Below are 68,399 nucleotides of genomic sequence, written 5' to 3' on the forward strand. Positions count from 1 at the left end.
CACACAAGGAGGAGGACTAGGCTCACCCCCTGCAGTCCAGGCTCAAACACACACACACACACACACACACACACACACACAGAGGAGGACTAGGGCTGGAATCATCCATGCCCAGTTTTGTAGTTTGTTTCCAGGCTCTGGAAGTAAGGTGAGGTCACAGGGGCGCCCATCACAGTCACAGTACACCCTGGGGGGGGGGTTATCCCCCACCCCACTCCCTAATGAGTATGCATTCACCTAAAGTGGGTGGGGGGCCAGGCTGGCGCTAGTAGTTCATCCCTGTAATCCTAGCTACTTGGGCGGCTGAGATCCGTGGATCATGGTTCAAAGCCAGCCGGTTCAGGAGACTCTCATCTCTAATTAATCACCAAAAAGTTGGGAGTGGAGCTGTGGCTCAAGTGGTGGAGTGCCAGCCTTGAATGGAAAGGCTGACCGTCGCTCTGAGTTTAAGCCCCAGTAATGGGAGGGAAAGAAAGAGGAGGGAAGGAAAGGGAAGGAGGGAGGGAGGGAGAGAGGGAGGGAGGGAGAGAGGCAGGCAGGCAGGCATGGAAGGAGGGAGGGAGGGAGGGAGGGAGGGAGGGAAGAAGGGAGGAAGGCAGGCAGGTAGGGAAGGAGGGAAGGAGGGAGGAAAGGAGGCAGGCAGGAAGGGAGGGAGGGAGGGAGGGAGGGAAGATGGAAGGAAGGCAGGGAGGGAGGGAGGGAGGGTCACAGAGGAATGACAGTGAAGGAAAGGTCTCACCTAGGAGGTCACCTTTTTCTACTCAGTCCTTCTGCCCTCTCCTGGCCACTTCCGGGGCCTCTGGCTCTTTGCACCGCGGAGGGAGAGGCGGGGCCGCAGCCTTTCCGCGGTGCACTCGCTGGGGGTCGGGTCCGCCACTTCCGACCCCGGGTCCCCGATTGATTTCTCGGGACGAAGCTGCCGGCGCCCCGAGCGGCCGGGCGCGCCAGGGGTGGCGGAGGCGCTCGGGCGAGTCCGGGCTCCTCGGGGGGCGGGGCCGGGGGCGGGGCCTGCTCGGGGGCGGGCCTTCTAGGGGGCGGGGCCCGCTCGGGGGCGGGGCCGGCGGCGCAGGCCAGCCCGGAAGCGGCGGGAGGGGCCGCGGCGGGACTGGAGTCGTTCCCACGTGAGGACTCGCGGCCCGGTTCCTCGCGTGCGGCGGCCGCGGACGGCCGGGCGTCCGGCCGGACGGAGAGCCGAGGGCCGGAGCGCGCGGCGGCGCCCGGATGCGGGGCTGCGAGCCGGGCTGCCCGCCGTCGGAGCCCCCCGGGTAGGCGGCATGCGGGCGGCCGACGCGGGCTCCTGGGAGCGCGTCCGGCAGCTGGCGGCGCAGGGCGAGCCGGCGCCGAGCTGCGGGCCGGGGGCCGGGCCCGCGCGCCTCCCGGGGCCCGCGGCCTGCGAGCCGTGCGCGGACGCGCCGGGGCCCGGCGGTCGGCTCGGCGCCGGGGCGCCCTCCTCGGGAGCGGATGACGACGGCCGCCGGCCGGGTAGGTGCGCGCGGGGCCGGGGAGGGCGGAGGGAGCCGGGCGGCCGGGGGCCGCGGGGTCGGGCGCTCGGCGGCGGAGGGGCGGGGGGGGGGGGACGCCCGGGGCCGGCGTCGCGGGTGGCAAAGTTGTGGCCGCGCGCGGAGCCCCGGGCGGGTGCGGCCGGGGGGCGCGCGGGACGGACTCGCAGCTCTCTTCGGCATCGGAGCCTGTCTCGGGGCTCCCCGGCTCCGGGGTCGCCACCGCCCCCCCCCCACCGGCTGGGCTGCAGCGAGAGGTCACGGCCACGCCTGCCGCTGCGGTCCCGCGGCGCCGGCGTGGGAACGGGGGCTCCGCGGGGCGCGAGCTCCGGCGGCCCCCGGCGCCCCACCAAGTCCGGAGGGAGGCAGCCCGGCGGCCGCCGCCGCCCGCGGGGACGTCGGCCCCTCGCCTCGGCTCGGAGCCCGAGATGGCCGCGTTTCTCACACACTTGAACTCTGGGTGATGCAGAGAGAAATCGCCTCGGTTGGAGGCGCAAACCCTGCGATCTGATTGCATCTGGTTCGCCGCCCGCCCCCGTGTTCACGGTGGGGGAGCCCCCATGCCATCCCATCCCATTCCATTGCGGTGGGTCCCGGCCCCTCCCTCCTCCCACACCCCAAGTTAGGGACCGGACCCCTGGGCTTCGCTGGGTTCTGAATGATGGACGCTTAAAGGCTTTTCAGAGAAGACTCAGTCATCACCAATTTGAAGTTCTCAATACTTTTTTTTTCTAGGAAAAACGAGGCGGGGGGCGGGCACAAGATTGTTCCTTATTTATCATTTATTTGCTGTGTTGAGATTTGCATACATCGTTTCCTGGAAGCCGCAGCACCCAGGGGTGAGGCCTGAGAGAGAATGCAGGGGAGGTCTTGCACTGTGGTCATTCATGTTAGTCTTGGTGCTAACGCCGCCCATCATTTTCCAAAACCTGACACCAAATACCTGGCTGGGAACTCACAGGCTTCCTTGCCTGATAAGGAAGAAAGCACTCCAGATGCCCCCATGCTACCGCGGGAGCACACCAGTCTGGGGGCTTGAACTCAGGGCTTGGTGCTGTCATTCACTGCAGTTTTTTTGCCCAAACCTGGCACTTTACCACTTGAGCCACACCTGCATTTCCAGCTTCTTGGTGGTTAATTGGAGATAGGAGTCTCAAGTTTCCCTTCTGGACTAGCTTTAGACTGTGATCCTCGGGTCGCAGCCTCCTGAGTAGCTAGGATTACAGGCCACTGTAATTACCACTGAGCCACTGGTGCCTGGTCAGAGCAAGTAGGTTGTAAATAGAACAGGGACCCAGAAGGAACCCTATGGGAGTCTTTGGACAAGTTAGTTTATGTCTTTGAGACTCAGTTTACCCATGTGTACAGTGGACATAATCACAGTGGCAAGCAAGGTTGTGATCATTCAAAGGATAGTGTCTATGACACTCCTACCATGTATTACAAGACAGCTTCATTTCTAGGCTTACTCCTCTTGTTTCAAGTTGGACCCAGAGTCCCGGGACTCTGGGTGATTCTGTCTGTTCATCTTCTCCATGCTCCTGAGCTGTGTCCTGACATTTGGCCTGTCTGTAAAACATAGTGGAAGCCAGCTACTGGTGGCCCACACCTGCAATCCTAGCCATTCAAGAAGTTGCCATCTCAAGATCACAGTTCAAAGCCAGCCCAGACAGGAAAGTCAGTAAGACTCTTAGGTCCAATGAAACACCAAAAAGCCAGAAGTGGAATTGTGACTTAAGTAGTACAGCTCCAGCCTAGATGAAAAAATTTAGGGGCCTCGTCCAAGCACTGAGCTCAAGCCCCCCTCCCCCCCCCAGCCTAGGTGGGGTATTGAGGGGGATGGACATTGTTATTATGTAAATTTGGAAGGTGGCTGGGTGGGGAAGGAGCTGTTTATTTTGTATCTACTTAGGCTCCATTCTTGTATTCCAGATGACAATTTCCTAATGACACCTCCTAGCCTGGAATCTACCTGTAGGTAGTTGTTTTCTGACACTCATTGTGTTGCTGTAGGGGAGAGATGTTTTGGAGATGACCTTTCCTTAATTGCACCTGGCATTCATGGCTGGAAACAGGTTGAACCCAAAGCCTAACGAGGATGTTGTGTGAGCTAGCCCGGTGCTGGTGGCTTCTGCAGTCGTCAGAGCTGTACTGGAGGCTGAGATCCTGTGGGTCAAGTGGTGGAAAGGCAGCCTTGAATGAAAGAGCCGAGAGACCGCACCTGGGCCCCGAGTTCAAGCCCTCCTACAGAAACAGAGAACACATTTAAAAGTTCCGTTTTCTCTGAGTTGTTGGGTTGTTTTGCGGTGCTAGGGATGGAACCCAGGGCCTCGGGTGAGCTAGGCAAGTGCTCTCCCTCCTGAGTCACAACCCTAGATTACCATCTCCAGTTTTTAAAAAACACACGCAGATTTTGGTGAGGCTGCCGGCCGGCTGGACACTGAGGACAGCTGGTGTGGAGGTGTTTCTCAGACCCCTGGCTGTTACAAGGAGTTCTCCTCTTGGGAGCACCGAAGCGGTTCTTTGACTTAGAACCACAAGCTGGCATTGTTACTGAGATAAAGAGGTGTGTGTTGGGGGTGGGGGGAGTGGTTTGCCCTGGAATCTCAGGGCTCAGTTTGGGAAGCCTAGAGGTGTCGGGAGGGGGCTGGGAATTGACAGAACGACGTCCCTGCAGGGTGACTGACATCAGCACAGTGATGGGCACAGGGCTGCCCACAGCCTCCCGGGTGAGAGGACTAGAGACCCAAGCAGAAGACACCGGGTGCTTTGGAGGTCTGCACCTGCTGCGGCCCCAGTTCCGTGCAACCTTGAGCGACTCCCCCACCCTGTTTCTCTGTTAGTGGGGTGGTCATAGTTGCCTGAGGGTTGGGGTCCTTCCATACTCCCCCTCACTAGGTGAGCCAGGAGCTTACCGAGTGTTCTTCTACTAGGAACACTGATGAACTTCCTGGGTCTTTTAATCAGTCACATTCCTTGGGCACCTGCTCTGCAGCAGGCACTGACATGGAGGGAATTGGAGCTTGCGTTCTGAGGGAGATTTCCCGTAGGCAGATGTGCACCGGGGAAAGGGGTAAGTACTTTGTAGAAAAATGAGGCTAGGCGGGGTCAGATTGCTGGGCGAGGTTACTGTTGGGTGCTTAGCTGGAATGGAGAAGAGAATGACAGATGTAGGTGGGGGCTTGTGGGTGCTGATTCCCTGAGAGCCAAAGGGTATTGCTCATCAGCTAAAGAGACAATTCTCTTTCTTTTTTCTTTTGTGCCATTTCTGGGGCTTGGACTTGGGGCCTGGGTGCTGTCCCACACCTCAAATCTGGTGCTCTACCACTCAAGTCACAGGGCCACTTAAGTTTTTTTTTTTTTTGGCCAGTCCTGGGCCTTGGACTCCGGGCCTGAGCACTGTCCCTGGCTTCTTCCTGCTCAAGGCTAGCACTCCGCCACTTGAGCCACAGCGCCGCTTCTGGCCGTTTTCTGTATATGTGGTGCTGGGGAATCGAACCTAGGGCCTCGTGTATCTGAGGCAGGCACTCTTGCCACTAGGCTATATCCCCAGCCCCCACTTAAGTTTTTTGATGGTTAATTGGAGATAAGAGTCTCATAGATGTTCCTGCCCAAGCTGGCTTTGAACCTCAATCCTCAGATTCTCCTGAATAGCTGGGATAACTGGTGCCCAGCAAGCCACATCATTTTTGAAAAGGTGATAAAATAGCACTTGAGTATCTTTGTATGCTGGGCACTTCTGAAACATCTGAAGTAGGTTGTTTTTGGTAGTGCTTATTAACTTTTGTATGTCATAAACACTTGTGTTCTTCCTGCTCTGCTTGTTCTTTTTTTGTTTGTTTGCCAGTCCTGGGCTTCTTTTGCTCAAGGTTAGCACTCTACCACTTGAGCCACAGCGCCACTTCTAGCTTTTTCTGTGTATGTGGTATTGAGCTGAGGAATTGAACCCAGGGCTTCGTGCATGCTAGGCAAGCACTCTACCGCTAAGCCACATTCCCAGCTATCTTGCTGTCTCTAGACCCTCCTACCTGAGGCTTCAGCACCAGGCACCCAGCAGTCTCTTAAGCGCTGAGCAGAGTGCTAGTGTACATTCCTCGGCCTAGCCCTGGTGGGGTGTGGTTGGTAATCCCATTCAAGGCGAAGGAAATTGGTGCTTGGGGGGAAGTTGAGGGACTCAGTCAAGGCCTCTCAGCCCTGAGTGCACAACAGACTGTGGAGCCCCTAGCAGTACGGGGAAGGAGAGGCCTTGTGTTGTTCTTATTAAAATAGGAGCTACTAGAACTTCCAGGTCTTCCTCCCCCCCACCTTAAACTTTTATCTTTTAAAAACAAGAAGTTTGTTATCCTCACATTCCTCGTTGTTGGAAGCCTGTGCCGCATTTGCTTATCTTGGGCTGGTGGCGACCCTGGCTGTCCCTGGACATCCTGGTGCAGAGTGAAAGCATCCCCATTCAGATTGCTTCAGATCTTGTCCCTAGGAAACCAGGCCACTCTGTACCCCGTGTTATGGTTCAGTGCTTTGGGCTGAACTTAATCCTTCTGCCAGGGCAGGTGGCACCCCAAGAGGGTACAGGGCACTGGTTTGGGGAATGGAACAAGCAAGCCCTGGTTAGAACTCCTCACTTGTGGTCCTTACTAGCTTTATGTCTCCTTAAGTAGGTCGCTTCACTTCCCAAGCTTCCGCCTGCACTTCCGTCAAATGGGGTCCTATCTCCCGCCCCCTGAGTGCTGCCGGGGATGTAGCATCCTTGGAACCTATGAAGCCTGATAGTACTTTTTTTTTATGGTATTGGGGCTTGAACTCAGGGCTTGGGCACTATCCTTTAGCTTCCCCCCCCCCCCCCTCAAAACTGATGCTCTACCACTTGAGCCTCCTCTTCCAGCTTTTTATTCAGAGATAAGAATCTACTTTCTTATCCTGCCTGGCCTCCAGCTGTGATTGTCAGATCTCTGCCTCCTGACTGGTAGAGTTACCGGAGTGAGCCACTGGCACCCAGCTGTGGTAGTACCTGTGCCGTAGGAAAGAGCGTATTGAACGTGGAAGTGTGTGCAGCGATGGATGTGTGTACATCTGTAGTGTGTACTGGTGGAATGTGCTGAGCGGTGCTCACTGGGATGGCTCCACGTTTGTCTGCTCTGTGGAGTCCTCGGGGAGTCTCTAATGGGCATCGGAGTCTTCAGGACCCTGTAATATTCCAGTCGTGCGGTCTCCCTGGAGGAGGGAGAAGGCTTGGTCTCTCCTCCTCTTCTGAGGAGTGAATGCTTGCCTTGCCCAGTGGAAATGGCACTCACCATCTGAGGTTGCCCCGCTCACCCACAACGAACATGCGAAAGGGGCAGGATCTGGCTGTAGACAGGTGTTGGTGCAAACACTTGGGTAAAGCTGGTCAAAGCAGGCGCCCCAGGAACCTAGTGTGCTGCGAGTCCCTGAGGGCTGAATACTCCAGAGAGGCAGTGGAAGGAGAGGTGTGTGTGTGTGTGTGTGTGTGTGTGTGTGTGTGTGTGTTTATTGGAATGGACTTAATTGCTGCAAAGGCAGTCTGTGCCGCCTGTGCCAGATGAGTGCCAGTCAAGGAGGGGGGGCGGGGGGGTTGCCTCCCATCCCCCCGGGCCATCTCTTCTGCACCCCCTGTGCCCACCTCCACCAAGGGGGGAGCTTCAGGCTTTCTCTCGCCTGCTGCTTGGACCTCTTCAAGAGACGCCAGCTGGAGGACCGCGCTCCCGTCCATTCCCTGCGGCCCTGGTCCATCGGCCTCTGCCCACCGGCGGCTTCCGAGGAGGCCGTGGGTTCTGGGGGAACTCCCGAGCAGAAGGGAGTGGCAGGTAGGTGGGCTCCGCCTGATGGCCTGGCCCAGCCTTGGTGAGGGAGGGTCTCCAGCGGTGTGTGTGTGTGTGCTCTGTCTCCAGGCTGGGTTTTTCTGATGGTATCAGGAAACGCCCTTCCGCCTGGCACCTGGTGGCTGTTCTGCGGGTTCCTGGATTAGGACCTGGATTTTATCAAGGTGGTGCCAACTCCCACGCTGGTTTGGTGCTGTCACGTGATCGTAGGCATTGAGGGTGTTGGGGGAACCTTTAAATTGTGCAGAAGCTTTGCAAAGCTCTCCCTGGGGGGTTCACAGAAGTAAAAACAAACGCGCTGCCATCTCCTGGGAGCTTCTCCAGAGCCCTTCCAGTCTCCCCAGCACTCCCGACTCTGAACAGTGCCCTGGGAGCCCAGGCCAGAGGCCCAGCTGGGACCCAGGAGCGCCCTACCCCAATGCCACAGCTGTCCACACCCTTCTACCCCCCACCCCCATCTTGCCGATAAGACTATGGTTGCCCCGGGTTCCTCCCGCAGGACTGCCCTGCCCTGTGGTTTCCGCATCAGCTAAGACATTGCTCACGGGCCACCCTGGCACCACGGAGGCAGAGAGTCATGGGATTTCCCCCTGGGCACCTTTGGCGGCTGGAATCCTGGCACTAGCTAGTCCCTCCCTGCCGACCCCATCCTGGACATTCAGGAAGTCTGCCAGGGTGAATCCACCTGTTGCTCTGCAGGGGGAGGAAACTGAGGCCCAGGGCAGAGAAGAGACTCGGTTCCCAGATGCTTCAGTGGCAGGTAGCTCCAGAGCTCACCCTGCCCTTTGCCTTTCTGGGATGGGGCTGCTATCAGAGCCACATGCTCTAGTTTCCTTGCATCTTGGTGTAATCATTAGCCCCCCCTACGGCGTCTGAAGTGCACAAGAAAGTAGATGTGCGTCCTGCTTGAATCTCATTTTTGTCTTCTCTGCTCCCTGCCCTGGCATGTGTTCTCGGGGTCTTGTTGAAAGAGATGGTCACAAGACTGCCCCGTGGGAAGAAGGCAGGGTGCTGGCATTCCGCCTCCAGCCCCCAGCATTCCCTTGTGGCAGCCAGTGTGTTGTCCCTTGATCCTGGGGCAGCCAGAGCTGGGTGCTGCCGAGAAAGAGGCCACCTCCTGTCTGCTGATTCACCCGTTCTCAGGTCCTGGTCTCCAGAGCCACTGGTGGAGCCTGTTCTTCCAGCCTCCCCGGCCCGGCCCCCTCCATCCTCTTTCCCTGCCTCCAGTCTTCCAGTCTCCTTTTGTTGTGGCTCTGAAGGTTTACCGGAGGCCCACGCATTTGCGTTTCCTCTTGGCACCATCTCTCAAGCCATGGGGTTGGGGGGGGGGTGGGGATTTCTGTGGGGCTTGGGTGTCCTCTCCCAAGGAGCCCCAGATGAATGGGCTCAAACACAGGTTCCAGGGTGCGTTGGATTCTGCCCCTTCGTCTCCCTTTTGCATTTTTACCATTCATTCATTCATTCGGTGCTGGGGATTCAACTCAGAACTTCGTGCACACTAACCACATGTGTAATCCTTGAGCGATACCCCAGCCCTTCCCTTTATTTTTTGCATTGAAAAAATTGTGTTAAAAAAAAACACATAATACCAGATTTAACCATTTTAGCCATTCATTGTTGTTTTTGCTTTTGTGCTGGTACTGGGGCTTGGAACTCAAGGTCTGGGCACTAGCCTTACGTGCTTTCTATTACTCAAGTCACAGCTCCACTTCCGGCTTTTCACTAGTGAATTTGGAGATCAGAGGCTCATGGACCATTCAGATTGTGAGCCTTATAAAATCTCAGCCTCCTGAGCCACCACCACGGGCTCAGCTTCTGCATCTAGGTGGTCAGTTCAAGGTCATTAAGTACACTGGCCTGTTGTTACAGGTGTCACCGCTGTCCACCTGTCATCTCTGGCTTGAGCAGATGCTTCCCCACCCCACCCCCAGCAGCCCCTCTTCCAGGTCTTTGGGGTCTGACAGCACTTTTACCATCCTGCCTCCCAGCACCAAGTACTCAACTCCCTACCCAAGTACTGTACCCTTACATCTTGCACTTCCTTTACATTTGCACCTGAGCTGGGCACCTGTGGCTCAGGCCTATGACCTTGGCCACTGGGAGGCTGAGGTCTGAGGATGGAGCCAGTGGGCTAAGTGGGCTAGGACTTGTGGGAAGTCACCTGTTCTGTTATCTCTTCTCCTGTGGTTAGGGACGCCATGTCCTTAGGGCACTCACTGGAGGGGCACTCCACATTTTGGCTGTTTAGCTGGCCGGGGTGGGGGGTGTCTGAGGCTCTTATCACTTGTTTGGTTTGGGACAGTTCCTTACCCCCAGGGACCCACCTTGAGCCTCAGGGGCCCCCGGGGCTTCCTAGTTATAGTGAGATAGCCTGCCCTTTATTCTGCCTGTGGGAGAGGTGGTAGTTGCTGCCTTCCTGTGGACTGACACTTCTCCCTCCTAGGGACACAGGGCTGGGGCTGGGTGCCTTGTGAGGGCGGCAGCTAAGCTGATTTCCCACCTGAGGGCTCTGTTTCTCCGCCCCTGAGCCCTGAGCCCCCTCCAGCTCTCCTCTCCCATAATCCTGGGAGGCTGAGCCCTCCAGGTTTGTGGTTCTGCAGGTACTCCCTGCTAATGCTGGGCCCCAGCCTCAGCTGGTTTTGGGGGGTGAGGGACAGGCCTTCTATCCACCCATGCAGCCTAAAGGCTTGCATTTGCCCCCCACGCCAGCCCCTGTTCTTCCTGTGCCCCCTTCCGCCTTAGCAGCCCACCAGGAGGGTCCCGGATCTTCCTTCTGCAGGGCTGGGGCCCCTCTGAGTTCTGGGGCCGATGCACATGGAGACTACCTCTCGGCTGACCGCCCTCTCCCACCTGGGCTCTGTGGTTCTTCAGATATGGGGTAGAAGCATCTGTTCTCATAGGGTTTCTTCTCCTGTACCCCAAGAAAAACGTGGAAGGGACGCTCTTTTTTTGGGGGGGGTACAGCACTGGGCTTGAACTCAGGGCCTCACATTGCCACTTAACTTTTTCCATTCAAGGCTGGTGCTTTACCGCTTGAGCCACAGCTCCATTTCTGGTTTCCTGTGGTCTAATTGCAGGCAGCCAGCAGGGGTCAGAGGAGAGGACCCCAGCCAGACCCAGCAAAGCACAGGGTTTGAAGTTGGTGATGGGGGAGAGGAGAGAGAGGTCTTGAAGTTCAGCTTGCCAGTAGGACAGGAGGATGCTGACAGATTATAACACAGAAATAAAAGAAAAGCTCTAGCCCTGCCACAGTTTGCATATAGTTCCTGGGGTTCATCTTGGTGGTGGTGGGAGTTGAACCCAGGCCCTCAAGCACGCTAGGCAGGCACTCTACCCACTAAGCTATAGCCCCAGCCCGGCATCCTGTGTGATGTTTCTCCCCTTTATTCAAGCCTGACACTTTGATTGTACAGCTACGAAGCCTGGAATTTCTTCTCTCTCTCGGTGCTGTTTTCTCCTGGGAGGCGTGCAGTAGGATCACACAAAAACACAAATGGGCCAAGTGCTAGTGCTCATCACACCTGTAGTCCTAACTGCTGGGGAAGCTGAGATCAAGTTCAGGGTTCAAAGCCAGCCTGGGCAGAAAATTCCATGAGGCTCATCTCCAATTAACCATCAAAAAACTGGAAGTGGAGCTGTCACTCAAGTGGTAGAACACCAGCCCAGAGTAGAAAGGCAAAGGAACAGCACCCAGGCACTGAGTTTGTGCCCCAATACTGGCACAGAAATAAACAGGAGGCCCCTCTCTGGCTAGGGAGTGCGGCCCAGAGCGCTCTGGTCTCCTCTGTGCCGGGGCGGCTCTCCCTCACGCACCTTTATTTCGTGGGATTCCAGTCTGTGTTGTAGCTAGCCTGGCTGCTGGGGCCGTGGTCCCTCGCTCCTGCCGGAGGCTGTTCGCTTCCAGAGCCCCTGCCTAGGTGCTAGGTGTCCTTGAAGGCGGGCAGCCTGGCAACAGGTCAGCCCTGGTCACGGCTGGTGACAGTTCCGCACCGCCCTTGTCCCGCGCCCGGCTCCGGCTGAGCAGCTGGCGGGACTGTGAGGGCGGAGTGTGCAGAGCTTTGGGGTTCTTTCCATTTACATTTTTCGAATACTTTTCTCCTTTCCCTGGAGGCCGCCGGCAGCCTGGAAGCTGTGACCTTTGAATTGTTGGAGGAGTTGGCCTGCATCCGTCTGCGAGATGTCGGTGACTGAGCAGGAAGGAAAGTCAGGTCCACAAGTGAGGAAGTCGAGGAGGCTGGAGGGAGGGGGGGCTAGGTTGCAAAAAAGAAGGGGATCCCTAGGTCGGAGGACCCAGATGGGCGTCCATTTATGCCGTCACCAGCCTCCACCTCCGGAAGCGTCCCTCCAGACACCTCAGCAAAGAGAGCCTCACCAGAGGGTGGGACAGAACATTCCAGATGCCTCGTAGGCTCCAAGGGCAGTGCCAGCAAGCGGAGCTGCGCTTACAGACCTCAGGCGGGGTGGCTGTCAAGGGAGGACCCCGAGCGGAAATAGCAGAACTTGCCGCTTGCCAGAATGTTCTTTCACGTCACTCCGTCAGTCCTTGTATCCACCCTGTCAGACAAACACCGCACCCTAAAGATGAGACACAAGCTGGGCGCCTGGAGTCCCAGCTACTCCAGAGGCTGAGATCTGAGGATCACGGTTCAAAGCCAACCCAGGCAGGAAAGTCCGTGAGACTCTCAGCTCCAGTGAACCGCCAGAAAAACCGGAAGCAGAGCTGTGGCTCAGGTGGTACAGTACCAGTCTTGAGCAGAAAATCGAAGAGACAGCGCCCAGGCGCCGAGTTCAAGCCTCAGAACCAGCACCAAAAGAAGGGAAAAATGAGCTCCATAGAGGTGTTGGGGATAGGGAGGAGCCCAGACCCGGGGCTCGCAGCTCCTTCTCAGCCCTGGCCGCCGTGCCTCACCCGGAAGTGCCGTACGCTCCCCCCCCCCCTTTTTCAGTGTCTGACAGCAGCCCAGAGCAGCCAGGCTCTGCCCTTGAGTGCGTACGGTGTGGCGGGGCTGGAAGGCCGGGGATGGGACTGTGACCAGGCCGAGCTCAGCCGCAGGGCCTGGGTGCCCCCCTCCTGCACTGACTGACTGGCAGGCGCAGACCCGTAGGGGGCCTGGTGGCTGGGCTGCCGTCGGGGCTTCCTTTCCGGGTGGGGTTATTAGTGACTCTGGGCGTCTCAAGTTCGTTTCTCCTCTCTACCAGATGAGTTCGGAGGCAGGCACGGCGGGAGCAGAGGTGAGAATTAGGCACTGGAGAAGGTTCCGATGCCTCTGGGCTCCTGGCGGGTTGGTGGTGTGTGCCCCTTCTGGGAGGAAAGCTGCTTGTGAAGCCCATCCATCACCTGTGCCCCTGGGGGCTGGGGGGGGGGGAAGTACAGACCTTTAGGGGCAAGAGAACAAGATGGGGGCCTGGAAATCGGTCACGCAGTGCCTGAGGGGTCCCCTCTTATGCTTTGGTTGTATCACAGCTGTCCAGGAACCTGATTCGATCTCTTGTCTGTTTCACCCCAAGGGGAGGGATGCCTGTCCCTGCTCTGGTCCATTCCAGAGGGCAGTGTCTGCCAGGTCCGCTGTCTCTGTCTTCTAGGACCTTCAAGAAGAAGGAGTTTGGGCTGGGGATATAGTCTAGTGGCAAGAGTGCCTGCCTCGGATACACGAGGCCCTAGGTTCGATTCCCCAGCACCACATATACAGAAAACGGCCAGAAGCGGCGCTGTGGCTCAAGTGGCAGAGTGCTAGCCTTGAGCGGGAAGAAGCCAGGGACAGTGCTCAGGCCCTGAGTCCAAGGCCCAGGACTGGCAAAAAAAAAAAAAAAGAAGAAGAAGGAGTTTTGTCTCCACCAGGCCTCTGCCTCCCCATCTCCCTAGCCTTTCCTCCACCTCTCCTTTGCGAGGCCCTGGGAGCCAGTGAATGTCACACCTGCGTGCTGGGAGGTGTTACCTGGGCTCTGGGGTGAGGTCTCCCAGGCTAAGCCTTTGAACTGGCTTTTTTTTTTTTTTGGTGCTGGTCCTAGGACTTGAACTTAGGGCCTGGGCACAGTTCCTGAGCTCTTCAGCTCAAGGTTATGGCTCTACCACTTGAGCCACAGCTCCGCTTCCGGCTTTTTTGTAGTTAATTGGAGAGGAGAGCCTCAGGGACTTTGCTGACCGAGGCTGGCTTTGAACTGAGATCCTCGGATCTCAGCCGCCTGAGTAGGGTTGCAGGCGTGTGTGACCCCTGGTGCCTCTGGCTTCTTAGCATCCTTGAGGGGCAGCGGGAGCCAGTCCAGAGAGAGCTCCGGGATCGGGGTTCTGAGCAGCCCAGGCTTTGTGCTGCAGGCTACACAAGGGGTGCACTCGTGGGGTACCCAGAGCTGCAGCATGCTGTTGGGGTGCCAGCATGGGGAGCCCAGAGCCAGTCCTTCCTGGCCCTGCCCTGCTTTCTGGGCGCAGGGTAATTTATCCATCGACCCCCTGGGCAACAGACCTGGAGTGTGGGAATGGCCCGGGCCAGGAGGCCCCTCCCACTGGAGGCCAGGTGGGCGGGCAGGGAGGGGGGGATGGCAGGGGAGGGAGGCCGCCTCAGTCCCCTGCCCCTGGGAGAAAGCCCAGATGGGATGGCGCCCTCCCTCCCGCCCCACCCCGCCCCTCCCCGCGTGCTCATTAGGGACTTTATTGGTAAACAGTTTAGAAAGACGGCCCTGCCAGTTTTTGTAAGTGAAGCATTTAAAGTATGCAGAACATATTTTACTTCTTCCTGCAGCAGCTGCTCGGTTGGGCTGGAGGACCGGGAGTGAGTTATGGAGCTGTGCGGTGCCCGGGAGGGCTGGCGGGCTCCCGGCCCCGGAGGGCAGCACCGCGCCGGGGTTCCCACTCCCGCCCCTCCCCCAGGGTGCCGCCCGGGAGGTGCGCAGGGCACCCGCGCCGTGCCGGGCCCCTTCTGGAGCAATGCCACAGCCAGCCGGGACCGCCATTCTCCACACGAGCACCGGGGGGGGGGGGGGGGACGTGCCAAGGCCCCCCAGCCATCGAAGGACAGGGCCAGGATGTGAACCCGGAGCCTGGGTTCAGAGCCCATGCCGTGTTACCGGGCAGGCAGGAGGGGTGGAGGAGCGCAGGGTCACCTGAAAGCAAGGATGGCCTGGGACCTGCCTCAGTTTACCTGCAGCACAGTGGTCCTCCAGCTCTGCTGGTTCAGATTCTTCCGGAAGCTGGGTCTGCTGGCTGCCGGCTTCTCGTCTCCGTGTCTGCCGGTGCCTTGAGCCCCCCAGCGGAGGCCTGAGAGCAGACGAGACCCCCGGCCGCTTCCCGCAGAGTGGCCGGGGGTCGGCTGTGTGGATGGGACCCCCTCCTCTGGCCTCGGCCTGGCTGTCTGTGATGGGGGCTGATGGCAGAACCCGTCCTCTGCCTGAGCTTCGGGGGGTGCCCCTCCCATCCAGAGCTCCACGGGCCCCCCCAGCCTTTACACCCATTCTACGGCTGTCACCCGCAGTAACGGGTGCGGTGCAACCTTGTGAGCTTTGCACCCAGTGCCTGGGGGGTGCCGTACCCCCCTTGGTGAGGGGGAAATCGAGCCTCTTTCCTTTCCGTGTCTCCGTGAGTTCATTTTCCGAGGGGATGAGGAGGGAGGAGGACTGAGAGGGAGCCGGCGGGGAGGCAGCCCCTTCCCCGGTGCCTCCCTCCCCGAGCTTGGGCCTGGGGAAGGGGAGGTCAGTGCCTTGGCTGGGGTTGTGGAAGCTGGCAAGGTTCCGCTTCTATCCTGCCACAGCCTGGCACTTAGGTCTGGGAGCCCGGTCTTCCTGATGGGCCCCCGGGCCAGGGAATCAGCCAGGCTTCGGCCCGGCCTCGCCCGCACTTCTGCGTGGCTCGGGAGGCAGATCAGTCACCTGGGCACGGTGCCAGGCAGGGGCTGACACAGATCTGGGGCTCAGCCCCTCGGCAGACCCCAGCAGCTGGTGCGCCAGGACCCCCCGCCTGCTGGGGAAGAGCGGAAAGGCCCATCAGAGTAGCCAGGGCTGAGCCTGAGCCCTGGGGCTGCCCGGGGCTTCTGGCTGGCCGGCCCAGAGGAGGGGGCTGTTCCTGCAGTCAGGAGCGGCTTGTGCTCCCAGCGCTGTGGGAGGCACGGCCCGTCCACTTTGATCCTCTCATTTGGGAGGGAAATGTGCTAGCTTGAAACATAGTGGGTAGCCTGGAAGTTTGTGGGGATTAGGGACACCTGGTAAGCTGCGGCCCCCCTCTTCCCCCCAGAATTCAGTTGTAAGGGACAGAAAATGCAGCTCAGACTGGCTGGAACAGGAGGAGGACGGTTGTTTTATGCCAGTGAAGAGTCCAAGCCTTCTGGCGTGATGTGATCAAGGACTTGGGTATTCAGTGACTCCAAGTACACCATGGTGGCCTGGCGAGATTACGGCGCTGGAGCCAGACTGCCCCGGGGGTCAGCCCTGGCTCTCCTCTTCAACTCTGTGACCTTGGTCTGGTCATTTACCTCCTGTGCTTCATATCCCTGCCTTGTCTGTAGAAGTGTGTGTGTGTGTGTGTGTGTGTGTGTGTGTGTGTGTGTGTGTGTGTGTGTGATAACTGATAGAATCTTCTTTGTGGAGATTAACCTAGGTAAATACAACTGGTAAAATTACAGTTTGGAGCTGAGGTTGTGTCAAATGTTAGCAAAGGTATAATTGGTATGGTGATACATGGCTAGTATAATGTTATTATTTAGACCTCATCTGGGGGAAACAGGGCTCATAAACTTACGACTCACTGGAAACGTTAAAGAGTACCTCCTGTTGCTAAGGTGGCGGCTGCGGCTCCAGCCATTCATGCCACTTTAGAGATAAAAGGTGGGCAGAAGGCAAAGCCCAGTTTTCTTCAAGGCCCATCCTCCTCAGGGACTTCTTTCTATGCTTCACTGGTCAGAACTAGGCCGCGTGGGCATGCCTAGCTACAAGGGAGGCTGGGCCCGTGCCCTCTGAGGGAGACGGGCCACCGAAGGGCAGGGTTTGTGTCCCAGCTCCCAGGGCCACCTGGTGCGGGGCAGTGTGCCTCCTGTGCCCTTGGGGAAGAGGCACCTGGGGCCTGTGGTCTCCCAGCGGCGTGGCCTCCCCTGCTGACCTGCCGAGGCCGGGGGACTCTGCTGACGAGCCTGGCTTGCGTTAGGCGCCTGCCCTTCCCCTGCTCAGGGGCCCGGGGGCTGGGCGGCCCACCCCTGTGCTGGGACTCTGTAGAGCTGGACATGGCCACACCCCCTTCCCGCCTCCCACCAGCGCCTGTGCAGAGGTGGCTGCCGTCCGCACCGCTCTGCCCAGGCCTTCGCCGCCGGCGGCACCTGCGCACCTGGGTTGCAGCCCATGTGACCAAGACACCGGGCAGTGCAGCTGCGGACCAGAGCCCGGGTCTCCGTCCTCACGGAGAAGCGCAGAAACAGGAGCGTTCGCCCGCGAGTCCCTCTCGCCCGGCATGGTGGTGCACTCCTGTAATCCCGGCACTCAGGAGGCGGAGGCAAGGGATCTCTAGTTCCAGCCCAGCCTGGGCTACATGTGAGCCTGTGCCTCGTAAACCGAGGAGCAGAGGAGACAGGGACCGTGAGCACCCAAGGTCACACAGCAAGGGAGCACCTCTGAGACAGAAAGCAGATTCCCCCAACTCCAGTGTGTTCCTCCTAAAGAAGGCAGGGGGTGCTCGGTGCCCGGAGGTGGGGCGGGCCGTAGGTGCTGGAGACACCCCGGGGCACGGTGCCGGGCGCGCACAGTGCTTGCCACGGTGGCTCTTGAGAAGTTTTGCTCTTTGCGGTGCTGGAGACTGCATCTCGTGCACCGCTAGGTGTTCTGCTAGCTGGGCCTCCACCTCTGCTTGATGACAGGTGGAGCGGCCGGGGCCCAGGACAGGGTGCCACCGGGGTGCCAGGAGCCAGGGGCCTGGGCCCGGGTCGACTGCTCCTGGAAGAGCCGGGCGGGGCGGGCGGGGCGGGCGATCCGGCGCCCCGCCCCGTGGGGCAGGTGCGCTCTGTCAGCCGGGTGCCCGGCTCTCCCTGAAGTTGTTTTTCCAGCCTGGCCCCCTGGGGCTCGGTCCCTGGGCGCTGCACCTGGTGTGCCGCCCTCGGGCTCCCCAGGCTTGTTTGGAGCCTGGCCGCGGGGGCGGGGCTTCAGCCGGTGCACCTGCTAGGAAGGTGAGCTGAGACCAGGGCCGGTCACGTGCCAGCCCCACCCCTTGACCTCTGCTGAGCACAGGTGTGGCTTCCCCTCCCCCCCCCCCCGCCGCCCCAGGGCCTGCTTTTGGGGGCCCCCTGCTTCCTTGTGGGGGTGTCCCCTTGTCCCCTCCATTGGGACAGAGCCACTTGGCCTGGGCACTGTGGGGGCCGTCTCACACTAAAACTTCACCTGACCCTGGCCAGAAGTTGGCATCTGGGGCTTTTTGTTTGTTTTGGTATAAATCTGCCACCCAAGCCGGGCAGCCCGCACAGGCCTTGAGAGCCGGGACCTGGAGTGGGAGCCGGCGGCGCTCGGTGCAGATGGGTTGGCTGGGTGCAGCGCAGGCCTGCATTTGAAGCCAGGCCTCTGGGGACCCAGTGCACAGGTGACAGTAAAGGACCCAGCGCAGGGCTGGTTCGGGAATCCCAGGAGCCATGACCTAAGAGAGAGAGAGACTAAAAACAGGAGGAAGCAACCACCCGATCCCTCCCCCCCCCCAATCTGGTCATGTAACGTTGGCAGTCACTCACTCCATCCTGAAATAGACCGGGCCTCCTGGTTCCTTCTACTCAGGCCTTCTTTCCATGGTTCTGCTCGAGGTGAATGGGAGCCAGGTGTGGCACTGGGTACAGGACACCACAGGACCAACAACAAAAGCGGTCATAGTCCCCTCCCCCCATCCCATCCCCAGGCTTTGTTAGCAATAGACAGATGCCCACGGGTGCTTCCAGAATGTCACATGAGCGTGCCGTAGGCCGGGGGCTCCAGGGCTCCTGTTGACCCCAGACCAGGTGGCAGAGGTGTGTCGCATGGAGGAGATGGCCAGGAGGAGCGTGTCCTGTGCAGTCCCGCTCCCCCACACAGCGCCTCCGTCCCTGTCCTGAGTGCGAGTCTAGCGCTCAGCCTGGGGTCAGCCGGGCCTGGCTCAAATCTGCCAGTTGTGACTGAGCCCTTGGGATGACTTGATCTGTGAGCCGCAGCACCCTGGTGTGTACGGTGGGGGTCACGGGTGCCAGCCCCAGGGCCATCATCGCCCCTGGATGGGCACCCGGGGGGGGGGGGTGGGGGCCGGGGGTCTTCGGCGCCCTTGGTGCAGAGGGACAGGAAGTCGGCGCCCTGGGAGCCGCCCCGTGTGACCTGTGCTCTTGTCCCCTAGTGCTGCGGGAGGAAGTGGCCCGGCTCCAGGAGGAAGTTCACCTTCTCCGGCAGATGAAGGAGATGCTGGCCAAGGACCTGGAGGAGTCGCAGGGCGGCAAGGGCCCCGAGGTCCTCACGGCCACCGAGCTCCGGGTCCAGCTGGTGCAGAAGGAGCAGGAGCTGGCCAGAGCCAAAGAGGCCTTGCAGGGTGAGTGACGCCTCGGGGTGCTGCGGCTCTGCCGGGACCCCGCCGCCCGGCCCAGGGTTCCCCGCCGCCCGGCCCAGGGTTCCCCGCCGCCCGGCCCAGGGTCCCCGCCGCCCGGCCCAGGGTTCCCCGCCGCCCGGCCCAGGGTTCCCGCCGCCCGGCCCAGGGCCCCCGCCGCCCGGCCCAGGGCCCCCGCCGCCCGGCCCAGGGCCCCCGCCGCCCGGCCCAGGGCCCCCGCCGCCCGGCCCAGGGCCCCCGCCGACCGGCCCAGGGCCCCCGCTGCCCGGCCCAGGGTCCAGCCCTATTAGGGTAGTAGTTCACATGCCTGGGGGTTGGGGTACATCTCCCTCCCTCCTCTGGGGGGGCCACCACGCCCTGTGGGCACCTCCCTCAGAGCCAAGGTTTACATGGGCACCTTTCTGGGCTGGGTCTCTGGCCCCGCATCCTCGAGGCCTCTTGCCTCTCCTCCCAGGGTCTCTGATGGGGAAAAGCGCGTCCCCCCACTTCCCTGTGGGAGTGTTCCGAGCCCCTCGCATGCTGGGCCCAGCACCGCTTCCCTCATGCCGGAGGGGGAGGGGGAGGAGGAGGAGGAGGAGGAAGAGAAGGAGGGCGGCTGCAGAAAGCCCACGAAATCGCTAGCTGCCTGCGTGGCGGGACAGACACGCGTGTTTCTCGATGATTCACGTGGCTCCAGCGTGATGGGGCAGGACGCAGCTTCCCCCGGCTGAGCAGGACCCCAGCTCGTCCGCTCACGGAGTCTGCCGCGTGCTGACGTAGTTCCAGCCCTCCGCGTGGGGTCCTGCAGGATGCAGGACGGGACAGGGGCGGGGAGGGGGAGGGGGAGGGAGTTCCCCGGTAGGAGGCTCAGTGAGCCCCCCCCCCCCACATGCCGGCGAGGGCCAGATCGTGGGTGACTGGATCGTGCGGTCTTAGGGAGACCTGGTGAGCTGTTTATTTCTAGTATTTTCTTTCTTCTTTTCCTTGTGCTGGTGCTAGGCATTGAGCTTGGATGCTTGGCTCTTTTCACCCCCTGCGCCCAGCCCAGCCCCCTCGCTCCAGGTGCGGCTCCTTGCTGAGAGTCTGAGCCCTGTCACATCTCAGCTCTCAAGGACACGCCACGCACCCCCATCCTGCTAGGCGCTCCTGGCCACCCCGCCCCCCACTCTCACCACAGATAAGGCCCCAGAATGAGACTCCAGAGGCAGCGGCACCCCCTGCGCCCACATTCCACATCCCCTCTGGGTGCGGTCACCTGAATGCAAGAGGCAGGCACGCCTTAGCTCACTGAGGCGATGGCAGACTCCGGAGTCAGACTTGAACCTGAATCCCAGCCCTAGCTAGGACTTGCGGTATGACCTTGGGTAGATTCCTCAACCTCTCTGAACCTGTGCATCCTTTGCTAGGGATCATGATGGTAACCGCGTCCCTCATAATTGGATCTATTAATAGAAACTACTTCCTAGGCCGTGAGGGTTAAATGAGATAGAAAGCGCTTGGCTCTGTGCCTGGTACCATTAATGCAGTCTTAGTGGTGCTCAGACGGGAGGACTTGGCCTTGCTTAGGGATGTGGGTTACCTGACCCCCATCAGGGGTGTTCAGACCGGAAGTGCCCGCCGCCACCGCATGCAAGCTCAAGGTGGCAGTGTCCTTGAAAGGCAGGTCAGGGGCCGCCTCGCCCCTGCGGTACTACAGCGCCATAAATAAGATGCTTCCTGGCCAGCCGGCCGGAGCCTGGGCTGCTGACAGATGTGGGCAGGAGGGGGCTGGGCGAGGAGAGGGAGGAGAAGAACAGAGCCAGCTGCAGACGTCCGGCTGCAGCCCCATCCCTCCCACCCCCATTGGGGTTTGGGTGAAGCCCAAACTCTCCCCTGTGGGAGAGAATTAGGGGTTCAGCGCCCAGACCCCTGCATGGCCCCATAGCAGTGACCAGATTCTGGGGGGCACTAAGGGGGCTTGGGGGTCTTCCGTTGATCTCGTGGGGGCGAGGGCAGAGGGTTTGCTTTTGGAGTTTGGGGTTCGAGGCAGAAGTCCCAAATGACAACACCAATGTCCTTGGTGTCCGCTGGTGGGGCGGGGAACCTGGAGCCTCTGGGACAGCCCGGGGGCCCTGTGATCCTCGCGACCAGGACGAGGGCTTCTCTCAGTCTTTGCAGTCTCTTAACATGTGGAGGGTTTTCCACAACAATAAGTACTCTTTGAGAACGTAATTTTTAATGACTGCATGATGTTCTCCCGAATGGAAGTACCATGATTTACCTAGCCATTTCCTATTATCAGACATTTAAGCGCTCCCTCACTCCTTCCCCTTCCCCCCATCTCTCTCGCTTTCCCCCTCTTCCAGGCACGGGTGCTGCTGGCGGGCACCATCATAGAACCCGTGTTCTTTGTAATTGACCTGTCTGTAGCTTCTCCGTGTAGCAACCAAAAAATGACAGGGACCCGGTTTCCTCTTGTAGAAGGCGGAAGATCTGCTGGGGCCTTTCCATACCTCGGTGGGAGCTGCCTGCCCCAAACTAACCTCCTAGAAGAAACCAAACTGTATTAATTTGCTCATTCACCAAATGTTCCTGGACAGCTTCCGTGTGCTGAGACCTGTCCTGTGCCGTGGTTTGGACAATTCCAGGCCTGTCTAGAATCTGGTGATTTGCCTAGAAACTATGACATGCTTACCCGTGCAAGTTAGATGGACACATTCTATTTCTTTAAAGGCCAGTCAGGCCTGAGATGAGCTAATAAGCCCATTGGCGTGGGGGTCCATGCTTCCGCTGCCTTTTCAGACATAGCTGGCCTGTAAGTAAGAAGTTTCCCCCCAAGGGGGTTGACAGAAGCCCACCACGGCACTCTTAGCAGGTTAGACACCTGTCATCGTAGCTACACGAGAGGTTGAGCTCTGAGGGTTGGGGTTTGAAGCCATCCCAGGCAGACAGATTGAGAGACTCATCTCCAATTAACTAGCAAAAAGCCAGAAGGAGATTTATGGCTCAAGTGGTGGAGCACCAGCCTTGAGTAAAAAAGCTAAGGAATACCACCCAGGCTCTTAAGTTCAAGCCCCCAGTAAATAAATAGTGACTTTATCTCCTGTCTCCTTCCCCACATCCACGCTCTATTCTTTGTCTCCTCCCTCCCCTACAAGACCTGTTCATCTTCTGTCTAACTCATTGCCCAGGGTTGGATTTGTTCCTCTAGATCTCCAGATCTAGCCTGGTGACCCTCAGGACTGATGTAGGGGCCCACCCAGAATCACTCCTGTCTCGCACCCCTGGTGTGGAAGGCTTTAAACTCCATGGAAGCTTCCAGAATGTTTAAATCAACAGACAGAACTTCACAGATGCCCCTGGAAAGCTTCTCAGGCCCCAGATGCAGCCCAGTGGCCCATCACACGCGGTTAACGGGGAGAAATGTCCAGTCTTAGGGTGTGGCTGTCAGCCAGGCAAGGGGACTCCAACCTCCAACCTGGGCCACGCTTCACATTGTAGACAGAGACCTAAGAAGGACACATGTCCTAATGCACAACTGTGTGTGTATTGGGGCTGGGGGAGGGGCAAGGAAAGTACTGGGATTTGAACTCAGAGCCTTGAATTCTTGCTTAGCTTTTGTCCCTACCACTTGAGCCACATCTGCACTTTCTTGCTTTTGCTGGTTAATTGGAGATGAGTCTCACAATGTGGTTTTCTGCCTGGGCTCCTGTGGGACGAGGTTCCTCAGATCTCAGCCTCCTGAACGGCTAGGATTCCAGGCATGAGTCACTAGCAGCAGCCACAACTTCCGTTAGCTTTTGGGGAGAATTTTTTATTGGTGTATATTGGTTGCACAAAAGGGATATTCACTGTGACCTTTCCAGATGCACATTCATTGCTAATGCGCAAATGTTTTTAAAATAGCGATAGGGAGATTTATAGAAAAGTTGCAAAGATAATCAAGTCCCGGATAATACCCGGTTTCCCCTTAACTGCTTTCATTGCATTGTACAGATGCTTTTAAAACAACCTTGTGCCCCTTGTTTGCTGGCATCTCATTGGCCAAAGCAGGTCACGTGACCAACTCCATCATCTGGTGGGCGGCTACTCTGCCTGGTTGCTTGGCAACTATTACTACCATCACCCACCCGGAGCCTGAACTCTAATCACTACCTCCCTGACAGCACACTTGGTCCTTTGTTTTTGTTTTTTATGTGGTTGGGTTTTATTTTTTTTATTTTAAATTTTTGATGCACATAATTGTACATGTTTATAGGGTGTGTAACATGATGTTTTGACTCAAGCATACGTAGTGCAATGTGCAAATGAGGGTGATTGGCTTTCAATTTTTATTACAGTGTGAACGTTCAGAATCCTGCTCTGGCTATTTTGAAATACAGGATTCCTGAGTGTCCGCGGTAGCCACCCTGTTGTGAGGGGGGGGGGGTTGGCGGGGGTTCACGAGGACTGACTTCCTTCACTGTGATGTGGGAGGGGGGAAGGCTGCCTCCCTCCCCCCAAGCACCTCTCTCTTATCTCTTCTTGCCTGCTGGGCCGAGTACCCCCTGCAGCCTCCTTCGCAGATGCCCTTCCAGCATCCCAGTGCGCACCCTTCCAGTGTGTCTGCACACCTGAAGCACACATGGCCGTTCCCCAATCGTCTTGGAAATAGCTGAAGACAGTTGTCCGGGGTGCCCGGCACACTCTCCAGCGCTGACCCACACACTGTACTGGGAAACGTGTTGGGCCGCCCCAGCCATTCTTCCGTTGGGGGAACCTGTGTTGTATTTGGGATAACGGAGGTGTGAACGTATCCGGGCGTTTGGGGGTGACATTCCTTCCAGCTGACACCTGGGAAAGTCACCAACACTCACCTTCCCCCCCCCCCCCCCGCTCTGCCTGTGTCAGCCCCCGCTCTTCCCAGCAGCCTTTGCTAGATGAAGAGTGTTGACTAGCCTCAGTTTCCCCAGCTACAGAGCAGAGGTGAGAACGGCTCAGGGAGTTTTCTCAGGCTTTGTAATGAAGAGGTTTTGGAAGCAAGATTTGCTCCCCCCCCCGCCCCCCTGTGTGCTGCCACTTCTTTGGGGTCCTCATAGCATAGAGGGGAAGGGCCCAGGATAGGGAGGCAGGGGAAGAAGGAGCAGACCTGGGGCTGGGTGTCGTGCAGAAGCCCCTGGAGGCACCAGAGTTTGTTGGTTCCTCCCTGTCGTTGCTGAGGAGGTTGTCCTTGGGGACCAAGGCCGCTCTGAGCCCGGGAGCCTGCGGCTCGCTCGCCTCGCCCCGCCTCTTCCTTCCCCTGGAGTTGAGTCAGCACCTCAGCCGGGGATGCCAGCAGCCTCAGCCACAGGCCAGGCCAGGGCTGAGGCACAAGCAAGAGCTACTGGTTTAGACTTTTCATTTGGGGCAGCGGCCGGCCCAGCTGAACGGAAAACACAGTGTGATTAGAGATAAGCCCGCCAGGCTCTCTGATACTGCTCCAAGAGCCTGGCCTGGGGTCTAGCTAAGTCCCCTGCCAAGATAGAACGTATAGCCTTGTATGGGTCCTCACACCGGCCTCTCAGTGATCGGCTTTGGGAACAGAATGAAAATCCAGCCTCATGGCCTCCATCCTCAGGGAGGCCCTCTGGCTCAGGCCCAGGTGGGGTTGTTTTCTGAACAGGCCTGAGATGGCCTGGGGGGGTCCCTGCTCTGGTACCTAGCAGGTGTGTGTGTGTGTGTGTGTGTGTGTGTGTGTGTGTGTGTGTGTGTGTGTGTGTGTGTGTGCAGTTTCTGTGCACCATTTGTTCTTTGGTTTTGTTGTGTTTTGCCAGTCCTGGGGCTTGAACTCAGGGCCTGAACACTCTCCCACTTCTTCTTTTAGCACTCCTCCACTTGAGCCACAGCGCCACTTCTGGCTTTTTCTGTGTATGTGGTGCTGAGGAATCGAGCCCAGGGCTTCAGGCATGCTGGGCCAGCACTCCGCCACGAAGCCACATTCCCGGCCCTCTGTGTGCCATTTGTAAAGCACAAAACCATCTGTCAAACCAGAAGAAGCGGCAGCTGGGAACAGGTGGCTCACACCTGTAATCCTAGCTACATAGGAGGCTGAGATCTGAGGATGGTGCTTAAAGCCACCCAGGTAGAAACGCTCATGAGACTCTTATCTACAGTTAGTCAGCAAAAAGCCAGGCTGGAGGCCTGGCTCAAGTGGAAGAGCACACTAGCTGTGAGTAAACAAGCCAAGCAAGTGTGCGGGAAAGGGGCAGCGGGGATCCGGTGGATTAGGGGAGGGGAGGATCACTTCTTTACTCCCCTAGGACCTTTTTCTGCAAGCCAACTTTAACAGGTCACAGAGGGCACCCGGTGCCAAGTGGGCAGACCCTGGAGTCAGGCTGACTGCAGGGGGTCTGGACACCCCGTCCTTTCCAGAGCTCGGCATTCAGGGCTCCTGGCCAGCGTTCCAGGAACAAGTCCGTGTGGCCTAAAGCTGATGCGCTGTGGCCGGGCTCTGGCCCAGCTCTTTAAATAGCAATGGCCATGCGGCTGACCAGCCCGGAAGCCGTCCGCATCCGTGAGCTGCCCAGGGCTTGGGGACGCGGAAGGACGGGCTTTTTTTTTTGTTGTTATTATTATTGAGCCAGCCACTGCCTCGTGCCAGTAATTCCTAGCTATTCAGGAGGCCAAGATCTGAGGATTGTGGTTCAAATCCAGTCCAGACAAGAAAGCCCAGGAGACCTTTATGTCCAATTAACTACCCAAAAAAGCCAGGAATGGAGCTGTGGCTCAAGTGGTAGAGTGCTAGCCTTGAGCAGGAAAGCTCAGGGAAGCCGCCAGGCCCTGAGTTCAAGGCCCACCCAGGACCAACACACACACACACACACACACACAGAGCTTGGAAACTTATTAGGATTTGGTGGATGTGGCTGTAGGTAGTTTGCATGTATGACCGGGAGCTGCCGAGCCTGTTGATTCCATCTTGAGATGGAGTGGGATGAGGGCGGGAGACAGAGGTTGTGGTGTCCTAGCCGCCCTGGAGATGGGGGTCTGGCTAGATGGGGATGGACACACAGTGTCCATCTGGAGCTGGGACCTCTCTCGCCCACCTGTGCCCAGATGGGACAGAGTACTGGAGACAGAGGGTCCCTGTCGGGGGCTGGGAGCACATCGGGTTGCCTGTTCTAGCTCCTGGAACCTTCTCGTGCCTGAACGGCATTCCTGAGCCCCGGCTTTCTGGCTAGATGAGCCACCAGCCCTGTCCTGAGCGCTGACCTTTGTCCCTCTCCCTGGCATGTGGCAGGACCGACCCAGGAATGTGCCTCCCGCCGCACACGCCCCTGCCCCTGAGCCACCCTCAACATCTGTGCAGGGAGAGCCTGGGTGGCTCTGGTGGCACCCAGGGGAGAGGCCAGGCCCACGGAGCCTGCACGGGTCCTGGAGCTCGAACTCAGAGCCTGGGCGCTGCCCCTGAGCTGCTTGTGCTCACGTCTAGTGCTCTACCACTGCAGCCACAGGGCCGCTTCCAGCCGGCCGGTTTTCCCTGGGGCTTCAGGAGGAAATGTCCTTCAGGGACCTGGCTCTGAGGCGCGAGGAGCCCGCCCTGAAGGGGCCTTGGCCACGCGGGTGGCCGCTCTGGGGACTGGCCTGCCACTGGCGCCGGCCAGTGCCTCCACCCGGCTGCCACCGCCCAGAGCCCGCCTGCTGCCAGGGCTTCCTCGCTGTTCTTTTCTTTCTTTCCCTCCCTCCTTTCCTCCCTCCCTTTTTTTTTTCCCCCTTCCTTCCTTCTTTCCTTTTTTCCTTCTTTCTTTCGCTGGCTCCTGCTCCTCCCACAGGTTTCAGGCCAAGCATTCTGGACCTTCATGGCCCAGAGCTTGGGTGCCCAGTGCCCCTGGTATTAGCAGGCTGTAGATGCCGGCTGGGGGGCGGGGGGGGGGGGGGAGCGGTATCTGGAGCATCCAGCGCTTGGTTGGTGTGGCTCTGGGCCCTCCCCTCCCCTCCCCTCCCCTTGGGATCTTCCCCAGCAGCCAAGCCCTTCACAGCAGGTGTCTCTGTTGTTCTTCTCTGGCAGAAGCCCCATCCCCAGGCTACCCACTGAGGGAAGGGGAACTCTGAGGGAAGGGGAAGGGTGAGGGTGAGGCATTGTAGCCCTGGAGAAGGGGCGTCCCTGGCAGGGCCTTGGCTGGCTTTACCGGCTTCCCCCTGAAAGGGGAGCCAGCACCCTGACTTAGTAGCCTCTGTGGGTGCTAGTTAGCCGTGACAAAAGGGCAAGGAAGTAGGCCCAGTGGGGGTAGGAGGAGGAGGGAGAAGACAGGTCTCCCCCCCCACCCCCATGAGGCTCTGTGCCAAGCTCCTCTTGAGCCCAGACAGACTCCCCCAGATCCCCCACTGAAGTTCTGAGTAGCTGGGGACCCTTCCTTGGGGGTGGGATGGAGGGGAAAGAGTTGCCCTCCGTCTCCCTGGGTTCAGCCCAAGTTCCCAGGAAAACCATCAACCGGAAGAGCCCGCCATAGCTTCCAGGCCTCCTTGAGGGCCCAGACCCTACAACCCTCCTTTTGCAGGTCACACTCTCGCCTGGGGGCGCTTGCAGCCCCAGTGAGAGGCCGGACGAGGCTCTGGGCCCCTCCAAGTCTCCTGAGAGAGAGGTCATAGGTGAGTGGGGCCGGTAGGGCTAGGCCCTGCCATCAGCAAGACACTTCCGGGCTGTTCTGGAGCTGCTGCACCATCCCGCCCTGCCATTGTTCATGCACGCGCATGCACGCACACACTCACTCAGTGGCACATGGCCTTGGCTTTCAGGAATTTTCACAAGGCCTCATCCCGTGGGGGAAGCAGAGGTTTCCAGGGGTGAGAAAGGGAGCTCAGGACCCTCCAGTCCTGCTTGCCCTTGGGCAGGTCACACGGCCTCTCCTCCCCGCACACTGGCAGCTCTGGCTGAACCCGCCCTGAGGCGGTTTACCACCTGTGGTTGTGACTGAGGTGTGCTGGGGTTGAGGTTAGGTTACTAAGTGGCTGTTTATCCATCCATGCTAAGGTGTCACCAAGCTGGGAGTGGAGGAACGGCTTTGTTAGGGCTCGGTCCAGACTGCGGGGATAAACCTGGACCTGGAGCTGGCCCAGGCACTGGACATGCACCCGACAGGTGTGGGGCAGCCGTCCTTGACAGTAGAGGGGGAGGTGAAGAGAAAGCAGCCGCGGCCCCCCCCTCCTCACGGGACCAGGTCCTTTCCCCGGCTCCCCCTTCCTCTGCTCTCGGCTCGCACGTGTGCTGGGGGGGGAGGGGGCACTTGCCACCGGGCGCCGGGACCTGGGAGGGCACGACAGGCCGCACTGTTCTTCTGGGGGCTGGGCCATGAGGGAGAGCATGGGTGTGGCAGCAGCGTCCCAGAGCCGTGAGGGAGCAGGGCAGAGCCGGGAGGGGAACGCATCGCAGCCACACCTTGGGAGCCCTGCGACCGGAGGGGGAGGCTGGCAGCTCCTCCTCCAGAGACCTCCACGGGCGCCCGCGGCCCCGGCACACAGCATCCCCGCGGGCACTGGGACGCCCGGGGCAGCCCTTGCTCCTGAGGGTCAGGTTCCCCGAGGTTGGAGCGGTGGGGACCAAGAGAGGCCCAAAGACCTTCTTCCCAGCGGGGAGGGCAGGGTGGCTTCTGCCTCAGCTAGGAGCTGGACCTAGCCCTCATCCCCAGGGCTCGTCGGGGTCCTCTCATCGACTCTCCGCTCCTGACACAGGATTGGAGGTTTGGAAGTCGCCTCTCGGTCCTCCAGCAGAGTTCCGTCCATAACCCGCCCCCTCCCCGGGGCTCACACTGTAGATGTGAAGGCCAGTGCATGCTGTAGGTGTGAATCCCTGTGGCCCTAAAGCTGTAGGTGCGAACGCCTCAGGCCAGTGTATGCTCTAGGTGTGAACACCCCAGGCTAGTGTGTGCTCTAAGTTTGGATGCCTCTGGTTAGTGTGCACTGTAGGTGTGAATACCTGTCTTTGTGCAGATCAGTCCCTGCTGGAGTCACTTTGTTACTGCAGAAGAGAACCAAGAAGTAGATCTGTAGCGCTGGCTCCCAGGATGCACTGGCAGGGAGGAGCCTTTCAGAATGGAGATGTTCCCACGCCGTCGGAGGTGTCGTTGTGCTGGTTTGCAGCCCTGTTGCTTGTGTGTGTGCACATGCGTGTGTATCTGTAATGCAGTCCTCCCTCGGGATCCCTGGAGAATTGCGTCCAGGGCTCTCATCCCAGGTACCGACATCCCTCAGGAACCCATGCCCCACGGTGCGGTGTTTAAACGCGTTTGTCCTCCTCGGCTCTGTGCACCGGAAGTCCTCCCTGGAGGAGGCGTAACGCCCAGGGCAGCAGGGCGTAGCACGTGCAGGGGCCGTCTGCGGCTCTTCCCACCCCTGTGTGCCATCTGCAGCCACCTACTGAGTGCTGGTGGAGCTGCGTGGGCCCGGGGCCTGGGAGGGGTGCCGGGAGGCAGGGACCCTCGGGCACCGTGCACAGCTGCGCCCCCAGGGAGGAGCCGGGGACCTGGCGAGGGTCGGGCTTTGGGTCTGGACAGTGGACGGCCACCAAGTGTCACTGGAACATCTTGTCCTGGCTGAGCAAGGCTGGGCTGGAGCATGGGTGAGGGTGGGCAGGACCGAAGGACCCAGACACCCCTGGGTCCAGAAGGCGCAAAGACAGATGAACATCTGGAAAGGGAGGCTGGAGGTGACTGGTCAGTCTGGGAGGAGGAGGAGGTAGGAGCCACCAGCCAGGGACGGGCGGAGCCATAGCAAGGGACGGACACTCGGTCACCCAGGCAGGAGTTGGACTGAGGCATAACAGCTGGCCGGGTCACCAGAACTTTCCATGTCATGAAAGACCCCCGTTGAGAAAGGAACCCTTCAGAAGAAAGGAGAGTCGGAACTCGGGCCGTGCCTCTGCGTCTCTGGATGCCGGCTCGGGCTTGGGGTAGAGAGGTCCGGGCAGCCATTGTGGGAAGCAGGCCACAGCGCAAGCCCAGTCCTAGCGCACACGGACAGCCTTGGAGGGCTGGGATGCGGCGGTCCCTAGGGGGAGGCGATGCTTGCCCCTGGCACTTGCCCCAGGCACTCCTCAGTCCAGCACTGCCCAGTGCTGGCCCTCGGGGGCGGATAGGAAACTCCTGCCTTACTCTAGCAGCATTTGAAGTGAAAAGCTGCAAATCGCAGGAAGCCCTCACCTCCTGTCTTCTTGCTTGGTGAACTCGGAGCAGCTCATGGTGCCGGCCTGCAGGAGCCTTGAGGGAAGCACAGGGGCCCCCGTGCCAGCCTGGGGAAGGGGTGTGAGGACACAGGGGTCCCCATGCCAGCCTGAGGGACGGTGTGAGGGCACAGGGACCCCTGTGACAGCCTGGGGGAGGGGTGTGGGGCACAGGGGCCCCCATGACAGCCTGGGGGAGGGGTGTGAGGGCACAGGGACCCCCGTGCCAGCCTGGGGGAGGGGTGTGGGGCACAGGGGCCCCCATGCCAGCCTGGGGGAGGGGTGTGAGGGCACAGGGACCCCCGTGCCAGCCTGGGGGAGGGGTGTGAGGGCACAGGGGCCCCCGTGCCAGCCTGGGGGAGGGGTGTGAGGGCACAGGGGCCCCCGTGCCAGCCTGGGGGAGGGGTGTGGGGCACAGAGGTCCCCATGCCAGCCTGAGGGACGGCGTGGGGGCACAGGGGTATCTGTCACAGTGCCCAGTGTCCCTGAATGGGCTCAAAGGCACAGAGGGCCTGTTGTCACCTTATTTGCTGTCACTGCTGGGAGTTGCAGCTCAGACTTGTGTAGCCGCCCCTCCCTCCGCCCAATGTCAGGTTCTGGGACTGCCATCCACCTATGACTTCTGCATAGCTGTCGTCACAGATGGGACTCTCACCATGCCTGGCTTATTTGTTGAGATGAGGGTCTCAAATAATTTTTTGCCCAGACTGACCCAAAACCATGATCCTCTGGATTTCTGTCTTCCAAGTAGCTAGGATTACAGGGTGAGCCACCACTCCTGGTCCTTTATTATTCACGTTCTTATTCTTAGTTTTTTTATTCATGTGCCCTAGCCCCGTAATTGGGGCTGTAGCCATGGCTTTGGGGCGCACACGTGCCTCCTCTGAGCTCCTCTGCTGATGATGGCAGTTCACCCCTCCATCTGCCCCACTGCACACGGGACCCTCAGGAGCGGCTGTTAGAAAGCGCTGGCGGCGGAACCTGTACGTACCGGCCACCCCAGCCCCTCCGCATGGGCTCAACGCCGCTGCCCAGAGCAGGCTTGGGAAACAGCAGACGAAGGGCGAGGCTGGATTTGGCCTGTGGGCCGGGCCGTGGTGAGCCGCCTCTGTCCTCGGGACACAGACCTGGGCTTCCCCAGCTGCCGTCCGTGCTGGTCCGGGTGAGAGCTGTGTGTCGTGGAGCCAGTGGCCAAGTCTGGCTCTGCTTTTCATCTGGGCGGGGTGCGGTGAGACCTGCCGTGTGGAGTTGTTGTGCCAGGAGGGGGAGGCCGAGCGTTCCGCCCGCCATCCAGGGCAGCTCTGGTTACACGTTAACCGTGGCCTCCTCCGGCTCCAGGCTGGATCTGCGCCGTGGTGCGCGCTCTGCTGCCGCTCTGCCCCGGGGTTGGGCTACAGCCGTGGACAAGTGGACCTGAAAGAGGAGGGGAGCCGTTCCCAGGGGGCCCAGCGCTGCTCCCACCCCCACAGTGCTGATGACAGCGCACCTAGGCACTGGGTGGCCTGGTTCTTACTGTGCGTCAGGTGCCGTGTGTCTTGGTACTGTACACCTTGGTGCTGTGCGTCTTGCTGCTGTGTGCCTCGGAATTGTGCGCCTGGGCATCTTTCACCTTGACAACAAAACGTCTGGAGACCCAACAACCTGTGGCTCTGGCCGGGGTTGGAGGGCCTGGGTTGCGGGCCGTTGCGTGGGGCCTTGTGCTGACGCAGCTCGTCATGGTGGGAGAGGGTGGCAGAGCCTGTTCCCTTCCTGGTCACTAGGAAAGAGAGAAGAGGATGCCCCAGCACCTCAAGACCACCTCATTTGGAAGTAGGGTATTCTCAAGTTTCACTAACCTGAAGCGGGTGGAGTAGGTGGGGCTCGGGCGTCACGTGACCAATGGCTTTGTTGACGGGAGGGCAGCCCCTGGAAGCCCCAGATGGTTGGAGACTGGATCCAGCCTCGGCAGGAAGTGGTGCTGCTGATTCTGTCCCCTCAGGCTCAAACCTGACCCTGTGACCTTGGCCTTGCAGCCTGACCCTGTGACCTTGGACTCCAGAAGTGTGTGGCAAGAATCCCTTGCAGGAGTCCCAGCTGTTAGCCTGTTCCACTCCGGCCTTGGAGCTGAAGGAATATGGGTGCCGGAAGTCACCCCAGCAGCTGGGATGGCCTTGCCCCCTGAACTGGAAGCCTGCTGCTTTCTGTTGACCTTCAGAGCTGGAGTCCCCCCCACTTAGGCAGCCTTGCATGAGGTCGTGCATAACAAGCCATTCCTGAGCTCAGGGAGACCCAGCCGTCGCCCTAGGCAGGCACTGCAGGGTGTGCCTGGGTCCCAGGTTTTTAGGGCTCAGATTAATTCCCTGGGGCAGTGGGACCCCATGTCCCCAGCCAGCACATCTGCATGCTTCCTGTCACCTGGATGTCCCGCCATGCCTTCCCTGAGGACAGGGGCTGTCATCGGGCTTTGGTCTCTGACATCGTCCTCTGCTCCAACCCCTGTGGTGGCTTTGGACTCCAGCCTTGTTGCTCCTGGCTCTGGGATGGGCTGTGCCAGGCACGGCCGTGAGCACCTCCTGGCTGGTGCACCGCTGTGCCCAGCAAAGTGCCCAGCACACGAAAGCCGCCTTCTCCAGACGGCAGGTGTCTGCTGAGCGGCCCGGGCACCCACTGCTCAGGATTGCCGTCCCTTAGGCCAGGAGGTCGGGGGAGTCCCCTGGGCTGCTCCCTTGGGTCAGGAGGTTGGGGGTGTCCCCTGGGTTGCGCCCTTGGGTCAGGAGGTCGGGGGTGTCCCCTGGGCTGCCCCCTTTGCCTCGAGGAGGTCAGCAGTGGTAAACCCACCCTGTCTCCTGCACTGTTCATAAAGCAGAGTGAGCGCCAGCATCCTTGAGCTCATTTGTGAGCTCCAACCCCAGTTCTCTCCTAGTGTCTCCTCCATATGCCCCTTTCCAGAAGCTTCTGTTACCCAACCCAAATGCCCTGGGTATCTGCCTCTGGTTCACATCTACCTTTATTTGTTACAGGCCCCCCAAAGATCTGACCATTGCCATGTTTTCCTCTTGCATTTACACAGTGTGTGTGTGTGTGTGTGTGTGTGTGTGTGTGTGTGTGTGTGTGTGTGTGTGTCCGGCCCCTGGGGCATGCACTCAGGCCTGGCTCTGTCCCCTGGCCTTTGCACTCGGGGTTGGTGCTCTACCACTTGAGCCACAGCTCCGCTTCTGGCTCTGTGCTGGTTGATGGGGTTGGCTCTGAGCTGCGGTCCTCAGCTTCCAGTAGCCAGCATTACAGATGTGAGACGCTAACTCCCGCTCACCCTCAGGTCTGATTTTGCCGGCCGCCCTTAAACAGACCAAGTTCCGCAGTGTGGCTCTCCTGCTGGTGCCCCGCTCAGCACAGGCATGTGCCCGTGTCCCCTGCAGCGGAGGGGACCTGCCTCAGCCTGCAGCCGCCCCGGGCCTCTGCCGGGTGCTTGGGAGCTGGCGTGGGTCCCCACTCCACTCGGGCAGCCGCTGTGGGGACGGCATGAGGTGCTCGGCCGCTCGGCCTTTCCGCCCTTGGCGTCCCAGGCCCCTCCCCTGTCCAGGCGAGCTGGGGGTCACTCACCCCTTTGCTTTCTTCCGGAGTCTGGCAAACGGGATCTTAACCTGGGTGGGGAGGGGGAGGGGGTGGCTGTCTCAGAGGCAGAGGTGGCGATTCAGCCATCTTGGAACCATGGGGCCCAGCACGGGTCAGCCCGGGGTGGGTGTGCTGCGTTCATGGGGTGCAGGGCATGGCGGGAAGGCCCCGGCTCCCTGCTGGAGGCCCCAACCCTGGGAGGAGCTCGTAGCCATCCACACAGGTGTGATCAGAGCAAGAGTGTGTAATGTGTGGCCCCGCACAGCCTCTGCCTGTGCCCTGGGGGACGGAGGGTCCCTGAGACACCCCACTGTGGGAAGCCGTCCAGTCCCACGCCCAGGCATGGTGTCCGCCTCCTCGCCCTCTCCCGGGAGCCAGGTCACCCGGCTGCATCTCCTTTCCTGGTTCCCCAGCACCTCCGCGCTTGGCCGAGCCTGCCACCCGGAATGTTCTCTCCCAGCATTCCCTGCATCCCCGAGCGCCTAGGTCCTGCCAGGCCTCTCCTGCCCTAGACCCTCCCCGCTCCGATGAGGTGAGGGGCTCCAGCCCCATCTTCCCGCCGCAGTGCCGGGAGTTCTGAGGGGTTTCTGTCTTGGGGTTCTCCCGGCCCCAGGGGGCTGGGCCCAGTGCGGATCCTCAGGTGGCCTCTGGGGACACGAACGGCCCCTGGGCCGCCCCCTGGGATGGAGGGCCCGCCTAGGCTGGGGGTTCCACAGGCCCTGGCGCCTCCCGGGCTGGCCAGACTTGGGGCCCAGTGTGACCCCAGGACAGACACCGGGAACTGGCACCTGTTTGCTGCGTGGCATTGGGAAAGCCGCTTGACCCCTCAGCTCCTGTCGGGTGGAGGAGTTTGCTCTGTGCTGCCCGGGCGCACGGTCAGTTCCAGTCCAGTAGCAAGCCTATGTAAAGTGGTTTGTTTTGGAATGAGGCAGACAGGAAATCAGAGCTTGGCTCTGGGACCAGGAGAGAGGCTGGCCTTGGCTCTTCCCCAGTCCTCGGTCCTGGCCCGCTGGGTCCCCAGCAAGGGCTAGGGACACCCCATGAGCCCCTCAGCCAGCCTGAGGCAGGGGGAGGTGAGCACCCCACCCAGCGGCTAGCTGACTGACTCCCTGACGTTCCAAAGCCTGCCCCTGAATTAGGTCTTACATCTTCACGCTCCTCAAAACGGAGGTGTGTTGGCTGCACTTGACATGGCGAAACGGAGGCATGGGGCATCGGTGATTCTTCCAGCTTGGAGGAGCCTGGATCCTGACCCAGGCTGTCAAGTTCAGAGACGGCACAAGCAGTACTTGTCAAGGCCCTGTGTTAGACTCTGAGGTTGTTGGGAGAAAGAAAGAAAGAAAGACATTGGTCCCGAAGTCGGGTGGACTCGCAGAGCTTACCGCTGTATGGCCTTGGGAAAGTTGTCTCACCTCGCTGGGCCTTCCTTCATTTTTCCATGAGAGAGAGAGGATACTTACTCAGGCCTCCTTGGTGGGGTCCTTTGAAGGGAAGGGGAGGGCAGCCCACAAATGTTTGTTTACTTCTTGTCCCTGGCTTCCTGCAGCCCCAGGCAGGCCTTGGCCCTGGGTTCCTGGAGGACCCTGGGTTCCTGGAGGACGTTAGGAAATGGTTTTGGCTGCTTGCTCCTGCCTGGGGAAGGAGCTGCCTTGAACACTTGCAGATCGCAATCTCCTGGAGCCCCTTGCCAGGTCTTTTATGTGACTGCTGTATTTCACAAGAGCCCCGGTGTTTGTTTAGCAGTGGGGTGGTATTTTTAGCACTTAGGAGGCTTTCTGAGCTTCCAGGACCCAGATGAAGCTTAGGGATGGGGCCCCAAGTGCATACAACCAGGACTGGGGACCCGGGGGTGCCCTGCCCGGGCCTCCCCCTGCTCCTGGATGCCAGCACCTCTGCCCGCTTTCTGATTTGGGCTCCCAGGGACCAGTGGAGCGGGTACAGTAGCCCCTGCCTATGGGAGGCGAAACACGGCTCCCCAAAACGGCCCACTGGGTAACCCTGGCACCAGTGAATATGCCACCCCCAGTGGCAAAAGGGACTTTGCAGATGCGATTAAGGATTTGGAGATTATCTGAGATTATCCTCGGCACAGAGTGACCACAGAGGTCCTGGAAGAGGCAGGCGGGTGGCACGGGAGCGGGGGAGCTGTGGCTGCGCCTGTGGGACTCGGGCTTCGGACTCCAGACGCAGAAAGCCACGGCTGGGTTTGGAGATCGCCACCGATGGCCACGCTGCCTGCATGGAAGGGGCCACGAGCCCAGGGGTGCAGGCCCTCCACCAACCAGAGCGGGAGGGAAGCCAGTGCCTCTCCTGGAGCTTCGGGAAGGAGGGCGGCCCTGCCAGCATCCTGATTTGGGCCTAGTGAGATTGTGACCTCCTAGAACTGTGAGGCAGTTTGTGGGGTGTGGGGGGAGGGGTGTTCTGGTACTAGAACTCAGAGCTTCGAGCTCCTGCTTGGCTTCTTCACTCAGGGCTGGTGCCTTACCACTTGAACCACAGCTCCACTCCTGGCTTCTTGATCATAATTGCGGAGATGAAAGAGTCCCCGGGACTTTCTCGTCCAGCCTGGCTCTGAACTGGAGTCCTTGCATCTCGGCCCCCTGAGCAGCTGGGATTCCAGGTGTGATCCTCTGGCTTGTGATGGCGGCGTGTGTCTCTCCCCAGAGCCGCTGGGAAGCGGGCGGCACCACTTAGGTCGTCCTGGCCCACGCCGGTGGGGGGTGTCGGTGGAAACGTGAAGGGCCTGGCTGTGCCCCTGCTCGGTGCAGAGGTCGTTCGGCCCGTGGCATTTACCCTGCAGAGAAAGGCCCAGCCGGGGTTGCGGGTGTGGCGAGGGCTCAGGACCCTGGACTGGAACCTGAGCCGGTGAGGCCATGGCACATCAGGGTGAGCCAAAGGGAGAGTCCCTGGCCTCAGTTTCTTTATCTGTTAAAGGAGGAGAGCACCAAAGTGGCCTTGTGAGTCGACTGTCATTATCCTCAGAGCTGACCCAGTGGCCAGCGCCATGGGGACATGCTGTTTGGTCAGCTGGACAGACTGCTCAGCTGGAGGAAGTCCGGCCTCTCGGGCAGCCTCAGCCCGACGGCATTCAGCCACAGGGTCCTTCTGGAAGATGGAGTGTCATGATTGCTTCTACAGTGGGCAGCTCAGGAGGGCAGGAGATTGCTCCTGACAGCATTCCCTCCCCACCTCCACCCTCACCCCGACCCCCACCCCCCCCCCCACCCCCGGTCCCACAGAGTTGAGATCTCCTGGGACAGCAGTAGGGGACTTCCTGTCTCTGGCCATGGTGACAGTGGAGGTGACAAGTAACCCTGTGTACCAGGTAGAGGGGCGCAGAGAGCCTGCACTGGCTGTCAGGCTCCCCCTCCCCCCCCCCACCCCAACCCACCTGTGGGATATAAGCAGTACACACACACAGAGATCTGACCACTGCCAGGCGTCGGGGGTGAGCACCCCGGGGTCCCCAGGGCATGTCAGGAGTCCCAGCAGTGACAGCATTGAGGGTCAGGAAATCCGCCTCCATCTGGACTGCAGGTTCCTAACCTGACGTGGCTGGTGTTGTCTGAGGGACCCTGATCACTGAATTTTCCAGCACCTGAGTTTTCCTGTGCAAACAAACAAACAAGCAAAAATGCTGAGCACTGGTGGCTCACACTTGCAATCCGAACTCCTCAGGAGGCCTAGATCTGAAGATCACAGTTCAAAGCCAGCCGGGCAGGAATGTCTTTGAGACAAAGTCTTTATCTCCATTAACCATCAAAAAGCAGGAAGTGGAGCTGTGGCTTAAGTGGTAGAGTGCCAGTCCTAAAACCTAAAGCACAGCATCTAGTATCTGAGTTCAAGCCCCAGGTCTGGCACAGAAAAACAGAACCGCGTCACCCACAGACGAAGATGTGCAGTAGGGGCCAGGGCCACACGCCGGGAGGGCAGAGATGGTTTGCACTGGGCTCCGCACAGCTGCTGGCATGGCTGTCTCCACCTGGGGGGGCGGGGGAGGGAGCCCCGAGCTCTTCTGGGCTTAGGGTGCTGTGGAGAAATGCACTGGTGCTGCCGGCTGTCCCGTGGGAGAGTACCCTGGCGTCTCATGTTGGAGGAGTATCCCAGAATCCACTTGGCCTAGGAGTCCCGGATGTTTCGCTATCCAGGCCGCGGGGATGGCGTCTCTGGCTCTAGACTTGTCTGTGTAGTGAAAGGAACCCCCAGGGCCACAGGCCGGGTCCTCGTATCACTCTGTTGTCCCTCACCCTTGCTTTTTCACTCAAGGCTGGTGCTCTACCCCTTGAGCCGCAGCTCCGCTTTCAGCTTGTCAGTGTCCATGTGGAGATGAGACTCTCTGGGATTTGTCTGCTCCCGCTGACGTCAAACCACGATCCTCAGATCTCAGCCTCCTGAGTCCCTGGGGTTACAGTGCCCACTTCACATCTTGGACCAGGCACTTCTAGGACATCTGGGGGGCTGTGGAGTTCCTGGCCCGGCTGTGCCGCCGGGGGAGCCTGACACGTCTCCTCTAGGTCTGGGAGAGACAGGAAGGTGTCCCTTTGAGGGCAAGCTCTGGGGAAACTGAGTCTGCCTTGTACACCATTGCGCTTGGTAGCTCCTTGTCTCACTGGATTTGGGGGTTCAGGTGCTGCCTCCAATACTCATTAGCTGTGCAACTTTGAGCAGGTCCTTTGGGTGCCATGCCTCGGTTTCCTTCTCTAGAGAATGGGGTCATAATTACACCTCCCACCTTGAGAGGTGGGGCCATCAGACTCTCAGCCCAAGCTCTGTGCAGGACACAAGCCAGGGGCCTGCAGTCCCTGCCGGTCACCGCAGGTAACGGCAGCGACGGTCCTGCACGGGTGCAGAGGTGAAGATGTGCAGGCTGGCCTGGGAGACTGAGGTACCACCTCCCCTTCCCCCCAAACACAGGGAGCTTCTCAGCAGAGGCTCACACACATGCTGCAGGCGTGCTGCAGGTGTTATCCCGACGCGTGTGTCTGTGATCTGTGCCACAGATGTTGCTGAGCATCAGCCCGGTCCCCAGGAGCCCGGCCTGACTCCCTGCAGGCCACAGGACTGTTTATAGGGCGGCCACCAGACAGGTGCCACCTGTACACCTGCTCCCTGCCCTCCCTCTTTCCTCCTGGGTGGAATTCTTAATGCAGTGACAACCCTGGTTCCCAAGAAACTGCCATCCTGCTGGCCTGTCCCCTCCCTGCCCTCTCGGGCAGCACCGAGGCCAGTGCCTTCTCCGCTTTCCTTTTCCTGCTGGGTCTTGGGCAGCAGACAGCTGAGGTGGGGTGGCTGAGGACTGAAGCTCTGAGCTCAGCAGATGGCCAAGCCTTGAGTTCTGGGGGCCTCAGCCAGACCTGGAGTGTTGGGTGACCTGCCAAACCCCCTCAGTGCTGGCCAGCCTGAGAGCCTCACCCGGGAGTATTCATAGGTCAGAGCTGGGTGGCTCACGCCTGTAATCCTAGCCACCCAGGAAGCTGAGGTCTGAGGGTAGGAACTTCCGTGAGACTCTTTATCCCCATTGAACCACCAGAAAGCCAGAAGCAGAGCTGTGGCTCAAATGGTACAATGCCAACCTTGAGCAAAAAAGCCAAGCAAGACCATGAGGCCCTGAGCTCAAGCCCCAGTACTGGTGCATGCGTGTGCGCGCGCACATACACACACACACACACACACACACACGCACGCAGGGGCTGTAGCTCAGAGGCAGAGTTTTTGCTTAGGACTGAGAAGCCCTGGGTCCCCACATTGCAAAGACAAGGACAAGGCCAGGTGCTTCCCTTCTCAGTGTGTGTGCCTGTGTGTGTGTGTGTGTGTGTGTGTGTGTGTGTGCTCATGCACGCGCACGAGTGCGCCCCTCCCCTCCTCTGGGCCCCAGGCGGGTTCAGGGAGGCGAGGCCCCGCCCACACAGGCCAGGCGGGTGCCTCTCATCCTGCAGCTGCTGTCTGGGTCGAGGGCTTGGGTAGCAGCCAGGAAGGCCGGGCCTGGGCTGGTCCAGTGGCGTCGGCGCGCCCCTTTCTTCCCCCATCAGGTGGCATTCCATGCACACAGGGGGCTGGCTGCCCAGGGGGTGAGGTGGTGACGCCCCATGGCTTTCCTTCCACGGGCTTGGGGGGTTCTCTGAGCCCAGTCTGACAGAGCGGTAAACCATGGAACTCACAGTAGGGCCGGGGCAGCGTGGGGAGGAGAACAGATGGCTGGGAAGGACGAGGCGGGCCTGGGAGGGGACGGGGGTCACTACTGACCCTGTGGTAGCTTCTGGGGCGAGGCTGGAGCCCGGCACTGGGATGGAGGTCCCTGTGGCAGGTCCTGGCGGGCTCAGGCAGAGCCCTGGGCGGCTGCTCTCCCTGCTCCACTCGGCCGCTGGGCCTTTGGGAGCAGACTGCGCCCCTGTTCCTCCACATGAACACTAGCTAGCTAAGCAACAAGCGGCTTGTTCTACGAGGTCTGTGTGGAGCAGCTCCCGTGGGGGAGGCTGGGGGCCTTGGGTCACCGAGGACTGGCAGGGACAGGCCCCCGCCGCGGAGTTCCTGTTGTTGTTGTCTTTTCTTCTTGGTGGTGCTGGGGTTTAGGTTCAGGAGGGCTCTGCTCTTGCTAGGCAGGCAGGTGCTCTATCGCTGTGCCACGCCTCCAAGCCCCTTTTGCACTGGTTCATTTTTTTTTTTTTTTTTTTTGCCAGTCCTGGGGCTTGGACTCAGGGCCTGAGCACTGTCCCTGGCTTCTTCCCGCTCAAGGCTAGCACTCTGCCACTTGAGCCACAGCGCCGCTTCTGGCCGTTTTCTGTATATGTGGTGCTGGGGAATCAAACCTAGGGCCTCGTGTATCCGAGGCAGGCACTCTTGCCACTAGGCTATATCCCCAGCCCTGCACTGGTTCATTTTGAGATCGAGTCTCTTTCTGACCCAGCTGGCCTAGGCCTGGATCTTCTTGCTGACTTTTCTTGTTCCAGCTGGAATGACAGGCACACACCACCATGCCCTGCTTCTCTGGTCAAGATAGGGCCTTGCAGATCTCTGCCCCGGCTGGTCTAGAACTGCCATCCTCCCGAGGTTCGTCTCCCGAGTAACGGGGACGCCAGCTGCCATGCCAGGCCAGCCTCCTTCCCCTTTCATGTGGTAACTGTTGCCCACGGAAATTCAGGAGGGTCTCGGGAGCCAGGCGTGTCCTAAGCCTGGCGGCTGGCCGCTGCTTGCCAGGACACCCCACTCGCGTCTCGTACCGGAAGCCAACCCCACCCACGCACATTCTCCATTTTGCTGTCGACCCCGGGTGCAGTTCTGGACCCTGGAATGCCAGCCTCTTGCAAGCTGATGGGGGGGGGGGTGGTGGCTTCAGGCCCCAGGCAGTCACTCAACCCCTCCGAGCCTTGCCTACCTGTTACAGACTCCTAAAGATGCCCGGTCCACTCTGCCTTCTCAGCTCCAGGTTTGCTGTTGTCCTCCTGACTGTCCTGGTCACCTGAGTCCTCGATGCCCGCCGTGGGCCGAGGGCCCTGAGCAAGGCGCTCCCGTCACCAGTTGGTTTGCCTGGCCAGCCCCACGGCTTCCTGTTTTCCCTCCCCTCCCGCCTCCTGCTGTACAGGCTCAGCTCCACCCGGCCTGCAGGTTCCCAGACGAGCTGGGCGCCTGCTGCCTCTCCACCACCCACCGTGAGTTCAGCAACGGTGGCGGCCCTGACGCCGGCCCTGGGCCGTGCCTTGCCAGTGCCCTGCACACGGCCACCGGTCACGTCTCCCTCTAGACCCAGGGTTCGCTGATGAGTCAGGGCGCAGCGCCGAAGCCCTGGCAGGAAAGGAAGGAGACGAAGCCGGGCGTGTGCCCAGCAGCCCGCCGTGGGGCCATCGCACGAGAGCAGAACCCCAGCCGGAGCCGGGGGGCCGAGTAAACACAGCCGGCCAGTCAGGGCCCAGCAGACGGGGCAGCCACAGCCCCCCGAAGATGTGGGCCAAAGGCAGAGGCACAGGGAGCCCTCCATGGACCTGAGTGGCCCACCTTTACTTCATGGACGTTTCTAGTGACGACTTAGAAGTCCGTGGAATAACGGATCCCAGGCACGCCCCTTCCTCCGTGGAGACTGGATCCTCCGTCCACATGTGCCCTCGAAGCAAGCCCTAAGTGCACTCCACCAGCTGCACACCCGTCAACACCCGACGGTACGACGTCGGGCCCTTGAAGAGCACCCCCCCCCCCCCCCAGAACACAGAGCAAGCCTCCTGCAGCTGGATGACGGCTTTTGGAGCAGTCCTCTGGGGAGAGGCTGACTTCCGAGGCCTGGGCCTCAGGTCGTGCCGGCCACGTGGTGCCTGCGTCCACACAGCCCCTCCGGTCACCCACGGGTGCACCCCTTTGAGAAGCGGCGTTCTCTTCTGTGGGCCACGAGAACCCGGGAGTCGGGCCCTCCACCTCGCCGTGTTCGCAGCTTCCACCCCCAGAAAATGGGTCAAGCAGCACATTTGTGTAATGTACACCACTTCCGGCCCCACCCCCGGTGGCTAGCACCGAGATTCAGAGGATTGGGATTCAAAAACGAGCACGGGCAGCCAAGTCTGTGAGACTCCCGTCTCCAAAATGATCAGCAAGATGTCGAGCTAGAGGCGTGGCTCGACTGGTACAGCACCAGCCTTGAGCAAGCTAAGTGAGCCAGAGCTCCTGAGTTCAAACTCTAGAAATGAAGCAGGGTGGGTGGGTGGGTGGGTTTCACTTCCAGAGCTCAGCATTTGGGGCACAGTGTCTCAGGAACAGGCAGGGCCCCCTACCCAGCCTGTGACCCCAGGCCTGGCCCCCGACGCTCAGTTCAGCCAGCCGTCGGCCCCCAGCTGTCCACTGGGATGGGCTCCGCCCAGCTTCCAGGTCAGCGCAGGTCAGACATGCCATCACCCCGTCTGATGTCCCCACCGGGCTGTGCACACCCTCCCCAGGGTGACTCCGCCCTGCCCCTCTGCCCACCCCACCCTGCCCCACGACAGGCGCCCACAAACGCAAAGTAAGTGAAGCCACCCGCGGGAGAAAAGAGCCGCCGGAAAAAAGAAATGGAGCTTGGAAGGAAAACTGAGCATGTCCGTTTTCAAGGCGGAGGGACAGAAACTGACAGAGTGACCGGAGGAGTGGGGGGGGAGTGTGCTGTGCGTGGGTGGGCCGGGCACACTGCTGGTCTGCCTCCCCAGCCCCTGGCATTGTAGGGGCTTCCTAGTGAGCACCCCCCCCCCCGAAGTATGGGCCAGCACCTTCCCAGCCACCGTGGCCCGGGCCTGAGCTGCAGAGCGGCCCCCACTGGCCTGTTGTCCCGCAGGCTGCCGGGTTGTGCAAGGCTCCCGGGCCTCACTGGCCCCTTGGCTGCAGCCCCTCGGGGGCTGAGTGATTCCCCCCGGAGAGGGTGCGCAGGTACCGTTGGCGATCTCCAGATGAGGGCTTCCTGGGGACAGAAGAGGGGGAGCGAGCAAGGAGGGGGCCGTGCTGTAGAGGCCAGGGCAGGGGACACAGGGATGCCCCAGGAAGCGGGGCAGGGCCGGTGACGCCGGAGCACCCAGGACTGAGAAGGTTAAGCAGCCCCAAGAGGCAGCGCAGCCCCTGGGACCGTTCCCCAGCACCTCCTCTCCTGCCCCCACTTCTCGCTTTGGCTCCTCTGCTGCCTCAGGGCCTTTGCATGTGCTCCACCGCCTTTTCCCCAGGCGTTCCCAGACAGCCACCCGCTGCCTCCAGGCTTCTTACTCCTTCTGCCACCTCCCAGCGCTGACCCCAGTGAGTATTTAAGTCACCAGGTTCAGGTAATAATTAAGTGTGGCGGGGGGGCCTGGCTCCCTGGCACCCACAGTCTCCACCCCCCGCAGACCTCATCCTATCTACTCAGATTCCTCGGCCCTCGCTCCTTCAGCGCCGGCTTCTGGACACCCGTGGTGGTGGTGGTGACTGAGTGACTGTAGACTGGCCAAGTCCTGCTCAGGTGCAAGATCCCTGTGTGTGTGTGTGTGTGTGTGTGTGTGTGTGTGTGTGTGTGTGTGTACACGCCTGTGTGTGCACTTCGGGGTGAGGGTTCCTGTATGTGTACATTGGTGGGGGGTGTGCATGTGTCTTGGGTCTTGAACTCAGGGCCACTGGCTCTCCCTTGGCTGTCTTACTTAAGGCTGACGCTCTTCCGCCTGAGCTAAAGCTCCACTTTTCCTGGTTCACAGGAGATCAGAGTCTCACAGACTTCCTGTCTGGGCCGGCTTCGAACCATGCTCCTCAGATCCCAGCTTCTTGAATAGTGAGGTTTACAGGCGTGAGCCACCAATCCCCGGCTGCCTTCTTGCCCTGAGGCGTCCTCTGTAGCTCTTGTGTTCTTTGTTCCGTGTGGTTGGAGTTGAAGCCTTCAGGTTCTGGGGAGACCCGAGCACAGCCCCCAGGGCATGGTCGGGAGGAGGGGGGTGGTAAACTCTCCTTCCGTGGGGGTGTGCCGGCCTTAGCTTTCATGTCACGTGGGGCTGTTAGGGCCCCGTGGCCTCCCCCTCGCTCGCCTGGACGCGTCCACCATGACCGTCCCCTATATCCACTAGGACAGGCCGGAGCCCGCCTGAGCCAGCTGGTCCTGGCTCCCACTGCTCATGTGTGAAATTGAACTGGAGGGTGTAGCAATCCCGAATGCAATCTTTCATCTAATTACGCTCATTAACATTTAAATGTATAATCATTAGTGTACCTGGGCATGGTGGTCTAAATATTTTGTAGAGGCCTTAATTACCATACGCTGAAAACCCGCCTTCTCCTCCCCAATTAAAGGGCCAGCGTCAAGTGTCCAGCTAGGGGCCAGACCTGTGACTACCCAGGCCCTGCTGTCTTCGCCACACTTGGGCAGGGGGGGGGCAGGGGGGACCAGTCCCTGCACCTCTGGGTGCCCAGAGGGGGGTGCGTGCATTCCCTGAGACACACACACACAGCAAGCCAGCTGCCTGGGGTCCACTCCCTGTCCCCAGGGCAGGCCTGAGCCCTGCCTGTGTCCATGCCTTTGGATGCCCCGGCACCACCCTGTGCCTTTGTGGGCCGTGGTGAATTAGAAACTCCCCGGGAGGGTGTTGTCTGTCCAGGCACTGTTGGTAGCACTGGTTTGGAGCAAGGACTCCCCTTCAGAGACTGGAAAACAAACAGGCCTCCGCCCCCCCCCCCCACTTCCCTCCTTCCTCCCCATCTGTGCCTGAGAGCTCTGAGCCCTTCCTGGGACCGTTGAACACCCCTCCCCCAACACAACACACCTCACAGTGCCCCAGAGAGGAGCAGGAGCCCCGCGCCCTGCCCCTGCCTGTGATCCCAGCTCCCGTGGGATCGCAGTCCAAAGCCAGCCCGGGCGGCCCAGTCCGTGAGACTCCTATCTCCAGTGAACCTCCAGAAAACCACAAGCGGAGCTGTGGCTCAAGTGGTAGAGTGCTAGCCTTGATCACAAAAGCTCAGGGACAGCACCCAGGCCCTGAGTTCAAGGCCCACTACCACTGGCACAAAAGAAGACAGGAAGGAAAGTCCAGGTGAGCGGGGCCAGCGCCTGCCCCTCACTGCGACAGCGTGAGGTAGCTGATGGAAGGAGGGTTGTTCTGGCTCACAGCTCCAGACGCTCCCGCCCATGACTGTCTGACTCACCCTGGCCTCGTCACGCGGGAGCGAAGCCACACACACACACACACACACACACACACACACACACACGGAACAGTTTAGACTGGGGGGGGGGGTGGCTCCTGATCCTTCCAGTGGCCCCCAGTTGGCTAAAGACCTCCCACTTGCCTTTCCACGTGAAGTGTCCACTTCCTTCCCAGGAGCTGGAACAAAGCCTCCGTGGGCCTTTGATGGGCAGGCAAGTCCCAAGCCATGGCAAAGGCTGAGGCCGCCTGAAAGCAGCTAGCCGATACGGCAAGGCGCGGCTCCAGCACTGGCTTTGGGACGTGAGGGGCAGGCAGAGGGAAGTGCGAGCTCAGAGTGTGTTCCAGGGTGGCCGTCACGCAGCCTGGAACACACAGCCCCCCTGGAACACACAGTCGGTCCCATCGGAGCCCTGTCTTTCTGAAGCCCTTCCCGGCCCACATACTCAGGGCCTGCGACCCAGCATTCCCTAGGGCGGGGAAGGCCCGCCCCCGAAGGGACCACAACCCCAAGCTCTACACACCAGGAAGCTGAGGCGGAATGAGATTTCTAACCGAGGCTTCCAGCTCAGCGTCGGGAGACCTGAAGCAGGACATTACCACTGAGTGTCCTTCTCTGGGCCTCAGTTTCCCCAGCTGTAGAGAGAGATCGAGCCAGAAGAACGGCACCTCACATCGTGGTGGGTGGAGCCCTGCTGCAGATGGGTGTCCCAGGCCTCTGGTCCCCCTCCCCTCCCTCCTGGGCTCCCCTTTGGGACGGGCCTACCAGGTGGGGCAGTTGGGACATCTGGCCAGGAAACCATCCAGAGGACGGGCCCCTGGTCTCGGGAGCTCTGGCCCCGGGCAGCCTGGCTGTGGCCGTGAGTGACCTTGGCTGGCTGGGAATCTGCAGGTGGAGAGCCTGTGGCTGGGGGCAGTTCCAAGCGCTGTTCGTGCCTGCGCACACGCACGCACACTGCCCGCGTGCCCTTCCAGCGGCCACGGGAGCCGTCGTGGGGCTTGCTAGCGGGAAGCCAGGCGGAGGTGAGGGTGCCCCCTCCCCCCCACCCCCGCAGCCTCACTGGCTTGTGGGGGGCGTGGCAGGCTGTGGGTGGGGGGAGGAGTGAGCTGGTCAAGGTCACGTGGCCTCTGTGGACGTCTGGAAGCCCCTTCCCCCTGGTGTTGGAGGCAGCAGATCCAGAGGGCGGTGCTGGGCCAGGTGGGCCCTGCCCCTCCCTGCCAGGGCCTGCAGGCAGGGGGTGGCAGCCCAGGAAGCTCCTGGTCCGTCACGGGGAGGCCTTCCTAGAAGCTGGAAAGGCGGCTTAGCTGTAGAGTGCTTGCCTCACATGCATGAAGCCCTGGGTTCGATTCCTCAGCACCACATATACAGAAAAGGCCAGGAGTGGCGCTGTGGCCCAAGTGGTAGAGTGCTAGCCTTGAGCCAAAAGAAATTCAGGGACAGTGCTCAGGCCCTGAGTTCAAGACTTCCTAAATACGCGTGAGAATTAGGAACAAGAACCTACCATGCCCAGCACCTCCTTGGGGAAACTGAGTCTCTGCAGGCCCAGGGATGCTCAGGTCTCCCAGCCAGGGTGGCAAGTCAGGCCTCGGGCCTGCACCGCAGCCAAGCTGCCCTGCATTGTGATATGAGCACGTTTGTGGGGCGTCTGCTGATATCCCCCGCGATCACCACACCCTGTGAGGAGCACCAGGGGCTCACGCCTGTATACCCAGCCACTCGGGAGGCTGAGATCTAAGGGTCTCCGCGAGAGACCCCTCTCCAGACCACCAAAAAGCTGGAAGGGAGCCGTGGTTTGGGTCATAGATCGCCAGCCTTGAGTGGAAAAGCTAAGGGACAGCGCCCAGGCCCTGAGTTCAAACCCCAGACACAGACAGAAAAGCAAGTGAAGAAAAGCTGTGCGGGGAGTTCATGGAGCTCCCTGTGGACAGGGCTCCAGAACCCATCACCATCTGAAATCTGTTCCCCAAGATTCAGCTTGCACACTTTCTGGGTCCCCAACCTGGCGGGGTCCAGAGCCCCCAAGATTTCCTCAAGCACTCATGGAATCCACACAGTCATGTGTGCACAGATAGATACACGTGCAGACACACACACACACGCACGCACGCACGCACGCCTGTATGGGCAGGCACGCCCCCTGCTGGACTGGAGGTGAAGGACAGAATGGCCCAGCAGTCCCAGAAGCCCCTGTACTGCCTGCCATTCCCTCAGAAGCCAGGAAGGGCTCAGGAATGTGATGCTGGGGTGTGAGGGGACCCCCTGCTAGACCCTTCAGCTGCCCGGAACGGAGTCCTTAGGATGAGACGGGCGTTGCCCAGGGCCATGAGGGTCCCCCACCCTCGCGAGGCAGCCCCTTGTCCCCAGGCAGGAGGGGAAGGCCTTCTCCTTGCTCCTCCAAGCCAGCCTGACCCAGCTGCAGGCTCCAGCCCCCCAGCACACCTGGCTGTGGCCTTGGTTGCCCTGTCACACGGGATGCTAGGGGGCCCTGGGCCACCGGCTCCCTAGGGAGGGCAGCCAGCATTGCACATGGCCACTGGTAGAGATGTCGTGGCCCCTGGGGATGGCCTCCTGACCAGATTGTGCGTCTGGATGCCAGCCTTCCTGAGCTGTCAGTAGCAGGTTTGTGCCCCAGCCCAGAGCCTGCGGAGCGCCCCCTGCTGGCAGAGGTGGAGCAAAGGCCCTCCCTGCCCCGGGTCCCCACCCCTTCCCTGTCCAGCCCAGCAGGTCGGAATTCCAGCACTGTGACCTCAGCCAGGCCCGAGGACAGAGGAGCTGGGAATTCAGTGTCCCGTGGTCCTGACGTGAGGTCTCCCCACTTCCTCTACCTGCTCTAAGGGCAGGCGGATGGAGGGGGCCCCCAGAGACACAGCCCTCGGGCAGCATGCCAGCAGCCTAGGGGCGGGGCCCGGGTCCCCAGTGCCCTTGTGTCACACACAGCCCACGGGACAGGAGGAAAGGCACAGCCACCGCCAGTCCCGTCAGGGAGCCAGAGGCCCTCGGATGTGGGGGCCACCGACGGGGGGGGGGGGTCACACACACCTGTGTGACTTCAAGCAAAGGACTGAAGCACTCTGGGCCATACAGGCTGGAAACTTCCAGAGTCAGGGACGCAGGGCTGGCCTTTCATTCCCACACCACCCACCACCACACAGCTCCCCCGTCCAGGAGGGGGGCGACCCGTCAGAACAAGCAGCAGAAGGGAATTGTCATGGGCACCACCGAGAGCCCCTGGCCCCGCAGTCAGCACCCCTGCCCAGCCCAGGGCACCTGCAGATAGAATCACTTTGTGCCTGTGTGGATTCCCCCTTGCTGAGCACTTTGGAAGGGGCAGTCCCAGGAGCCAAGTAGGGTTCCCTGATCTCCTTGTGTGGAGAGATCGCCCCTGGTCATTCAGGCGCAAGGAGGTGGCATCTGGATGGCTTCCGCCTTATTGGTGCTTGCTTGTAAATAATGCCGCCCTGTACCTTGATACACTGGTTTTTGAGTGGTCGTGTTTCCATTCGTAGGTTCACTTGTTTTTTTAAACGTTTGATTTTCCGAGAAGGTGCCAGGCTGTTTCCCAAAGGCTTTGCATCATTCTTCACCCTCCCTCCCCGCCCCGTGGTGGGAGGGGCCCTGCCTGCCCACGTCCTGGCGCTCTTACTGTGCTCTTGATTGCCTGTCTCTCACAGCTAATGTCCGGCGTGGTTCTTGTTCTTGTTGGCCCGTCCTTGGTGGTGAACTACTTAGCTGAATTACTCATCTTTTAAATTAGGATTGCCTTTCTATCGTTGAGTTGTAAGAATTATTTATGTAGTCTAGATGCAAGTCCTTCATCGACCATAAGCTTTGCAAGTGTCTCCTCCCGGCCTGCGTATGATCGCGTCACTTCTCCGTGGTCTCCGTGATGCAGAAGTCCTGGTTTTGGTGGCATCCCGTTTAGTTTGTTTGGTTTCTGTTCTGGATGTAAGTCCAGGCTCTCCGAGTGCGGGGATTCTAGCCATGCACAGTGGCACTCCGCAGTGTGTATGGCTTTGCGGCCTGCGATTCCGTGATACATCTCACACACTTCCTGGGAAGGAAGCAGAGCTATGAGAGGGGCTGTGGAGATGGGCTGGGTTGTTCCGTGGGCTCAGTGGGGCCCTGGGACTCATTACTGCCTCCCAGGCTGGGGAGGGTGGGTCAGGAGCTGAGCAGAGATCTGAGAGGAGGAAAGGGAGTGTGGACACAGGCGGTCCTGGGTTCAAATCCTGAGGATGTCACTCGTGGGGTCCTGAGGCACTTCAGCGTCCAGACTGTGTCTGGCATGGGTGGGGGGGAGGGGTGTCGGTGTCAGGAGCTGACCCTCCCTTCTGTCCCCAGCCATGAAAGCCGACCGGAAGCGCTTGAAGGGCGAGAAGACCGACCTGGTGAGCCAGATGCAGCAGCTCTACGCCACGCTGGAGAGCCGTGAGGAGCAGCTGCGGGACTTCATCCGCAACTACGAGCAGCACCGCAAGGTGGCGCTGCCCAGGCCGGGCCGCCTTCCCTGGCCCTCCCTCCCCTCCCCCTCCATCCCCACCGGCTCCCCTGCATCTCACCCCTCCACCCTCCCCTCCGTTCCTACCCCCTCCCCTCCTCCCTTCTACTCTCTCTGGGTGACCCCGGGCTCCCTGACGCCAGACTCCCCGTCCGCCTCTCTGGGTGACCCCGGGCCCCCTGGCCCCTCTCTGGGGTGACCCTGGCCCCCTGGCCCCCGCTGCAGGAAAGCGAGGATGCCGTCAAGGCCCTGGCCAAGGAGAAAGACCTGCTGGAGCGGGAGAAGTGGGAACTGCGGCGCCAGGCCAAGGAGGCCACGGACCACGCAGCCGCGCTGCGCTCCCAGCTGGACCTGAAGGACAACCGGATGAAGGAGCTGGAGGCCGAGCTGGCCATGGTGAGCGGGGCCCTGGGCTGGCCCGGCTGGCCCTCCGCCATTGGGTGCCTGAGTCTTTGGTAACAACGCTGGGTCTTGAGCTCAGGGCCTGGGCGCTGTCCCTTAGCTCTTTTCACTCAAAGCTGGTGCTCCACCGCTTGAACCACGGCTTCTCCACTCCTCCTTTTTGGTGGTTCGTCGGAGATAAGAGTCTCACAGGCTTTCCTGCCCAGCCTGGCTTTGAACCGCGACCCTCAGTTCTCAGCCTCCTGAGTAGCTAGGACGACAGGCGTGAGCCACCAGAGCCCGGCTACAGCGCCGTGTTCTTAGGGTCACGTTAGCTGACGGCCCCCGCGGGTCCTCGGAACCCCTTTTCTCCCCGCTTACCGCCTCGTGTTCTCATCAGGACCCACAGGGCGCTCGCACGAGGGAGGCGCACGGCGCACGTGCCCATCTGGGGGGGCCCGAGAGGGAGGCGGGACCCCCTTCTCACACCCCCTTCCCTCTCTGCCTCTCCCTCCAGGCCAAGCAGTCCTTAGCCACGCTGACCAAGGACGTCCCCAAGCGGCATTCCCTCGCCATGCCGGGCGAGACGGTGCTCAACGGCAACCAGGAGTGGGTGGTGCAGGCCGACCTCCCGCTGACGGCGGCCATCCGGCAGAGCCAGCAGACCCTCTACCACTCCCACCCTCCCCACCCTGCCGACCGGCAAGGTGAGTCCAGCCCCCCGGGGCGGTGTGGAGCGGAACCCGACCTGTGACTGAATAAGCCGGGAGAGGGGAGGGGGCTTCCGGCTCCGCCGGATCCAGAGGTTTCCGCCATGACTGGGCCCTTCCCCTCCCCCGTCTGCCGTGGGGACAAGGGACGGCCTCTCTGGAGGCCTAGGGCTGCCGTGGTCTCTGGAGCTGCCCGTGGTGGCCACAGCCCTGGCCAGTCCCCAGGGATGGGTGGCCAGAGACCAGCGGGGTGCACACTGGAGTGGAGGGGCCCAGGCTAGGAGTCCCTCCGTTGGACCCAAGTCCCAGCCCTGACTAGGGACATGACCGCGGCCTTGGCGGAGTCCCTGCGCTCGGCCTCTCCTGTGTCTGCCTGCTGCCCGCCACCTTCCTCCGGGGATGCAGAAGTTTCTGGAACAGGGTCTGAGTAAATGTCAGCCACCCTCAGCAGTGTCCTTGGGGGTGGCACTGTCACCCTCGGTAGGTGACCTGCAGGCTTTAAGAGCTCCGAGCAAACCCAGAGAGAGAGAGACAGCGCCCCCTCCCGCCCCAGTCGGGAGGTGCTGCCGGGCTCAGTCAGGGGCCTGGCTTTCACGGCCACGACCCAGTGGCAGGACCGCGCAGGTCCGCTTCCTCGGCGGGCTGACAGTTGGAGCCCCCCAAAGTGTCCCCTTTCTGTCCCGCAGCCTGTCTGTGTGCAGCAGGCCCGCCTGACTCCCCGGGGCAGCACAGGAGCCCAGAGGCGGCCACCCCACCTGTGACTCGGTGGGGCTGGTGCTGCTCTGTCAGGGGCAGGCAGGGTTGACGGACCCACAGACACTGCCACAGGACTTGGAGCACTGCCCCGGCTTCTTTTTGCTCAAGGCTGGCACTCTACCACTTGAGCCACAGCGCCCCTTCTGGCCTTTTCTATATATGTGGTGCTGGGGAATCGAACCCTGGGCTTCACGCATACTAGACACGCACTCTACGGCTAGGCCATGCTTTTGCTCAGACACCTCCTCCGGGGAGCCTTCCCCACCCAGCTTTGTCACCCAACCCCTTTTCCCTGCGGTAAACGGGGTGCTCCCCCCGCCACTGACCCCCCCACCCCCTCCCGCCACTACGGTGGCACATCTGTCACCAGGGCAGCAAGAAGAGCAAAGGCCAGGCGCAAAGCAAAGCGCAGATCCCCAGCCCGGCTGCTAGGGCCGGAACAGGGAGAGGGGTTCACCCTGAGAAAGCCGGGGTGCCTGTGAGGAGGCGGCAGGGAGGCCCCCCCGGAGGCCCCCACAGCCTTCCAGGCCCGGAGGGGAGGGGCCAGGCGTGGGGTACGGGGGAACCCTGGGCCTCCCGTCTGGGGATTCGGTGCTGAGGCGGAGCTGGGCGGATCGGGCACACCTCCGGCCTTCCCTCTGCTCCCCCCCACCCCCCGGGCACCTCGCTCACCCGCCCTCCCTGCCTTGCAGCGGTCAGGGTCAGCCCCTGCCACTCCCGGCAGCCCTCCGTCATCTCGGACGCGTCCGCCGCTGAGGGCGACCGGTCGTCCACGCCCAGCGACATCAACTCGCCGCGGCACCGGACCCACTCTCTCTGCAACGTAAGGCCAGCAGCGGGCGGGGCGGGCGCCCGGCCCTGCCCCTGCCTCGGTGGGAGGGAGGGAGGGAGGGCAGGGGAAGACACCCCGCTGTTTCCTCTCGTCCCCCCAGGGAGCCCTGTGGCGAACGCGTCCCCCGTTCTGTCCTCTCCTTTTGCGAGAAGCGGTGGATGTGGGGAGAGAAAGATGAGGCCGGGAGGGTGAGGAAGATCGAGGAAGGCCAGCCTGGGTCAGGCCGGCCGCGGGGGCTGTGCAGCCTGGACTTCCGCCCCACCCCTGGGCCCGGGCTGGGTGGGCCTCCCCTGGGACCGTGGGAGCCAGCCAGGACCCCCGCCCCGTCCCCTCGAGTGCCCGCTGCCACTCTTCCCCGGGCGTGCTGTCCGCGCAGCGTGTGAGCTTAGTTTCCTGTAGTCGGGGCCCAAGTGGCTTGGGCCTCGGCATCGGTGAGTTTGTTCTCACTTGCTTCCTTCCCTCGCTCTTTTCACCACTCGTGGGTGTGTGCTGGTGTAAGTGACTGACTAACCCCACAACCGCCCCACCCCCATCAGCCTGACAGCACCCCGGGGGGGGGGCGGAGAGGACAGAGCTTCCGGGACATGAACTTGGGGTCACACACGACACCCAGACCGATGGCTTCCATCACATGGCTGATGACTGAGGGGCTCCACAATCCTAGCTATTCAGGAAGCTGAGATCCACAACATTGCAGTTCAAGACCAGCTCAGGCATAAAAGTCTATGAGATTCCATCTCTAATTAGCCAACAAAAAAGCAGACTGGAGACGTGGTTCATGTAGTAGAGCACTAGCCACGTGTGAGAAACTTGAGCAAACATAAGGCCTTGAGTTCAATCCCCAGTAGCCCCCCCCAAAAAAAAAATCTTGCAATTAATATGGCATTGTTAAGCAGGAAAATGAAGGGCAAACACGAGAAAACAGAACAAAGCCAGTCCTTGCCAGCAACAGGATTGTCTCCCTCGAAAACTCAAGCAATTTGAGCTTATCCTGGGCAAGTTCAGAAGGAATCTGGGGGAAATCGCTTGGTGCAAATCAGTCACTTAGCTGGGGACTGCCGTCTCTGCCTATAGTCCTAGCTACGCAGGAGGCTGAGACCCGAGGATAACAGTTTGAAGCCAGCCTGGGTAGAGAAAGCTAGAGGAACGGCTCATTTGAGCTGTGGCTCAAGTGATAAGAGTGTTAGACTTGAGCAAAAAGAGCTAAGGGACACCCAGGCCCCGGAGGGAGGGGGATGAAAAGAAGAGAAAGGAAAGAAGGAAGGAAAGAAAACTCTTATAGAAGAAGAAGCATGATGGGAACTTTATTTCCGTTCACAATAAGAGCTGACAAACTAAAGACTCCTAAGAAGAGCTGGGCCGGAGCGGGGGGGGGGGGGGCAGGGTCCCCAAGACAGGGACCTTCACAGCCCACGGCAGGGCAGTAGAGGCCGCTTGCAGCCTGGCACCTCACTCCCAGATGAGATTGCTCCTTACTGAGGCTGTAAAGGAAGCCGATGTCCTGCTCTTGTCCCCCCGCCCCCCTCTGGAGAGGGTGCTAGTGTCAGGGCTTTATTGACGTAGAGTTCTCTGCTCCTAAGGGCCCGGAGCTGGCTTTGTGCAGGTGCAGAGGCCCAGCCTCCAGCCAGACGCCCAGTAACTTCCCCACACATGGCAGACGAGTTCATGTTCCCGGGGACTGTATTCTACCTTCTCCTGGCGGCCCAAGGCGGCTTGGAGGGCTGAAACGCTCCTGGCCCCGCAGGGGGCCCTCTCCCCGCCTCCTGTGCGGTGTCTGAGGCGGGTCCAGTCCCTGCCCCGCCCCCTGGCCCCCGTTGGCCTTGGCCGGCGTCTGCATGCCCATGCTCGCGGCTCCATTCTCTCCCGGATGGTCCTCCCCGGGGTACAGCTGGCCAAGCCACTCACCTTCATAGGGGGCCCAGATCTAAACTCTGAGCACCCACCCACACTTTGCCCCCCATCTTAACAGGAAAACTAGAAAGAGCTGGGAGACAGTCCCTAGATGACCCTCTGTTGTCAGGCACAACTCTGGCCACCTCTTAGGGCATGAAAGAGTGGGGGACGGGGGTCGATGGGTACTATGCCTGCAATTCCAGAAACTGCCAGCAGGAGTCTCCCTAGCAATGCCTTCTGCGATCCCCACGGGGCGGCAGGATTCTGGGATGGGGTGCAGCCTGTGGCCGTCACCCACTGTTTAAACGCCTCGTTCTCGTGCCAGGGCAGTGCATGACAGCAGTCTGGGAACAGCCTCCCTGCCCAAGGCTGGCTGAGACTCTGGGAAAGGAGGGCAGAGCTCAGTCCTGTGGGTAGGATCCCCCCCCCCGTGGGACCCCCTCCCCCCACCAAACGCTGCCCTGGTGGGCAGCCGGGGGACCCTGTAAGCCACCCGGGGTCCTGCCCGCCCCCACGCGCTCTGTGGAGGAAACACAAATGCAGAAAAGCATATTCTATCTAGATTATTACTTAAATATCGGGCTTCTAGTAAAGGCTTCGTGAGAAACGCTGCGTGGAACCCGTCCTCCAGTTCCGTGGACATGCTCGGAAGCCACGGGCGGCCGGGTTGTTGGTTGAGTTGAAAGCGAACAGTGGTCAGCTGGGCTCACTCGGCCCGGTCACACCTTGGTGAACCCCAAACCCCAGTGTCAGCACCTAGGAGACGGGGCAGGGTGCCCCCCAAGGCCGCGCCGTGGCGGCCTTCCAGGAAGGCCCCTCCCCCGCGTCCCGGGACCCCGGCCCCTCCCCCCCCCCCCCCCCCGCGACCCACGTGGCTGCCCTCTCATCCTCCTCTCCTCTGGCTACAGGGCGACAGTCCCGGCCCAGTTCAGAAGAACCTGCACAACCCTATTGTACAGGTAGGTGCGCCCCGGGTCCTCCCTGCACCCCAGCGGGACTCTGGCGTCTCCCCGTACCTCGGCCCACCCCCTCACCCTCCCAGGGCTCCCGGAAGGACTAGAGCCTCGCACTGCCCCCCCCCCCCGGGCCGGGCTCTGCCTGCAGACCCACCGGGGGCGCCGGGCTTGCTGTGCCCGGCCCTGTGGCCCGAATCCTTCTCGCTGGGCCCCTTGCTGTTGGAGCTGTGCCCATCTATAGCGTTTTCAGTACTCCCCTATCAGAGTGGGGAGCGGGGAAGACAAGGGACCTGAATTTGGGGGCTGCCTCCCTGGTCCTGGGGTCCCCTAGGGAAGGGGGTTCAAAGGCGGGGTGGTGGGGTGGTGCCTGGAGTCCCCAGGGGCCCCGGGGGTCACAGCCTGGTCTAATCCAGTCCGCACCCCGTCCTTCAGCCGGATCATACCCCCACATGTCTTTGTAGGGTGCATGGGACGGGGGGGGGGGCAGGTGCCATGCTCGGCCCCTAGCAAGGCCAGGCAGCTTGACGGTCCCGCCCCCCACCCCCCCACCCCCGTCGTCGTCACTGTCCCCACGTTGGACAAGGGGGGGCTGGGCTCCGAGAAGCCGGGGCCGTCCGTGCTCCCCGGCCCCTGCCGCCCCCCCCCCCCCCCCCCGCAGCCAGCTCTGCTTCCTGCCCAGGCTCTCGGGTGCCCATCGTGTGCCCCAAACAGGCGCGTGGCCGTGCGAGGGGCCTCTTGTCCCGAGGGGAGAGGCAGGAAGGACCCTGGGGTGCCGGCCCCAGCCCCGACCCCCCCGTGCCCTCCCCCCAGCCCCTCCGTGTGCCCCGTGAGTGAAGCTCACCTCTGTTCCTTCGTGTCCTTCCTCTCCTCCCCCCCACCCCCCCCCCTGCAGTCACTCGAGGACCTTGAAGACCAAAAACGGAAAAAGAAGAAAGAGAAGATGGGATTCGGCTCCATCTCCCGCGTCTTCGCCAGAGGGAAACAGCGGAAGTCCCTCGACCCGGGCCTCTTTGATGGTACCGCCCCCGATTATTACATAGAGGAGGACGCGGACTGGTGATGGCCCCGCCCTGCGCCCGCCGCCCGCGGGCGTGTCTGTGCGTGTGGACGAGCGAGCCAGTGTGCCTGGGCGGGCGGGCGGGCGGGGCGGGTGGGGCGGGGCGGGGGAGGGGCGCGTGGCCGAGCGCCTGGCGCCGTGGGGCCCCTCCCCCCGCGCGCCGCCGTCTCTGTAACCGATGTACATAACCACGGACCGCGCGTGGCCACGTCCGCTCTGCTGTCGTCTGCCGCGATGCGGTTGTGTTTGTTACTCTTGTTGGGTTTGTTTTTTTTTCTTTTTTCTTTTTCCATGTTCTTTTCGTTTCGTTTCGGTTTCCCGGTTTCTCCTCCTCCTCTCTCCTTCCCTCTTCGCCTCCTCTTCCTTTTTTATGAAACTTGAACACTTGAAGGACTGTTGTGTTGTTTGTAAATAACAAAGCCCTCGTCCACCTGGTTCCCCCAAAGACCCCCAGGGGGCCTGTCTCCCCCGGGATGGGGTCTGGTTCTTGACGCCCTGCTCCCCGCCCCCCCCCCCCACCACCACCCCACGTGGGAGCGTGTGGGACCAGACCCCGTCCTCGGGCTATGCCGCCACCCGCCATCGCGGTCAGGACGAGGTGGCTCCACTGAGCCCCGAGGGCCCGGCCCGGCTCCCGGCTCCCGGCGGAGGGGCCGGGGTGGGGGGGGGCCTGGCTGCATTTGTTCCAGTCAAACGGGCTCTTTTTTTAATGGCCTGCCTGTTTTTAAATTGTGTTTGCAGTTTGTTTCTTTCTAGGAAAAAAAAAAGAAAAAAAGAAAGTGGTTTCGTTTAATTTATTTGCACAAATGCAGAAAAACATATTCTATCTAAATTATTACTTAAATATCGGATTGTATATTTTTCCACGGGGTGGGGTGGGAGGCGGGCGTTTCTGTTCACTTCTCTTTTGTCTGTGCTCGCACCACTGCCCGGCTGTGCGAGGTAGAGCTGAGGGTGGCCGGCACCGGGCCCTTGGGTGGCCAAGCTTGCTCTGTCTGTCCTCTCCTGTCTGTCTCTCCTGTCTGCTGCTCGTGCATGCCAGGCTTGCCCACCTCCTTCCTACCCCGTCTCCTCTGGCTGCAGTCTCTCTCTCTCTCTCTCTCTCTCTGTTTGTCTGCTGTCCAGAACATGGCCTCCATGAGCACAGTGAACACCCTCACAGTCCCCCCTCGGGTGGGCCTGTCTTTAGAGCGAGGCTTAGCCCAGAGAGAGCGAGCCTGGGTGCACCCGTGGCCAACCTGCGTTCTTTTAACCACGCTTTGCCTCTCGGGATCCTTGGGCCCGGGCCTCCAGCTTGTCCTGGCAGCTTGGGCCTGTCACCCCCCCAGGAGAGGAGGGTTTGGTGGGTGCCTGTTCCTATCCGGGAAGCAGTGTTAGTCTCCCATGAGGCTTTGGGGGAGCAGCACTGGGTCCCCCCGAGAGGCTCCAGGAGGGGAGGAGCTGTGTACAATCTAACACCGGGCTGCAGGGGAACCGGGCACATCCGGCCAGGTCCCCCGCGCCCACAGCTTCCTTGTGTCTTCACCTGCGACCCCCTTTGCACTCACCCCGAATGACTAACAGCTCAGTGCACACGTAGTGGCCGAGTCTACTAACGGTAGAGCCTTCCAACCTCTTAGAAAGCAGCAAGCAGATCTCCAGAGGCGGGAGCCTTTAGAACAAAGAGCATCCTTGGTCCCCAGTCATAGAACAGACCCAGAGCCCGCACCGGTCAGCTCTCCTCCAGCCGGGCCCCGGGTGGCCAGGCTTCCCTGCTAAGCCGCTGGCTGGTGAAGCCCGCCGGCACGGACGATCGAGAGAGATTTTTAGGAAATACTTTTCCGAGACCCCATGATATATTTTTTTTTCCTTGCGGTTGCTGTTTATTTTTATGGGTTTTGTTTCCCCCCCCCCCCCCATACACTTCACAAAGTAAGATTACGACCACTCCTGGTAATAACTTAGTAGTTCCTTTTCATTTCAGCTTTTATAAATTAGGGGGTAATTCTAAAAGTTACAAAGGATGATTTATTTAAGAGAACTACGTCAAATAGCAAATGACTTATGGGTAACGTTAGATGAAAATAACCTTTTCCCGTGGGAAAAGTTTCTCAAAGGCATGGATCCAAATATAAAATATTAAAAAAAAATCTAAATAAAGCTTATTTTAAAATATGACCGAATTCTATGTGATTTGATTGTTTCCATTTCACTCAGGGCGGGGAGGCTGCGCCTTGGGAGGTGCCCCACCCCCCCACCCCCGTCCTTGGGGGTTCTAGGGCTGGGTCCTGAGTGGGGGTGACGGGAGGGGCTGAGGAAAGCTGGCTGGACGCTGGGCCCAGAGAGAGGCCGGGCCGGGTGGCCTTCCGGAAACTTCTTGTCTCTGCCACCCTTCCCAGTTGGGGGAGGTGCGGCGCCCAGGGCCCCCCCCCCCCCCGGGCCCGGGGGGGGCCCAGCAGCCTGCCGCCCCGCACGCCCGGCTTCCTCTCCCTTCCCGCCGCCCCGCTCGGCCCAGAGCTGGGACGCTGTGCATCCTCCCTAGGGACAGAAGCCAGGGAGACCGGGGACCTTCCCGATGACGGAAAACGGGGGCCGGGCTTTCCTGAGCCCCACGAGGTCTCCCCCGGCACAGGACCCAAGTGAGACTCCCCCAGTGTCTCAGTCAGGACTCGGGGTACGCAGGGTGGAGGTCAGGAACGCTGAGGGCTGTAGGGAACCGTGAGTCCCCCACCCCCCGCACTCCCCCAGCCCCACGCTTGTCAGCGGGCCTTAATCCTCCCCTGACTCTCAGCCAGGCTTGGGAACCGCCGGGCTAATTTGAGAGAAGCAGACACGTTTATGCTAGGAACAGCCCAGGCCTGGCCCCGTGCAGGCATCACTAATCGATCAAGAGCCTTTGAGTGGCTCAGATCGCTCTGTGCGCTGCAAACAACCGCATCGCCTCGTCTGCGTCCAGCTCCACGCGAGGCTTTTAGGCCTCCTTCGTGCTTTTTAAGTTTTATTTTTATCGGTGGTGCTGGGGACCGAGCCCTGAGCTTCGCTTGTACTGAAGTGGCATGTTCTACCACTGAGTTACACCCTCCACCCCGGTATCTCCCCAAGAAGGATCTTCTCTCATCTTGCTCTAAATGGTCCAGGTTTAGGCATCAGGCCGTCCAGGGCTTCAGAGTTCCCGTTGCCCAGGCTCTGGCCACTGATTGGCTCCGGAAAGTGCCGTTCTCCGGGCTTCTGTGTGAGGGTGTCCTGCGGGACAGTATGAGGCCCCCCCAAGTTCCCTCCCACCCTTGCTGACAGGCTCCAACCAGCGCAACCGGTAACAGTTAACAATCCTAACCATAATTAATCATGGCTAACATGTATTAAACACGGATGCGGCCCTGCGCTAGCATTAACCCTCCCAATTGCCTCTGTGAGCAGTGAGAAAACCAGGGTCCACCAGGGATCAAAAAGACGAGGTCTCGAGCCCAGGGGTCTGGCTGCACCCCAGCATCGGGGCAGGGAGGCAGGGAGGGGGCAAGCAGCTTCAGTCAGTGTCTCGGGGGGGGGGGGGGGGCCTGGCTTGAAGGCCTCTGCCCCGACCCCGCTGGCCAGTCCATGCAGCGCAGAGCTGCTTTGCGTTGTGATGGGGTCTCTCCCCCCGCCCCCCATGTGGCAGAGGGAGAGCTGCATGGCCGCCCTCCGAGCCCTGGTCCACCCCAGCTGTGGGAGGGTGGTCACCCCGGGGGCAGCGGGAACCGCCTGGTCCCCTGAGCCGGGAGGCGCTGTACCACCTTGCAACAGCAGGAAGCCACGCGCCGCAGCCATGCCTACCATCCTAGCTACGGCTGTTCAAAGCCAGGAGTGGCGCTGAGGCCCAAGGGGGGGAGGCTCCAGCCTTGAGTGACAGAGCCAAGCAAGAGCAGAGCGCAGGGAGCCGTCCCCTCCAGCGGCAGCCTACAGCAGTAAGTGGAGGCACAGACAAGGTTTCTGACTTCTCTAGAGGCATGCGGCCAGGCCGTGGGGGAGGCAGGCGCTAGGCCTGGGCGGGGCCTGGATTCTGAGAGGTGTCCGTCATCCCTGGCCCCTCCCACTCCACGCCCCTCCCACCGCCATGCTCTGCCTAGCAAGCTTTGGGCCAGCGTTGACCTAAGGCCAGGTGGCACCGGGGGGAGGAGCCCTAAATAGGAAGCAAGTCATGATGGGAAGCCGCAGACATGGCCTGCTGCCCGGGCCCGGCCCTGAGGCTCCTGCCGTCCCTAGCCCAGCACAGTAGGTGCTTTCTCAGAAGCGCTTCCAGGGGCCACCGTGCAGGGCGTCCCCGCGAGCCTCAGCCAGCCCCTGCGGGACAGTAAGTACCCCAGTCACCACTTCCCCAGGGTGCGGTGGGGGCAGCGTTGAGGGCAGATTCTGGGCACACTGTTCAGGCCCTGCGACTTGAAGCAAGTGGCCGAGCCTCAGTTTCCCCACCTCTACAGCGGGCTGAGAACGAGTACGGACATCTCGGTCGGGTGACGGCGAGCATGGTGAGGGCCATGTCACTCGGCCGGTCATGGCACTTGGCAGGCCGGTCCTTGGGATGGGGCGAAGGCAGAGCTGGGTAAGTCCCACAGGTGGCTCACCGTGGGCCGTGGCAGGCCTAGGAGACAGGTGCCGAGGGCGGGGAGAGTTCTGGGCGACACCCCACCCGTGCCCAGGGCTGGAGATGGGAGGGAGGCTGGCCTCGAGCAGGGCACCTGTGTCTGAGCCCCACCTGGAAGCCAGGCCGCCCCGCCCCCCGGCCATCATAGTTAGCGGGGGACACGTGGTACATGGCTTGGAGGTGGACGTACCACGCTCCCTTGCTGGGCCTCTGACGAGTACTGCAAAGAATGGGCTGGGCCGGGCTCGGTGGTAGAGTGCCTAGCCTATGAACCAGGCCCTGAGTTTGATCCCCAGCACTACTGAAAAGAAAATCATTCTTCCCCATCTAGTGATTCCCAGACTTAATTGACCAGAGACCTTTCGCGCGCGCGTGTGTGTGTGTGTGTGTGTGTGTGCGCGCGCGCGTGTACTGGGGCTTGAACTCGAGGCTTTGGGCACTGTCCCTTAAGCTCTCTTGCGCAGTGCTAGCGCTCTACCCCTTGAGCCACAGCTCCACTTGTGGCTTTTTGCTGGTTCTTTGGAGGTGAGAGTCTCACAGACTTTCCTGCCTGGGCTGGCTTTGAACCGTGATCCTCAGATCTCAGTGTCCTTGGTTAGCTAGGACGACAGGCGTGAGCCCCCAGCGCCCGCTTAGCAGTGTTTCCTCTCACTGAGTCGGTGGGCCGTGCGTGGCCTCTCAGGGCCCCTCGAGTCCCAGCATTCCCAGCTTCTCAGATGTCTAGGCACACCCCCTTCCTAACATTGGGGGCCACAGGAAGTCCCCGTGACCTCAGGTGAGGGGCTGGGGGCGGGGCTCAGGCAGTAGAGCACCCGCCGAGCTAGAGCTATCGCAAGGCCCTGAGTTCAAACCCCACAACTGCCCAAACCACACTTGTCGTGACCGTTCAACCGGCAGAATCTGCTGGCCTCCGGGAGGGGGCTGAGGAAGCCGGGGCGCCCTGTCCCCCCCCTTCCTGCTTAGGAACCCCGGGGATCCCAGGGAGGCCCCTGGAGAGGCCGAGTGGAGCAGACTCAGCAGGAAGGGCAGAGGCCCCAGCCCCAGGAGCCCCGCCCCCTCACAGCCCCGCCCCCAGAAGCCCCGCCCCCAGCTCTACCTGGCCTGCACTCCGTACTAGCTTGAGAGCTGATTTGCTGTCCCGGGTCCTCTGCCCTGAAGACCGCCTAGCTTCTCTGGGGAGTCAGCCTTCAGGCCGACCCAGTGAGGGTGAGCCCGCTAGGAAAACAAGTCAGCAAAAAGGCAGAGATGTGAGATCCTGGCAAAGATGGGTTTCCAGTGCAAATTAGACTCCAAGAAGGACTTCCCAAATGGGAACGCTGTGATGATAGCGCGACGAAGGTGAAGGAGGGTTCACCTCTGCGTTTGGGGGTGGAGAGAGCATCTTCCTATGCAGCAGCCCAAGCTAATCAAGCCAGGGTTTGAACTCAGGACCTTGCAAGACAGGCACTCTGCCACTTGAGCCATGTCCCCAGCTCTTGTATGCTTTGTGAAAAGCAGTAACTGCTCCGGTAACTGCAGTTTCCCCCACCCCCTCCATCTCTTCTTAGGGTTTTCCCACCAGCCTGGAAAGTTGTCGCCGCAGGAAACGTGGAGTGTGGCAGGCAGGGAGGGGGCTTCCGGGAGACTGAGGTCAGGGGGCCAACGCAGGGAGCTCGAGCCCCGGGCAGCACAGAAAGGACAGCCTGGATCTGATGAAGGCAGAGCCGGGGAGCGTCTTCACTCCCTTGGGGGCTTAGAGGGTCCCGGGTGACATGCCAGCCTGTAGGGGGCACCACCCCATTCCAGCCTGGTCCCCCAAGGGTGGCTGTCCACCAGGGGCCTGCTGTCCCTCACCGCAGCAGCTTGGGGGAGGGGGGCGGGGCCGGGCCCCGAGGCTCTCCCGGCTGCAGGATGGGCAGGACGCCGGGGCCCTGCTGGCCCTGCAGTGGGGGCCAGGCCTTAGCCCGACCGTGGGCAACGTCTAGGCCCGGGGCTCCAGGTGGGAGACCCCAGTGGCCCTGCAGGTGGTCAGACACCTCATGTGTTTGAGCCTGGCCCGGACTGATTGCTGGATGGGGCACAGGGGCCTGGCCTGTCTGACCTCAGTCAAACGTGACGTTTAAGCTCCAGGCAGGGAAAGAGGGGCCCTGGTGAGGGCAAAGGAAGAAGCAAGGGGGAGAGGGCAAAGACTTCTGGAAGCTTCTGCTAGGGCCTGGGGAATGGTACTCCCCGGGCTTGTGTGGCCACCAGCGCTGGCAATCATGGCACTCAGTCCCCCAGCTCCAGGTCAGGGGCACTGAGCCCACGACCCTGCTGCCATGCCCCTCCACGCCTGCCAACCAATCACAGGCCCTTCCTCGCCTGCTGACCAATCATCCCAGGCCCCTCCACGCCTGCCAACCAATCACAGGCCGCAGCGGCCAGCGAGGGCCAGGCTTGGCTAGCACCACATCCAGGTGCCTCAGCGCTTGCTAAACTGTCCCAAAGGGAGGCAGACACGAAGCGCCCCAAGTTCAGTGTGGATGGCCATGTCGCGGGCACCCCCATCTGTCCCCAGCCAGGCCTCTGGTCTTGTCACCTGATGTCCGTCTCTTCTGTGTCTCTGTGTCTCTGTGTGTGTGCCTCTCACTGTGACTCAGGCAAGGCCCTCACTCAGCAGATAGGGCCTGCAGCCCCGAGGCCGACGGCTCCCCACTCCACCCACATCTCCCCTTGGGTGGGTTTTGCAGCCCTGGCCGGGGTTCTTCCCTGATAATAAAAAACGGTTGATTCTGATTCGGGCGTCTCTGCACGGCAGGGCCGGGAAACAGAGCCTGCTGTGGGCAGTGCATGCCTGTGCCACTGAGACCTAAAACACAGGAGGGAGGCACGGCTCAAGTGGTAGAGCACCAGCCTGGAGAGAGAAGAAGATGAGCGTGGAGGCCCCATGAGTTCAAGCCCCGGTATTGGCACACGCACACACACACACACACACACACACACACACAATCTAAAGTATAGTTGATGACATTAAAAAGATAAATGGGTGCGCTCACAGCAGCGGAGGGGTACTGAGACACCGCGGGGAGGGGAGGGGATGGGGGGGGGGAAGGTCAGGAGAGCGCCTGCCTAACAAGTGCACAGCCCCGAGTCCAAATCCCAGAACTGCCATAAATAAATAGGTAAATAAATACATCGAGCAAACCAGCAGACTAAATGGCTAATTACTAGAGGGTATTTTTTCATGGAAAGTAGGTCTAAAGAAATTATTTATTGAGGGGCTGGGAATATGGCCTAGTGGTAGAGCGCTCGCCTCGTATACATGAAGCCGTGGGTTCAATTCCCCAGCACCACATATACAGAAAACGGCCAGAAGTGGTGCTGTGGCTCAAGTTGGCAGAGTATTAGCCATGAGCAAAAACACAAAGCCAGGGATGGTGCTCAGGCCCTGAGTTCAAGCCCCAGGACTGGCAAAGAAAATATATATATATTGAGAATGCAATACAGCCAGGGTAAGGAGAAATCCAGGAAGGAGGGAGAATCTAAGCCAGCCTGTCTCAGATGGAAATGGACACTAGCCACGTGGTGTTGCTGTTTAAATTTGGGTTTAAGTTTCAAATGAAAGGAGTTAAAAACTCCCTTCCTGAGTTGCCACAGTGCAAAGAGCTCCCCGGCAGCGGGGGTTACCCCTCGTGTCCGTCAGCACCGAGGGCTCCGCTGGGCTGTGAGCCAGGAGAGACGGAGTGTAAAAACTATCATGAGTCTCATTTGCACCCCAGAAGAGGAGAGCTGAGAGGGGGGAGGAGAGGTGGTGTTTTGAAGACATTCTGATTGGAAATATTCTAGCAATGAACCCTGATGTGCAGCAATTCAGAACTGATCTAGAACCATGGTGATGGAGCTGCAGAACACCGAAGGCAATGAGGAAAGAACCAGAGGAGTTGACAGGAAGACGCCACAGCTGAAGATGGAGATGATGGAGCCGTGTCTTCCGAGAGCCAGGGGAAAATAACTGAGCGGAGTGAAGTAGCTCACGCCCGTAATCCTAGTGACTCAGGACGCTGAGAACCAGAGGATCCCAACTCAAAGCCAACCCCAGCAGAAGAGTCTGGCAGGAGTCTTGTCTCCAGTTAATCAGCAGAACCCTGGACTGGAGGTCTGGTTCCAACAGTAGAGCACTGGCCTTGAATCAACCCCAGTACCAGCGCGCACACACACACACACACACAAGTTTAAGTTGAAACACACACACGTCTCTGAGCACAGCACGTATTTACACACCATTCTCAGCCACCTCACGAGAACAGGAGCACGGGGTTGGGGCTGGCCTCAGGGCGGAACCACGCTGGCCTGCGCATGCCCAACACCAGGTTGATCTCTCGCCTCGCCCGGTGTCCTCTGGTCTTCACGCTGTCCTGTCAGGCTGGGTTTATCCTCAACCCATTTCATAGGCGAAGCCCTAACATTGCAAACAGTTCCCCACCCCCCACCCCCAGCTGGGATGGCTCCCCCCCCCCACCCAAAGCATTTCACCTCCACAGACAGGCCGTGTTTGCGCAGGCTTTGGGAGCCAGGCGGGGCGGGAGCAGGCCACTGAGGCACAAAGGCCTCTCTGCTGCTCCCGGACACCACCAGTCCCGGGACTGTGAAACCAGGCCTCAGGCTCCTGAGACTACAGGAGCACACACACACACACGTGCACACACACGCTCAGTTGTTTTTTGTTTTGTTTTTTTTGCCAGTCCTGGGCCTTGAACTCAGGGCCTGAGCACTGTCCCTGGCTTCTTTGTGCTCAAGGCTAGCACTCTGCCACTTGAGCCACAGCGCCACTTCTGGCCGTTTTCTGTATATGTGGTGCTGGGGAATCGAACCCAGGGCTTCATGTATATGAGTCAAGCACTCTTGCCGCTAGGCCATATCCCCAGCCCATGCTCAGTTGTCATTCCCTCTTCCTGACCTCCCTCTCTCCTTCCTGTTCTACCCTTTCATCTTTGTTCTGTGTGTGTGTGTGTGTGTTTCTGTACCGGGGCTTGAACTCAGGGTCTAGGCGTTGTTCTAGCGCTTGAGCCACGCCTCTCCTTTCAGCTTTTTTATTTTTTGGTCCTTTTCAGGGCATGAGCTCAGGGCTGGCCGCCGTCCCTGAGTTCCTTTGCTGAAGGCTAGCTCTCTAGATAAGAGTCTCCCTAGGGACTTTCTCTGCCCAGGCTGGCTTTGAACCTCCACCCTCAGATCTCAGCCTCCCGAGGTGTTGAGCCGCTGGTGCCCGGCTACTTCCAGCTTTTTCAGTAGCTCATTGGAGATAAGGCTCCCGGGTTTCTCTACCTGGCCTGGCTTCGGAGTGAAATTCTCAAGTCTCAGCCTGAATCTGGCCCGGGTTTAGAGAGGCTCACTGTCCTCCCCGCCCCCCCCTCCCCAGTCTGTGCCACCTGCACTTGGCATTTTTGCCGGGCGTCCATGCAATCACAGATTGGAGGAAGGGGCTGGGAAGTGTTGGGGAAATGTTCTTGTTCTCTGTCCGAGGCTGCTCCAGACACAGTCTTCTGTGTAGGAAGGGGATGGCGCTGGGCCCCGTTTATCCCAAGAAAATAAATCACCCACGGGCCCAGGGGGGGAGGGCTGCTGAATTGTTTGCCATGGTGAAAAATTAGAAACAGCCCCAGTACTTGCCAACAGGAGGCAGGTGAAATCAATCACGAGCACGCGCTCTGGGAACCCCGGGCTGCCTGTCAGACCCGTCCCAGATCGCCACAGAGATAGCAAGACATCCTCAGCAAGTCGGCCACAAAAGCCCGGAAGCCCTCCGTGCTCAAGGAGGCTGAGGTCTGAAGGTCACGGTTCGAAGCCAGCCTAGGCAGGGAAAATCCATAGGATGCTTAGATCCGATGAACCAGCAAGGTGCACCTAGCAGCGGTAGAGCTCCGAGCCTTAATGGAAAAAGCTAAGGAGCAGCACCCAGGCCCCGAGTAAAAGTCCCGGGACTTGCAGAGGAGAGGAATGACGCACGTCTCCCGTGGCCTGGCGTGTGCCGTGCCAGGCTGTGGGCCTGGTCTGCATGTGGGTGCTTGTGTGGCCCCAGGAACATGTAACTAGACACGGACCGCTCTTGTTGGGAGGGGGGAGGGGGAGGGGGCTGGCGGGGGGGTGGTGGTGCGGGCGTTGTCCTTTTCTGCTTGAGTTTTCCTCCTGAACTCATCTCGTCGTTGTTCTTAGTCTTGCACAAGGGAGAAGGCAAAGCTGGGTTGGGAAGGGGTGCGACGCACGGTTCCTGGGGAGACCCACCCCGCCGCCCGCCCCCTCCCCGCCACGGTGGCCCTGTGCACACCGCCCCCCCCCCGCCCCAGCGTGGCCCCGCGTGCTTGTGTGTTGCAGACTCGGACGGCCAGGGCAGCCCCACGCGGCACAGCCTGGGCCCGGCGGAGGGCGAGGAGCCGGCCGACCGGCTGCAGCAGGTGGAGCTGGTCCGGAGCACGCCCATGTCGCGCTGGAAGGCGGGCGCGGTGCAGGCCTGGCTGGAGGTGGTCATGGCCATGCCCATGTACGTCAAGGCCTGCGCGGAGAACGTGAAGAGCGGGAAGGTAGGCCGTGGGCCGCCGGCGGGGGGGGGGGGGGGAGGGGGGACGGGGGTGGGGAGGGCTCTGCCTGAGCTGTCTCCTCCCCACCGTGAGCTCAGCTCACCCGGGGAACAGGATGGGGTGCAGGCTCGGTGCCAGCCTTCCCGTCCCCTGGTCCCCAGGGAGGCACCACAGCCACGGGGAGCCTGTGTGTGTGTGTGTGTGTGTGTGTGTGTGTGTGTCAGTGTGTGTCAGTGCCAGTCCTGGGGCTTGAACTCAGGGCTTGTTTGCTCAAGGCCAGCTCTCTACCACTTGAGCCACAGCTCCATTCCCTTTCACGGTGGTTAATGGGAGACGAGAGTCCCCCAGACCTTCCTGCCCAGGCTGGCTTTGAACCACAGCCCTCAGACCCCAGCCTCCTGAGCAGCTAGGCTGACACCTCTCTTCGAGCCCTCGGAAGCCGAGCTGAAGGCTCCGCCTGTGGCCGAGGGGCCCTGGCGGGGTGGGGTGGCAGGGACAGGAGGGGAAGAGCGGCACGGGGCTGGGGGGGGGGGGGTCGTCCGCGCCCAGGGCAGGGCGCCCCCCCCTCCCACCGTCCCCTCCCGGGCGCAGGTGCTGCTGAGCCTGAGCGACGAGGACCTGGAGCTGGGCCTGGGCGTGTGCAGCTCCCTGCACCGGCGCAAGCTGCGCCTGGCCATCGAGGACTACCGCGACGCGGAGGCCGGCCGCAGGTGAGCCCGCCACGCCCCGGCTGGGCGTGGCCGCTGGCGGTGGGGGGGGGGGGTGGAGGGGGGCGGAGCGGACCCGGGGGGTGGGCCATCGTGTTGGCCTTAGCTCCTTCCACCCAGAATATCGGCGTTCATCGCCAGAATGAGGAGAGCCAAGGTCAGCGCTCAGCAGGAGAAGGAAGGCCAGGGAGGCCAAGGGAAGGGAAACAGATACAGGCGAGAAAAGGGCAGGAAGGGCCATCTCCCTACCCCACCGTGGCCGGGTGGGGAGGCCCTGGGAAGCCACAGGGGGTGAGGGGATCACC

The 68,399-nt window shown here is 60.7% G+C and overlaps 1 protein-coding gene across 3 annotated transcripts; it reads left to right on the top strand.

The window, feature by feature from the left end:
- The first annotated feature begins 1,271 nt into the window (after nucleotides 1-1,271).
- Kazn (kazrin, periplakin interacting protein) lies at nucleotides 1,272-58,414 on the top strand. 3 transcript variants are annotated; one of them, XM_048350278.1, is made up of 8 exons: nucleotides 1,272-1,482; nucleotides 18,651-18,839; nucleotides 49,519-49,655; nucleotides 49,901-50,071; nucleotides 50,574-50,763; nucleotides 52,215-52,345; nucleotides 55,156-55,206; nucleotides 56,096-58,414. In XM_048350278.1, exons 1-8 carry the CDS (start codon nucleotides 1,275-1,277, stop codon nucleotides 56,261-56,263), a joined length of 1,245 nt encoding a protein of 414 aa, XP_048206235.1. In that variant the 5' UTR covers nucleotides 1,272-1,274; the 3' UTR covers nucleotides 56,264-58,414. The 3 variants fall into 3 exon arrangements, with proteins under 3 accessions (XP_048206235.1, XP_048206237.1, XP_048206236.1); XM_048350280.1 differs by having other exon boundaries at nucleotides 52,215-52,340; nucleotides 56,096-56,130; XM_048350279.1 differs by lacking the exons at nucleotides 55,156-55,206; nucleotides 56,096-58,414 and adding an exon at nucleotides 52,406-52,547 and having other exon boundaries at nucleotides 52,215-52,368.
- The last annotated feature ends 9,985 nt before the right edge of the window (nucleotides 58,415-68,399 follow it).

The sequence above is a fragment of the Perognathus longimembris genome, chromosome 7, assembly GCF_023159225.1.
Source record: "Perognathus longimembris pacificus isolate PPM17 chromosome 7, ASM2315922v1, whole genome shotgun sequence".
In the NCBI taxonomy this organism is placed as follows: domain Eukaryota; kingdom Metazoa; phylum Chordata; class Mammalia; order Rodentia; family Heteromyidae; genus Perognathus; species Perognathus longimembris.

Bases quoted from the DNA above. Each gene is read 5' to 3' on its own strand.
- Kazn (XM_048350278.1), top strand. From the start codon at position 1,275: ATGCGGGCGGCCGACGCGGGCTCCTGGGAGCGCGTCCGGCAGCTGGCG. The intron at 18,840-49,518 runs GTGAGTGACGCC...TTCTGTCCCCAG, and splicing joins AGCCAAAGAGGCCTTGCAGG to CCATGAAAGCCGACCGGAAG. The intron at 52,346-55,155 runs GTAAGGCCAGCA...CTCTGGCTACAG, and splicing joins GGACCCACTCTCTCTGCAAC to GGCGACAGTCCCGGCCCAGT.